General features: G+C 43.0%; 1 protein-coding gene, 1 long non-coding RNA gene and 1 pseudogene across 4 annotated transcripts; 2 read left to right on the forward strand and 1 right to left on the reverse strand.

The window, feature by feature from the left end:
- The first annotated feature begins 1770 nt into the window (after positions 1-1770).
- On the forward strand, positions 1771-12778 carry LOC115160974 (uncharacterized). Of its 3 annotated transcripts, XR_003869158.1 has the most exons (7): positions 1771-1794; positions 3307-3387; positions 8326-8461; positions 10921-11118; positions 11224-11334; positions 11565-11657; positions 12502-12778. It is a non-coding gene; the product is annotated as an uncharacterized LOC115160974 (long non-coding RNA). The 3 variants fall into 3 exon arrangements; XR_003869156.1 differs by lacking the exon at positions 10921-11118; XR_003869159.1 differs by lacking the exons at positions 1771-1794; positions 3307-3387; positions 10921-11118 and adding an exon at positions 4074-4554.
- Positions 12779-28183: 15405 nt separating this feature from the next.
- On the forward strand, positions 28184-30170 carry LOC115160515 (BRCA1-associated RING domain protein 1-like; annotated as a pseudogene).
- A 2252-nt stretch (positions 30171-32422) lies between these two features.
- Positions 32423-60044, reverse strand: LOC115160975 (von Willebrand factor C domain-containing protein 2-like). Its single transcript, XM_029711594.1, has 4 exons — positions 59102-60044; positions 57580-57986; positions 44352-44481; positions 32423-36511 (listed from the first exon to the last, which is right to left on the reverse strand). Exons 2-4 carry the CDS (start codon positions 57967-57969, stop codon positions 36360-36362), a joined length of 672 nt encoding a protein of 223 aa, XP_029567454.1. The 5' UTR covers positions 57970-57986; positions 59102-60044; the 3' UTR covers positions 32423-36359.
- Between the last annotated feature and the right edge of the window lie 12045 nt (positions 60045-72089).

Consider the following 72089-nt stretch of genomic DNA (forward strand, 5'->3'; position numbering starts at 1 on the left):
AATGATAGTATTCTTTAACATAGGTAGGCCTATATCCCTAAGCCCTGAATGGCAGTATTACCATGTATTCCCTCTGTGATTTTTCCTTATCTCCCATCAGCCTCCCTGTTAATGACAGTAATAATACATTGCTATTATGTATGGTGGTGTTTAGCTTGTAGACCTCTGCTCTGACAAACAGGGGTGATGTTCATGTTGTCGCAGTGGTAGAGGACTACACTGACTGGCAGCTACATGCCCCCCTGGGTCACCAAATTAGATGCTAGCTTGCTTGCTAGGCAGAACAGGCTGGGTGTGTGACAAGCAAGGCAGACTCTGTGAATGAATGCAGAGCAGACAACCGAACACAACCACAGGTGATTCTAGTTGAATATAAATTGTGCAGTGACAAGGAAAGAGAAAATTATAGTGCTACCTTACTGCTTGCTTTCACCAATGCCATTATAGCCCATGTATTGGATTCGTTTTTGGAAATGTAATGTCATTCCCAGACGTTTCCACCCAAATACGCAAAGAGTCTGGTGGACCAATGAGTCAAACTTGGAGAAACTCCTGGTGCATATGCAGTCTTAATGGTCTTAATTTACCAATAATCTCCCACAACACCTTCCCCCTCACCCTCCCCTGTATATGTCTTGTGCAGCTCGCAGTCGTATAATTTACCAAAATTAAATAATTACTTTACTCAGTTGTTCAATCTAATAGTAATCTATGTTCACTCCCATTAAGGCAAACTTTGAATTGTTGAAATCCCAGGCTTATATGTGCTGTGCGCAATAGGCTGGGGATGAGGTTATTGGTAATGCAATAGTCTAATGTACTTTGACTTGCTTAGGTGAGAGTAGTTTGTGTGTTTTTCAGCCCTTTTGTTTTCTTCACTCATTTCAGATGCCCTTCCCATTGAACTACAAGCACAGTCAGAGAACTGTGTTAAAGCACAAGAACTTGAAAATCTAGTTCAGTCCACGCAGCCGTAAGGTGCATTGTCGGGTAGAGAAGCCTGTGGAGGTACCACAACCATCAGACCGTGAGACGGGAGTGGGAAAGCTGCCCCAAGACCTCCCGACACGATACCGGAGTCCAAGTTCAAAGACCTGTCTGTTTTTAACTTCAACTCCTCCCAAGACTCGGGCTCCTCCTTTCCTCAGAGAGCGACTAACGATGAGAAGAAGAAGGTGGCAACTAAGCCAAGAAATGGTGGTGTCAGGAAGCCTGCAGCCTGGCAGAAACCAACGACACGTACAAAAACCAAGCAGAAGATCAAGATGCAGAGGTTGGAGGCTATCAACCGGCAGTGGGGCTTTGGTGGAGAAGGAAATGTCAGAGAGGAAGGAGAGCAGGTCATACACCAGCCCCTCTCAGCTAGATAAGCTCTCTGCTAAACACCTCAAACAAAATGAGAAATCTACTACAAAGCCAGTTCTATTCTCTCATCCAAGCACACTCCCAAACGATCCTGTGCAGAAGAGAAAAACCTTTCACAGAGTACCCCCCAAAAAACAAGGCGTCTCCCGGCCAGGGTAGATGTCAGACGGGAGAGGGTCCCACTCCCAGCTCTGCCTACCATGTTGACAGCCCCAGACAGAAGGACCACCACCAGCACCAGGAGATCCAGAGGAGGAGAGCACCAGAGGGGCAGCAGCCCTTGTTCCCCGGCCCCCCTGGGGAAGACATCTCCAGGGAGAGTCTCACAGAGCAGCCCAGCTGTTGTGAAAAGAAACCACAAGGGATAGACACCCCTGCACCTGGCTGCTATAAAGGTGAGATTAACAGGACATTTTTCACAGGGTCTGGGTCAGTTCTTAAGAGAGATGGCAAAATACCCTCCAAACGCAGCAGTTGATCTCAGGCTGATCCCAGACCTGCTGCTTTTATCAATCATTCCCAGGTTCAGTTATTAGAGACAGGTGAACATGCCCTCCAAACACAGCAGCTGATCCCAGACCTGCTGCTATTATCAATCAGGGTTACAGGCCAAGAGTCAGTTACTAGAGACATGTCAACATGTGCTCTACACAGCAGCAGCTGATCCCCGACCTGGTGCTATTCTCAACCATTCACAGCGTTGGAACATTGATTACCTTGTGGAGGATCCAGGCAGGGATTACAGCCGTGTTTACAGGGCTTATGTTAAGCTCCCCACTATTCTCCCAGGGCTGAGAAAGGAAGGGAATGCTTGTCTGATCAGCTAAGAGTAGTACTATGGGCAATGAGAGAACCACAGTACAACCAGGAGAGATTTAGAAAGTCAGATTTAAGCCAGATTCAAAAGGCACTCAGAAAACCTTAGACTACAAAAAAATACAAGAGTAGTATTGTCACACCCTGATCTGTTTCATCTGTCTTGTGCTTGTCTCCACCCCCCCCCTCCCACCCCCCACCAGGTGTCTCCCATTTGTCTTCATTATCTCCTGTGTGTTTATACCTACGTTTTCTGTTTGTCTGTTTCCAGTTCATCTTGTCCCGTCAAGTCCTACCAGCGTGTTCCCTGTGCTCTAGTTCTGACCCTGCCTGCCGTCCCGTACCTGCCTGACTCTGATTTGGATTACGACTCTGTCTACATTGAGTTACCTTTTGCCTGCCCCTTGTACTATAATAAACTCTGAGACTCGTACTATCCACCTCCTGTGTCAGCATCTGGGTCTTAGCCTGAGCTGTTATAGTTTGAATTAGAGCGTACGAGTCTCAGAGTTTATTACAGTACAAAGGGCAGGCAAAGAGTCGTAATCCAAATCAGTCAGGCAGGTACAGGACGGCAGACAAAGAGTCGTAATCCAAATCAGAGTCAGGCAGGTACAGGATGGCAGGCAGGGGCAGGACAGGCAGAAAGGTCAGAACTGGGAAGACTAGGAAAAACAAAAACTAGAGCACAGGAAACACACAGGTAGGACAACATGAACAGACAAACAGAAAACGCAGGTATAAATACACATGAGATAATGAGGACAAATGGGAGACACCTGGTGGGGGGTGGAGACAAACACAAGACCGGTGAAACAGATCAGGGTGTGACAAACATAAAACCTGGGGGAATATGTCTCTCATCTCATTTCTGACTATGTCCCAAATTGCACCCTATTCCCTATATAGGGCACACGAAGATGCTGGTTGTGTGAAGGGCATGTTCTCATGTCTCTAATAACTGACTCTGTACCTGAGAACCTGATTTGATAACAGCTGCAGGGCCCATGATGCCTGTGTAGAATAAGTTTGGATCAGCCAATGTGTTTGGATGGCATGTTCACATGTCTCTTAAAAACTGACCCTAAACCTGTGGCTTGTCTCATCCATCTGTCCACCCCACAGGGAGATGTGGAGACAGTGAAGGAGCTCCTAGACCAGGGGGCTGACCCCAACCTGAAAGACAACGCTGGATGGACCCTACTGGTGAGTGAAGCCTCATCTCCCTCAGTCTTCCTGTCTAGACAGCAAAATACAACGATGTTGTTATAGCATGCCAGTCTTTAACTTTGTCCTGCTGCATACAAGAGCTGTTATACTTAAGCATATTTCTAATCTATGATTGTCTTTTTAACGAACTCACTGAATATCTACCATAAATATTCAAGTGAAATGTATTTATTTGTAATGTTATCAGTGCTAGTGATGTAGTTATTACATAGTAATATGATGCAGCAGGGATCATCCACTAGATTTAGCTGCGTGCCCATTTTGTTCTTGAGCAGATGGTTGGGGGGCTGGAACATAATTACAAATCATTTGTAGACTGGAAATTGACAGCAAGAAGCCCAAACCAATATAATATACAGTTTGTAATAGAAATTATGCAATTACTGAAGTATGTAGTTGCCCTATACTGACGTTTATAAACCTGGTAGTTTGGATACTGGCTGCTGATTGGCTAAAACAGGATTTAGCCGTATGTATGTGAGAGTGTATGCCATGACTATGATGTTTAGCCTTTTTACCTTGATAGCATTGCGGCTTTTCACCTCGATAAAATGGCTACATCAACAATAGTTCTACATGCCGATGTAGAAAATAAGCGTTTAGATGAACTTGAGAGAAATCGAAACTAAAATAACACAGTGAAACAAACAAAGTTGCACTTTCCTGCTTCATTGATTGGTGTGCAGAAGTAGGGATTCATTGAGTTGGGGAATACAACAAAAACAGCTGAACGTCATTCTACAGGACTGTTATGGTTCAGTGAGAAACATGACTGGCGAAGGAGTCACTCAGAGCTGGTTTGAACCGACATGTCAACGACCCGCCCCCTCTCAGTTTGGCATGGAATATACAGAAGGACACCGAATTCACAACGAGCAACAATGTGTTTGAAGATGTAATTAAAAAGTTGAGGAAAGAGGGGCGCGACAACTGCCCACCACGCAGCCATAACTGAATTTTGAACACGACATGCAGCTCATCAAACAATCCAAGGCTCTGGACACTGAAACACCTGAGGGTTTGGTGAACAAAGTGTGGTTTGATGTTCAACTTAATTTTGGGCGAAGGGGAAGGAGGGAGAACGTTTTCTTAAAACGGACTGATTTAAAATATGTAGAGACACGGTTTTTACATCAATGTAATGTAAGTTTGCTAGCTAACCTGTGGTTATGTTTCACAGCAACCAGTCTAGCAACACAACTTTTGTCCGGACTACTTTTTCTGGCGGAATGTATTTATGAATTTATTAAAGCAAAATGTTAAATTTAGATGTGTTGTTCCTTGCCTTGCTGTGTTGGCAACCGGTTTATAAAAGCAATAAGACACCTCGGGGGGGTTAGTGGAACAGTATATAGCCTATATACCACGGCCAAGGGCTGTATCCAGGCACTCCACGTTGTGTCGTGCAAAATAAAACAGCCCTTAGCCGCGGTATATAGGCCATATTACAACACCCCCTCAGGCCTTATTGCTTAAATGTCCAGTACCAGTCAAAAGTTTGGACACGCCTACTCATTCAAGGGTTTTTCTTAGTTTTACTATTTTCTACATTGTCAAATAATAGTGAAGACATCACATCTATGAAATAACACATGGAATCATGTAATATAAAAAAAAAGTGTTAACAAATCAAGATATATTTTAGATTCTTCAAAGTAGCCACCCTTTGCCTCGATGACAGCTTTGCACACTCTTGGCATTCTCTCAACCAGCTTCACCTGGAATGATTTTCCAACAGTCTTGAAGGAGTTCCCACATATGCTGAGCACTTGTTGCCTGCTTTTCCTTCACTCTGCGGTCCAACTCATCCCAAACCATCTCAATTGGGTTGAGGTCGGGTGATTGTGGAGTCCAGGTCATGTGATGCAGCACTCCATCACTCTCCTTGGTTGAATAGCCCTTACACACCATGGAGGTGTGTTGGGTCATTGTCCTGTTGAAAAACAAATGATAGTCCCACTAAGCGCAACCCAAATGGGATGGCATGCTGTGGTAGCCATGCTGGATAAGTGTGCCTTGAATTCTAAATAAATCACAGACCGTGTCACCAGCATAGCACCCCCTCACATCACCTCCTCCATGCTTCACGGTAGGAACCACACATGCGGAGATCATCCGTTTACCTACACTGCGTCTCACAAAGGCATGTGATTGCCACCAGTCTAATATCCATTGCTCGTGTTTCTTGTCCCAAGTTGATATTGAGATGTGTCTGTTACTTGAACTCTGTGAAGCATTTATTTGTGCTGCAATTTCTGAGACTGCTAACTCTAATGAACTTATCCACTGCAGCAGAGGTAACTCTGGGTCTTCCTTTCCTGTGGCGGTGTCACGTCCCGACCCTAGTAAGATGTCATTTTCTATAGTAGAGGTCAGGGCGTGACAGGGGGTGTTTTGTGTTTTTCTATGTTTTCTATGTTTGTGTTCTAGGTTTTCTATTTCTATGTTGTTTTTTGGGGTTTATCTCCAATTGGAGGCAGCTGGTCCTCATTGCCTCTGATTGGAGATCATATTTAAGTAGGGGTTTTTCTTCCTGGGTTTTTGTGGGTAGTTTTCCGTTTTGTCTATGTACCTGACGGAACTTTTGGCTGTCGTTTTTGTTATTTTGTTTAAGTGTTAACATTAAAAGGAAATATGAGCACTTTACACGCTGCGTCTTGGACCCCTTTATACGACCCATGTTACAGAACTACCCACCATGATTGGATCAAGCAGCGTGCCCGGGCTGAAATGGACAACTGGTTACATAGTGAGTGGACGGAGAGGAGAAATTGGACCTGGGGCCAGGTAATCGAGAGATACCGGAGCCTACCTGGGAAGAACGAGAGGCAGCCCTCAAACATTTTTGGGTGGGGGGCACACGGGTAGTTTGGCTGGGCCAGGGGTGAGGCCTGAGTCAACTCCCCGTGCTTTTTGTGGTGAGCATGTGCCTGCCTCTCGCACTCTCTCTCCAGTGCGCCTCCATAGCACAGTACGTCCTGTGCCTGCTCCTCGTGCTCTCCCTCCAATGCGCCTCCAGAATCCAGTACGTCCTGTGCCTGTTCTTCGCACTCTCCCTCCAGTGTGCATCCATAACCCAGTATGGCCGGTGCCTGCTTTGAGCACTCGGTCCTCAGTGCGTCTCCCCAGTCCGGTGAGACCGGTTCCTGCTCCACGTACAAAGCCTCCAGTGATAATCGATGGTCCGACGCCTGTAGAGATGATCTATGGCACTAAGCCTCTAGTGATGATCTATGGCCCGGAGCCTGTAGGGATATTCCATGGCACGAAGCCTGAAGAGGTAATCCATGGCCTGGAACCGGAAGAAATAATCCTTGGCAAAAAGCCTGGAGGGATTATAAATGGTCCGGAGCCTGTAGGGATAAACCATGGCACGAAGCCTGTAGGAATAATCCATGGCCCGGCACCTGTAGAGATAATCCATGGTAAGAAGCCTCCAGTGATGATCCTTGGCGCGGAACCTGTAGAGATGATCCATGGCATGGAGCCAGCAGCAACGGTCATTAGTCCGGAACCTATGATGACGCCTCCCAGTCCGGAGCCTCCGGCGATGCTCTTCCGTCCGGAGCCTCCGGCGACGCTCTTCTGTCCGGAGCCTCCGGCGACGCGACGTTCTTCAGTCCGGAGCCTCCAGCGACGCTCCCCAGTCAGTCCTGAGCCTCCAGCGATGCTCCCCAGTCAGCCCGGAGTCTTCAGCGGCAGTCCGCAGCCCGGAACCTCCAGCAATGATCTACAGTCCGGTTCCTTCGACGACGATCCACGGTCAGGTGGTAATAAAGCAGAAGGATCAGCGGGTGGAGCGGGGAGTACGCCCCGAACCGGAGCCGCCTCCTATGCTGGAGGTTATGTGGACTGCATTTGAGCCGCCGTAGACAATTATCACCCTCCCTACCCTCCCTTTTGTTTTGTTTTTTTTGGTTGGTTTGTTGCATTCGGAGTCTGCACCTTTGGGGGGGTACTGTCACGTCCTGACCCTAGTAAGATGTCATTTTCTATAGTAGGGTGTGACGGGGTGTTTTGTGTTTTTCTATTTCTATGTTTGTGTTCTAGGTTTTCTATTTCTATGTTGTTTTTTGGGTTGATCTCCAATTGGAGGCAGCTGGTCCTCGTTGCCTCTGATTGGAGATCATATTTAAGTAGGGGTTTTTCTTACTGAGTTTGTGGGTAGTTGTTTTCCGTTTTGTCTATGTACCTGACGGAACTGTTGGCTGTCGTTTTTGTCATTTTGTTTAAGTGTTATCATTAAAAGGAAATATGAGCACTTTACACGCTGCGCCTTGGTCCCCATTATACGACCCATGTTACAGGCGGTCCTCATGAGAGCCAGTTTCATCATAGCACTTGATGGTTTTTCTGACTGCACTTGTAGAAACTTTAAAAGTTCTTGAAATTTTCCAGATTGACTAACCTTCATGTCTTAAAGTAATGATGAACTATTTCTCTTTACTTATTTGAGCTGTTCTTGCCATAATATGGACTTGATCTTTTACCAAATAGGGCTATCTTCTGTATACCACCTATACCTTGTCACAAAACAACTGATTGGCTCAAACTCATTAAGATGAAAGAAATTCCTTACAAATTAACTTTTAACAAGGTGCACCTGTTAATTGAAATGCATTCCAGGTGACTACCTCATGAAGCTGGTTGAGAGAATGCCAAGAGTGTGCAAAGCTGTCATCAAGGCAAAAGCTGGCTACTTGAAGAATCTCAAATATAAAATATATTTTGATTTGTTTAACACTTTTTTGGTTACTACATGATTCCATGTGTTGTTTCATGGTTTTGATGTCTTGACTATTATTCAACAATGTAGAAAATAGTACAAATAAAGGAAAACCCTTGAATGAGTAGGTGTCGCCAAACTTTTGACTGGTACTGTATATGGTATGTAATAACGCTCCTGTGTTTCAGCATGAAGCGTATAACCTGGGCCACCAGTGTGTAGTGGAGGCGTTGGTTAGGAGAGGGGTGCTGTTGAACACACCAGGCAATGAGAACGACTCTCCTCTACTTGACGCTGTCAACACGGGGCTTCACAGAGCGTTTTGTGAGTATGGATAGAATAGAGAAGATGTTTATTTGTCCATTCTTTTGCACAGAAATTCTTTGTTTACCCTCACAGGCGTAGAGGTCCTATGTAATTTTTCATTCAAGTCATTTAACAGACGCTCTTATCCAGAGCCCCTTAAAGGAGCAATTAGGGTAATGTGCCTTGCTCAAGGGCACATCAACATATGTTTTACCTAGTCAGCTCGGGGATTCGAACCAGCAACCTTTCGGTTACTGGCCCAACGCTCTAACTGCTAGGCTACCTGCAATACCAAGAAAAAATACCTGTCTCTTTTCATGCTGACTTAATCTAAAATCATTCACCTGAAGTCAGCATGAAAAGAGACTGAGGTAGTGATAATTTTTCTTGTAGCATGATGTGCACTAGATGGATAACTACAATCACACAGTAGGTGACACTCATTGGTTGTTGGATGGTGAAGTGTTATGACCTCATAATGTACAGACCAATGGAGCGCAGCTGATGCATTTTGGTGTGTGTGTTGAGACAGGACAGTCATTAATGGAGAGCTGGAGGAGCAATTGCTTTCTTTTTCTCTTTTTCTGCCTCCTCCCGTCCTGCTTCTCTTTTTCCTTCCTTCCTTCCTTCCTTCCTTCCTTCCTTCCTTCCTTCCTTCCTTCCTTCCTTCCTTCCTTCCTTCCTTCCTTCCTTCCTTCCTTCCTTTTACCATTCCCCCCTCTCTTCTCTCTCCTCCTTCTATCCCTTCTACAATATATTTTCCCCCTCCATCTCCCCCCATATTTCCTTTCTCTCTCCTTCCTTCTCTTTTCCCCACTCATCACATTGATGTGCTGTAGTGGTTGGCGCCCGGGGCCTTGGCGACGGAGGTTAGCGACAGCAGATTTACTCAGGTTTATCCTACCTGCCTGCTAGTTGTCTGCAAGGCAAAAGAGACCGGTTCCCAGACAATCTGTCATGATGCCACAAGACAAATGCAACCCTTGCCCGTCACACACTATCAATTAATCTAGCCTCCACACAAACGCAGGGATGCACACATGCTGCTGCGCGATAACACACACACACATACCCCCTGGCTCTCTAAGTCAGAAATTATTTCCCTGAAGGCTGGGTTGGAGACAGAGAACCAGTGCCATTCCTACTGGATTGATTGCCACACAGAGCTGCACAGTGAGGGGAAGAAGATTTCTCTGTGGCCATGTCCACTTTGAGATCGTCCATCTTGATAGTGCCTGCCTCAACCCAGCTCTGCATCTGCAACATTGGACAGACTGTCTTCGTTGTTTGTGGATTTAGATTACTTGGAAAGTGTGTGTTTGTCACGGATGGAGGCACATGTCTTCTCTGTCAATACAGATGACATAGTCTCTCTAGACTCAGAAATAGTTTGGATATGCAACAAAAATATTACATCAAATTCACAGATTTATACACACTTCTACATGTGTGAAATAGGACAAATTAAAGCACCCACCAAATTATGATTATAGACAGACGATATCTGAGGCTACAGATGACATGCTCCTCTCCCGGCACTCCCAGACAAGGTGTTTTGGAGTGTTCACAGCTGTTCGCCTTGCTTCCCCAGCTGCACATAGAGCTGGACACATTCATGCATCTGGTGTTTCTGGTGCCTCTTCTGTCTGTCAATGGCTTGGCTTGGATCCTCACACATTATGTATGCATCAGGATCAATAAAATAGAATTTCAATGGGGTATCTACTTACGTATAAAACATTTGGCCTGTTCATTTATAGCAGGATTTGTCATATGTAAATGGGGGAAGTTTGAGCAAATTTTAGGACAGAACTATTTGCACTGTGTACAGTATGTGTGCAACTCTGAATTGATCAATTAATACATTTTCCCTCATCAATATGGAAGGCTTGGTTTCAGTGGTTACCCACACCCCTAATGCCTCGATCAGACCAACAGCGTTATTGTATTGTGGTACACCAGAAGTACATTCATTTCCAATGGAACGCTGCGTTTGCAATGTGTTCTGTGTGGTGCGTAGGTTGGATTTAATTCACTTGTATGAGTAACCTTGACAGAAATAGTAGCAAAAGGTGAATGTCGGTCTGATCGAGGCATTGGAGACACACAACAGCTGCCCAAAACACTTTCCATGCCTTTAACTTTTATTTAGCTACTTCGTTGGTGTGCTGTTCCATAAACCAAAACGATGCACTTCCTTTCAGTGTGTGTATGTGTGTTTGTTTGTGTGTGCGGGCGTTGTGTGTTTGTAGGTGTGTGCCTATCTGTGTATATATATGTGTGTGAGAGTTTGTGTGTATCTATCAGTGTGTATGGGGGGTTTTGAATCCAAATGAAATATTTTATGGACCAGTGGACCTATTAATTGTCCCCCAGGTGTTATCTTTGCTGACGCCTAATCTTTAGGCACCAACCTGTTCTGCTTCTCCCCTCTCTTCTCCTCCTTTTCCTCATCCCTCCTTCTTCCCCTCCTTCAGGAACGTGCTGTTTCACATTGTCTTCAGTGTCTCTACGCTGCGTTGCTGCACACTGGATTCGCATAGCCCGTGTGTTCTTGTATCATATTGTCACCAATGAGCGAGTTCATGTTACCATGATCCATGCCTGTGTAACCCTAATCTCCACATCAGAAGAAAATCTGTATTTCATGCAGGCCAGCTACTAGATGGCAAAGGGTATGTCACGAGATATAAGTATAACCATTGATTAGTGTCAGGATACAGTATTTTGTATGGTTTGTCTGGTTTAAGTCTGACAAACTGTCTATCTCTGTCTAACAGGAATATGTTTGGTCTTCGTCCTGTGGACTATGCTGTGAACTCAGGCAATCCTTCAGTCAGCCTCTGAAGGACCCCAACTCCCCTCTCAGTCCTCCACCCAACCTCAGTAAGGTATGGCCATCAGCCCAACACTGTTCTCAGATAAAATCAATGTTACATTAACAATTTACTAAATGTACTTTTCCCCAATGTACAATACAACTATGAACAAAGGAGTCTAAATGAGTTGTGGTATTGTGGATAGTGTTTTAACTGGTCTCTGAAAAATATCAATGGGCCTGTATAAATTAAGGTTCCCCCCCCAAAAAATCGATGTAATATTTGAGTTGGTCTGTCTACAGTCTATTGTGTTTCAGGCTAGTGATGGGGTGACCAGCTGGCCAAACTGGGAATCCCCCTGGGAGGAAAGAGGGCTGATGTCTTCTCTTGCTCAGGTAACTTACCTGTCCACTTCAACCTGCTAGAGCACATTTGTTACCTAAACTGTATCTGGGATGATCTCATCACAACCAAAGATAGTCTAACCATAGTGCTTAGATACTACCGGAAATCAAAGACAGTTTTAGTAGTGTGAAAGGAATAGTTGCAAAATCGTTTCTCATACAGGTACATGATGATACAGATGTCCCTTATATGTTTCTTGGAGATTTGCAAATCCTAGTAGTAGAGAGCAACAGAGAAGGCAGTTTGTCAGCTCTCTGGTAATGGCAGTTAGAACAGGGAACATGGCTGAATGCCTGTAAAGTAATTGAAGTCATTTCTCATAAGCTGTTTGTGACTTCTGTTGTGATGAACATTAGACTACAGTATTCAAATGAACGGAAAATGGAAGTGTCTCTCTGTGTCTCAAAGTCTGTCTTTAGGGCTTTGGGTAGTAAAGACTTTAGTGTCTGAGTGTCTCCTATTATTTAAAGTGAAGGCAGAGCAAAGCTCCACAGCATGTAAACCATAGAGTTTAGCCCAGAGATACAATTAAGGTCATTTTGCAGATTGTCAGCCACAGAGCCTTGTTGACTGAAGAGGCAATAAGAATGTCTTACATTTTTTATTAGAAGAAAGTCACATTATCTAAGCCTGTTGTGAATGGGGCTGATTATACCCACGTCTGTGTTGCAATCACTCACAACAAAGGCATTGCACGACACTACCAAGCTTTTTATTTAAATAATGTTCTGGAGTATTCTATTAAACTTTTATTCAACTGTCAATTTCTATTCATTGGAACATATTGTGAATGGTAGCTCTTCAATGAAATCCAGTTTTCTCCCATTCCTCCAGTCACCCATGTGGTGGTACCAGACGGGCCGATGCCCACCACCCTGTTCTCTCTCCTGGGTCTCCTGAACGGCTGCTGGGTCCTCAACTTCAGCTGTAAATAACCTAAGACCCAATAAAATCCGCTTTGCAGAGAATGAGGATGGAATCACGGAATCCAGACATTAAAACGGAATTCAACAATATTCCAAAATGTATTGAACTGAACAAAATACATGTAAAGTGTTGGTCCCATTTTTCATGAGCTGAAATAAAAGATCCCAGAAATGTTCCATATGCACAAAGCTTATTTCTCTTGAATTTTGAGCACAAATTTGTTTACATCCCTGCTAGTAAGCATTTCTCCTTTGCCAAGGTAATCCATCCACCTGACAGGTGTGGCATATCAAGAAGCTGATTAAACAGCATGATCATCACACAGGTGCAGCTTGTGCTGGGGACAATAAAAAGCTACTCTAAAATGTGCAATTTTGTCACACAACACAATGCCACAGATGTTTCAAGTTTTGAGGGAGTGTTTAATTGGCATGCTGATTGCATTAATGTCCACCAAAGCTGTTGCCAGAGAATTTAATGTTAATTTCTCTACCATAAGCCGCCACCAACGCCATTTTAGAGAATTTGGCAGTACATCCAACCGGCCTTACAACCTCAGGCCGTGTGTAACCACGCCAGCCCAGGATATTCACATCCGGCTTCTTCACCTGTAGGATCGTTTGAGGGGGGTGGGGGGTGCTGAAAATAATTTGTCTGTAATAAAGCCTTTTTGTGGGGAAAATATCATTCTGATTGGCTGGGCATGTCTTCTCAGTGGGTGGACCTGCCTCCCAAGTGGGTGGGTCTATGCCCACCAATGGTTGTGCCCCTGCCTAGTCATGTGAAATCAATAGATTAGGGCCTAATTTATTTATTTCATTTGACTGATTTCTGTCTATGAACGATAACTCCCCAAGTCAAGAACAGACTATGGGAGGCGCACAGTACTACATAGAGCCATGACTACATGGAACTCTATTCCACATGAAGTTACTGATGCAAGCAGTAAAAATGTATTTAAAAAATACACCTTATGGTATAACGGGGACTGTGAAGCAACACAAACGTAGGCACAGACACATGGATATAAAAACGATAACATATACACACGTCGACATGGATTTTGTACTGTAGATAAGTGGTGGAGTAGGGGAATGAGGGCACACGGTGTGTTGTGAAATCTGTGAATGTATTGTAATGTTTTTAAAATGGTATAAGCTGCATTAATTTTGCTGGACCCCAGGAAGGGTAGCTGCTGCCGTGGCAAACTCAGTTAAATCTTTTAAAATGTTGGAAGTTGAATTCATATTTTTGTTCAGTGTGTGTATATATGTGTGTGTGTATACACACAGTTGAAGTCAGAAATTTACATACACCTTAGCCAAATACATTTAAATTAAGTTTTTTACAATTCCTGACATTTAATCCTAGTAAAAATTCCCTGTCTTAGCTCAGTTAGGATCACCACTTTATTTTAAGAATGTGAAATGTCAGAATAATAGAGAGAATGATTTATTTCAGCTTTTATTTCTTTCATCACATTCCCAGTGGGTCAAAAGTTCACATACACTCAATTAGTATTTGGTAGCATTGCCTTTAAATTGTTTAACTTGGATCAAACATTTCGGGTAGCCTTCCACAAGCTTCCCACAATAAGTTGGGTGAATTTTGGCCCATTCCTCCTGACAGAGCTGGTCAAGTCAGGTTTGTAGGCCTCCTTGCTTGCACATGCTTTTTCAGTTCTGTCCACATATTTTCTATAGGATTGAGGTCAGGGCTTTGTGATGGCCACTCCAATACCTTGACTTTGTTGTCCTTAAGCCATTTTGCCACAAATTTGGAAGTATGCTTGGGGTCATTGTCCATTTGGAAGACCCATTTGCGACCACGCTTTAACTTCCTGACTGATGTCTTGAGATGTTGCTTCAATATATCCACATAATTTTCCTACCTCATGATGCCATCTATTTTGTGAAGTGCACCAGTCCCTCCTGCAGCAAAGCACCCCCACAACATGATGCTGCCACCCCCGTGCTTCACAGTTGGGATGGTGTTCTTCGGCTAGCAAGCATCCCCCTTTTTCCTCCAAACATAATGATGGTCATTATGGCCAAATAGTTATATTTTTGTTTCATCAGACCAGAGGACATTTCTCTGAAAAGTATGATCTTTGTCCCCATGTGCAGTTGCAAATCGTAGTCTGTTTTTTTTTATGGAGCAGTGGCTTCTTCCTTGCTGAGCGGCCTTTCAGGTTGTCGATATTGGACTCGTTTTACTGTGGATATAGATACTTTTGTTTCCTCCAGCATCTTCACAAGGTCCTTTGCTGTTGTTCTGGGATTGATTCGCACTTTTCGCACCAAAGTACGTTCATCTCTAGGAGACAGAACGCGTCTCCTTCCTGAGCAGTATGACGGCTGCATGGTCCCATGGTGTTTATACTTGCGTACTGTTTGTACAGATGAATGTGGTACCTTCAGGCATTTGGAAATTGCTCCCAAAGGATGAACCAGACTTGTGGAGGTCTACAATTATTTTTCTGAGGTGTTGGCTGATTTCTTTAGATTTTCCCATGATGTCAAGCAAAGAGGCACTGAGTTTGAAGGTAAGCCTTGAAATACATCCACAGATACACCTCCAATTGACTCAAATTATGTCAAGTAGAATATCAGATTCTTCTACAGCCATGACATCATTTTCTGGAATTTGCCAAGCTGTTTAAAGTAAACTTAGTGTGTGTAAACTTCTGACCCACTGGAATTGTGATACAGAGAACTAATCTGTCTGTAAACAATTGTTGGAAAAATTACTTGTCATGCATAAAGCAGATGTCCTAACCGACTTGCCAAAACTATAGTTTGTTAACAAGAAATTTGTGGAGTGGTTGAAAAATTAGTTTTAATGACTCCAACCTAAGTGTATGTAAACTTCCGACTTCAACTGTAAATGTATTGAACTTATTAGAAAATTCATTAATTTGCCCAAGTTAATTATAAGACATGAACAAAATTCATCAGTGATTTGTGTTTTCCAACAGCTTTCTGAAATTGCACAGGAATGCCCCTCTCTGTGTGTGTGTGGTGCGCGTGCGTATATCTATGCTTTGTGTAGCTGTTAGCAATGATTCTGATGATAACATTCTGGTAGAGATGGATTGGCTTTCCCCAAAACCTTCTCAATTAAATCTTAACTAAAAAGTAGCCCGGTACTGGTAGAAGGATATCATGATTGTTTGCATTAATTCAGTGGTTATTTGTTTAGAAAACTCTGCAATCACATGAGCGTTACATGAACATCTCTAACCAAAGAACAGTCTCTTACTGGTGCACATTTTCATTAAAAGGTGACTACACCAAAACATTTTTACGTGCCATTTTTTCCCAGACCTCAAATGTGGTCTCCTGGTATGGTTTAAGCATTGTTGTGTACATCCAATTTTGTTATTTGTTTTTTCAAGAAAATAAATTGGAAAGCGAGAAACCTGAAAAAAATGGAAACCTGGAAAGAAACAAAAAAAAAACAATGGTATATGGCATTATTATAAATTGAAATTTCTTCATAAATAGGGGCCTAGTAACTTGCACCTCCACGTCATACAGTTGTCTACACTACACCTCTGCTTCTAACCATGACTTCGGCCTACGCCCTATATGAACTTAATTATTTAATGTTATTAAGCATCTTATTGATCTTATACAGGCCTGCGTCCCAAATGGCACCCTTTTCCCTGCCTCCTACTGTGGCTTATCCTTCCAGAACTTCAGCTGTAAGTAGCCAACAGTAATCGACACCTCTGACTTCTCCCATGGCTAATATATTAGCTGTGACCTTTAACATTTGTTCTGCGGCACTTTTTCAAATGTGTGTTTATGTATTCTAATGGAAAATATTGTGATACAATTGTTATACTGTAAAACCATCTGATTTGATTATACTGTGTTACATACATGGATACATTTGGCATGCATAGTATATAATTTCAAACTCTTAACCCCCTAAGGTCGATGTCTACGCCCCGTGGAAATTGAATTGGCATAATAAAAACATCCCCATAAAAATCCATCAGTTTAAGATAGAGAACAGTTTTTTTGCATTGGATGTACCAGTGCATCCGCCTATGTAACACACAGAGCAGTGTTTGTCAGACCAAGAGACATCCAAAAATTCTCACAAAATCATCTGTAGCACCCGAACGGATTGTCCTACTCTACAGGATGGGGTTCTCCGTTTTGCTCTACGACCCCCACAAATGTATTGGGACTTGTCTGAAGTCGGTACAGCCGATCTGCCAACTTCTGTCTGTGGTGTTTGAACAGTGTAAAGGTGAGACTCTCACGAACACGTACATGTCAGTTGTTTTGCTTTAGGATGCCCACAGGCCTCACAAGACTCATCTTGTGGGGTGGCAGGTAGCCTAGTGATTAGAGCGTTGGGCCAGTAACCGAAAGGTTGCTAGATCGAATCCCCAAGCTTACAAGGTAAAAATCTGTCGTTCTGCCCCTGAACAAGGCAGTTAACCCACTGTTCCTAGGCCGTCATTGTAAATAAGAATTTGTTCTTAACTGACTTGCCTAGTTAAATAAAAATAAATAAAATCTGACGGTCCCTGGTACCAGTCGAAAAAATGTATTGAAGTATACTGTATATGGATAACAGATTCAATACATGGAACAGATAGTCCCCCCCAAAAAATCTAAAGGAAGTTTGTTCCAAAGAGGTATAAGAAAGACCAAGAATTTTATTTTTACATGCATTTAACCCTTTATTTGTGGCACTAAACAGACTGTTATCCTCTACCCTCCGTTTCACCTGAGCTTTAAAGCAGTAATGATTCATACTCCATAACGATCTAGATGGAGAAATATGCCTACCTTTCTTCATCTATCCTTGCATTATCTCTGTGTTACTCTGGAGAGCTTTGTTTCCTTGGTTTTGGAAGAAATGTTTTTGCGTTTGTACTTTATTTTCTTTATTCTATGAAATGTCCTGAGGCATAAAAGGGTTTGTGCAATAGGATGTTGTGAATATTAAATAACATTTTTAGCAATTTTTGAGCTTCATATTCATCCACACCACCCCAACATCAACATATGTGACTCATTTCATGAAACTAGGCATATGTTGCATGTCACTCCGTCACAGGAGAGGCATTTGAAAAAAAAACTGGAACATGAACATTCTTGTGCCTTAATAACAAACTTGTATGCCATCTGTAAATGTGAATACAATTGTTAAATTACGAGCCTAGTTGTTTTAGCCACGGAAAAAGACAGGAACCTTTCCTCTAGCCATGATTGGCTGAGATGATGGATGGGCTGGACATGCCGAGAGATGAGTTCGGATTGGTCTGCGAGAGATGAGTTCGGATTGGTCTGCCATGTAGCACGCTTCTGTCTATAATGAGTTGCTCCGTATGTGTAGGTAATCCTTTCTAATGCAGATTTTTTTTAAAGCTGGCTCAACACTTTCTGTGGGACCGAGTTTTGAAATCAGTGGAATGCAGACTATGATAGCTATGGAGATGAAGAAAAGAGTATCGCTAGCTACATTTTCAGATATTATAATTTCTATTTTTGTCAGTCGTTCTCATTGCAAGTTAAAGCGTACTGCTAGCTAGCTAACATGTATGATCTGTCTAGTAATATTATTCATATCTCAGATCATTTACATTACTAGTTATAGCTTAATGTTAACTATCTAATATTGAACATAGTTGGTTAGTGTTTAGCTGCCTCCTGTAGATTCATGCAGGGTAGTAACGTTATGAGTTGGGATTATTTAGGGTTCATTGTTTAGCAAGCTAGTTAGCTACATGACAAACTCTGATTTTATTTGATATAGTGTGTGGTTACCAAAGATTGTAATGTGAAAAACAAGATGACCTGCACCAAAGTCAAATTAGGATAAAACATTAGGCCAACGAGACAGTGTCCAAGTTCTAAAATTCTCAGGTAGACTGCCCTGCTTTTACACTCACAACCATAAGACATTTTCTGTAATTAGCTCGCCAATAACTTGTAAATAATGATTGTTTGGGTTTATTTTCCAGTAATAATGACTAACAACTGTATGCCGATTGACGTAGTGTAAACCAGCCTTTAGTCTTAATCTTTGGTTGTTTAGTACACAGCCGTACTTGCTGTTTAGCACATTGCCTCACCTGAATCCTTAAAGAGATGGCTGGGGCTAAGGCTTAATGTAACAGATGTAAATCGTACTCTCCTTGCGTTGTGTTTTGTCCAGATAAATCACATCAGCCAGTGGTCCCAGTTGAGCATCATTTATTTCTGTTGCTGTTGTTAAATAGGAAACAGCACGTTAGTTGTGCAGGGCTTAATGGTATTGATGGCTGTCGATGGCAAAATCTGTAGCATGAAGACAACCTTTGCATCACATTTTCTTACTGGGGCGAACAAAATTTCAAAAATACAATGCAAAATATAACATGTGTAAATACCTGTTGTTGAATAGGAAATAGCACGTTAGTTGTGCAGGGCTTAACGGTATCGATGGTTGTCGATGGCAAAATCTGTAGCATGAAGACAACTGTGTTAGCAGTGGGCTTACGTTAATGGGTTGTTGTCTGTCCATACAGTAAAAGGCTTGCCCCTTAACCAATGACTAAACTTCTCAAAGACGGCCCAGCGTAAAGCAAAAAACTCTAACCTACGGTATGGGTAGGATACTTTGGCTGTGCATAAGTAAGTGATTTGCTAGCGAATGCTACGGGTCTGGCTGCAGACCCATCCTCTGGCACCTGGGAGAGGACAGCACCTAATCCATTACTAGATGCGTCTACAGACAGCAAGAAAGGTCTACTAAAATCAGGGTGGGCTAGCATGACCTGATCGAGGAGAGCTTGTTTCAACTGACTAAAGGCCTGTTTGCAATCACCAGTCCAGTCTGCTGCTGTGAGTTTCCTATGTATTCCTCTATTCCTCTTGCCTTTCCCGTGGCGTGGTGCCTTCGTCCCAGTTGTCAGCCCATGCAGCGGCTTAGCGATGGTGGAGCACCCCTCAATGAACTGCTGGTAATAGACTATCATTTCGAGAAAGGACCGAATCTTCCCCTGGGAGGGCACGTCCGTGTTATCCTCCATGAGATCCTTCTCTGTCATCCCTGCAATAGCCTTCACTTTTTCTGGGTCTGTGGCCACACCTCCTTCACTGATGACATGCCCCAAGAACCGCACTGACCTCTTCATGAAATGGCATTTCTTTGGAGACAATTTCAGATTATGGGCTTTGAGATGCTCAAAAACTGACTCCAAGCGTTGCAATCCAAGTTCTTCAGTCGGGGCAAAAACCAGCACATCGTCCAGGTAGCATAGAAGGCTAGAAAAATGTTGATCCCCAAAAATGCTCAACATCATCCTCATGAATGTAGCTGGGCTGTTGCATAGTCCTTGTGGAAGACGGTTATATTCATATAACCCAAAAGGCAAAGTGAAGGCTGTAAACTTCTTGTCGTCTTCATGCACCTCCACATTGTAGTAGCCTGAGGTCAAATCCATTGTAGAGAAGAAGGCATTGCCACCCAGGGCCGCCAGAGCATCAGTTTGGTGAGGTAGAGGGTGAGCATCCTTTACGGTGTGAGCATTGAGCCATCGGAAGTCTGTACACAGTCTCAGATCACCAGACTTCTTCCAGACCAGCACGAGCGGGGAGGCATACTCACTGCTGGATTTCCTGATTATCTCTCACTCTTCCATCTCATCCAAGGCCTGCCTGAGCTTGTCATAATGGTTAGGGTAGAGCCTATGGTAAGGTAGCCTAAAAGGCTTAGTGTCACTGAGTCTGATGCGATGGACATATCCAGTAGCCTTCCCGCAATCTAGTTTGTGCCGGGAGAAGATATAGCCCGCTACGAGTCTAAGCTGAACTAGCCTGGCCTTACACTGTTGCGACAACTGAGTGGACTCAATGTCAATGTCACCTAGCCCTAACTCGTGCAACACCTCACTTGTCACTCTGTGCGGTTTGATGGCACTGTCAACGGTCAAGCTATCTCCACTACCATTGTCAAAGTCTGGATTGTCATCCATTTTGTGTACCTGCTGCACCAGGGGGACCGGTTCAACAGTGTGCCCATCTATATAGTCAGTGTCAAAGTCCTCTAATGCCATGCAAGGAAAAACATCCGCTATCTTGGTATTGCGTCTCACTGTTACTGGCTTTGGTGAGGGATTGATAACTTTGACAGGGACCCAGCCATTGCTCCACAATGTCACTACTGTTCTCCCCACTAGAATGTTTTTTGGTTTGAGTGTGCCCTCGTATGCTCAATAACGACAGCACTGCCCGCGCATACATTTTGACGCGTACACAGCCGGCTCCAGACTAAAAGTTCCTGCATAGGCTCCGATGTGACCGCCCGCTTCAGCCTTACTGTGCCCACTCTTTCTGGCACTTCGGTCCCTTTCCATCTCTCTACATTAGCCAGCAGACGGAACAGTTTGTCATCTCCACTGTGTTCAGTTGATGACATATTCTCCCAGAAGACACCAGTCGTCTTCAGCTCCCTGATGAGGTGTTTTATCACGTTGCTGCCTAGGATAGCTCATCACGTTGGCCATCCACTGCTAGAACAGGGACAGAGATACTGCTGCCATACACAGACAGATTTAATTCACACATACCTACAGGCTTGGTCTTCAACCCCCCGCAGCCAACCAACACCACTTCAGTCGGACTGAGGGAGCCAGTCTTGAGCACACCTGCTTTCTCAAGGCGTGGCACCACTGTTGAGCTTAATGTGCATGCCATTGAACCGCTGTCAATCATAGCTCTCACCTCTATAACATCCCCCAGTAACACACTAGTATAGAAGAGTTCATCGTTGTGGAGCACTCTCTGTGTATTTTGCATAATGACTTTTTCGTTCGACTTGACTTCATCACAAACACTTGAATATATTGACTCTAAATCTACACCACTATCTGATTGGGGCACCTCACAAGGCCCAGCACTTCCCCCCACCCTGTGCGGGCCAGCTAGTTGTCCTGCCTGCTGTGTCGTGTTGCTGTTTGATGGAGCGACGGGAGTTACCCATGAAGTGCGAGGACATTCTTGACGTGTGTGCCCAGCTGCATAACAGAGGAAGCATAGGTGGTTAGAATAACAATGATCCATTGTGCTGTGATTCGCATCCCCACATACTTTGCATTGCAAAGACGGGTTCTCCCTTCTCCGGGCCCTTCTTTGGAAACGGTTATCATAGCCGCCTACAGGTTGCTGTGGCCTCTGCTCCAAGACCCGTTCAAGCATGCCCATCACACGATCCAATGCCTCGGATGAGCCATTTGCCGGCTGCTGCAAGGGGTCCGGGCAGTTTGCAACAGCCGACACTGGCCTACTTACTTCCTGCGTCAGTGTGGTGACCAGTGGGGCCAGCCGCAAGGGACGTGGAGCCTTGCACTTCTTCTGGTACTCCTCCAGCCTGCCATGGACCTCCGCAGCCGTCCACTCATGCAATTGTTTGCGCATGAATATCAATGACAGCTCTGGGTTCGGACATTGCTTGATGAACATGACAGTCAGAACACGTGATGGATTGTCTAGCTCCTTGTTCTACCTCTTCAAACAGTCCTCTGCCACCTCTATGGCCCTGTTCAGTCTTATCCAGTAATCAAATGGAGTCTCCCCTTCCATTGGCAACGTAGAATAAACATCAGCTAGGGGCATGTCAGAGTTGATTATGTCACTAAAGTGATGCTTCAGAATGTCAAAAACTGGTCTAGGGCCCTGGCTTAAGTCAACTGGGTTACTGCGTAGGCTTACTCTTACCAAGTCACGTGCCCGCCCTGATAGCTTACCCAAAACTTCATCTGACCTCTCCTGCCCACCATAGCCCTTCTTCTGCATGTACACTAACATGGTCTCCTCCCACTCATGCACTGTGCATTCCTCTGAACCATCCCCCCTGAAACACACTGGTTCCCTGACATCATTTTTCACCACTACATTTAGACTAGAGCTGGCCCCAGCCTTGGTACCACCAACATAATCAACCTTCTGTCCCACCCCATCTCCCATTGCCTTTGATTCCAAACAAGAGGCAATACTTTCACCTATGGAGTAACCTATCTGCTTAACAATGCCCGCCAGGAAATCCATAGACACATCCTCCTTCCTGAAACTGGCTCGAATGCACTGAGTTAAGGTAGCTCTAAATCATGTGGAAAGCACACACTTGCCTGTGCAGTTGACCTGGCCAAAGGTGTGGAAGTAACTGGAGAAATAGCTGCCCCCCTACCCACTGGCGGTGAAGGGTTAAACATAAAAACTCCCCTACCTCTCCTAAAACTTTCCATCTATATATATATATATATTATTTTTTTATGTAAATATTCAGTGTAACTTTTTTTTTATCACAATCAATATGAACACTTTTATAAAATCAGCTTGAACATAATGCACTAAAAATAAAAGTTCAGTAGTAGTTGTCTAACAAGACCAAGAATCAACACAGAAAAGTAACAAGAAACGCCATCATAAATAGTTGTCGCCACCGTGTGGTAGAAAATGGCGTTGCCCTCACGTTAATTGGCTTCGAAAGGTTACTAGCATAACAGCACAATTACATCACTAAATAATCATACCATCACCACATACAAGTAATAAACAGTATATTATATTTCCCCCACTCACTCATGCTACCTGAGAATTCCACTTGTGCAGAATGCGAAACCTAGGCCTCTGGCGGGCATCAGCAACCACAGTACTTCTTGAAGCCGGGTCTCGGATCCCTCCACGTGACGTCCGGCGAAGACAAGAATCCGGGTCACGGCACCAGTGTAACAGATGTAAATCGTACTCTCCTTGCGTTGTGTTTTGTCCAAATAAATCACATCAGCCAGTGGTCCCAGTTGAGCATCATTTATTTCTGTTGCTGTTGTTAAATAGGAAACAGCACGTTGGTTGTGCAGGGCTTAACGGTATTGATGGCTGTCGATGGCAAAATCTGTAGCATGAAGCCAACTGTGTTAGCAGTGGGCTTATGTGACCATTACGTCAGTGTATGCTAGCTAACACACTTATTTACAGCAATCATATGCCAAAGCACATCCCAGAAAGCCCCTCAATCCCTAACAGGTACCATATACCCACACATGTATAAATCAGTAATGTACAGCAAACGTGTACACATTGTAAAATAGAAAACAGTATTCAGAACGTGACCTACCCCTTGCATCACATTTTCATACTGGGAAGACCTGACGTTCGCGATCTCCCCCTATCTGCAAGCGGGGCCAATCACAACACGTTTTGTCAGAGTTGAACCAACCAATAAGAATGCTTGAACATTAAATACACCTTTCTTTAGAGGCAAGTGGAAACATAACCAACCCTGTTACATTAAGAAGGTGTGAACGATGCTGAATTGATGTAGACAAAGAATAGCTCTCCAATAGGTGTACCAAAACATTCAACGGCTATTTTCTTAAGTTTCAAAGCAGAATTACTTTCCAATTGTTCTTCAACTGTGGTGTATGATATGCAATTTTCTAGCTCATAGTCTCTACTTTTATTCAATTTATAAAAACAATTTCAAATTTTGCTACATAAAACCGAGCCGGTCGGTCATGTTTTGTTGTAAACCAGACAGAGGACGATAAGCAGGCACTGCATTTGCAGGCACTGCATAGTCATAATTGGTTAAAATCACATGATGCACACCAATAATGTCTTTGGAAACGCTTATCTTGCTCAATATTTTTTTACACAAAACATAGAAATGCTCAATTTTCACATATGTTGATGTTGGAGTGGTGCTGGAGATGATGAATATGAAAAAAATATGAAAAATGTAGATATGTAAGTGTACAGGCAAACCTCCACAAGAAAAAATTGTGGATTGAAAAAGGGAGAGTTGTAAATTGTCAGAGGACCCGACGTCAAAATGGGTAGAAATCAAAGACTAAAACTCTCCTCTTGTGCTTGATTTCTGCTTGATTACAATTTCCATGCAGTTGTTTTAGCAGTCTATTCCTAACAGCAACAATAAAATACACCAGATATTCACAGGCAGCCTAGTCTACCTCAAAGGGGAATAAAGTGAACGACTGTCATCAAGGTGTCTGGCACCTTGGTGTTATTTGACTGTGTGTCTGTCTGTGCGTGTGCCTGTGCTAAGTGTGGACATACCTGCGTATGCGTGTCTTGTCAAGATTGAGCACATTTTGTTTTTCCCAACACCTTTGCCGCACCCCACCCCTCTCTGTCCCCTTTTCCATGTAACCCAGTCACCCCTCTCCCCATTCCACAACTTTGTCTGACCTTCTGCTCTCTGTGCCCTGTCTATAGTGTACACCTTCAGTGCCCAGGATCCTGCCAGTCAAGCCAGGCAGCCTAAAGTCCTCTGTCTGAGCCTGGGCTTTAGAGCCCCCCCTGCCCTCCCTCTCCTCCTCCATCTCCGTGAATCTAATTAGCTGATATGCTAATGGCCCCTCTGCTAGTGGTGGTGGCAAGGCTAACTAGCTGGCCCAATAGTCTGTAGTGGAGCAGAGCCGGGATTAACCCCGGTATCTCTTCCCCCCGCTGAGGCCTCGCAGGGTCCCTCCAAATGAAAGCTGTAATTAAGGGGCACGAGTAAATGTAATTATGCCTGATGACTGCTATAGAGCGAGTGTGTGTGTGTGTGTGTGTGTGTGTGTGTGTGTGTGTGTGTGTGTGTGTGTGTGTGTGTGTGTCAGACACTGTGTGTATCCGTGAGTGTGTGTAGTGTGTGTGACTATCTGTGTGTGTTCATATGGGAACTGTCCTCATGAGGAAAGACATTGTAGCTGCCTCCGCTGCGGTTGGGCAGTGATCAAGATAACACTGTTGTGTGTTGATGGGGAGTTTGCACGCATTGTAATATGTTAATGTCTCCATATCATCATGCCAGGCACAACAGCATCATGAGTTGTTAAAATTGATGTTGCTATGAATCTAAGAGATGGTGGAGGTGTTCAGAAGTGCATGGTTACCTGGCTCGTCATTAAGCTTTAGGGCTTGTTATTTGCATGAGTAATTAAAGCAACCCTCCATCCCCCTAATGCTTCTTATTTTAGTGGAGGAAGAGTTGTGTCTGAAATGGTGCTCTATTTCCTATATAGTGCACTTCTTTTGACCAGGGCCCATGGGGCTCTGGTAGTGTACTATATAGGGGATGGAGTGCCATTTCGGATGCTGCCAATGTCCATAAATTACTCCAACCAACAGAAAAGTTTAAAGCAGCCCTCTCTCCCCTTAAAGTTATTTTTATTTTAGCCCTGACTGTGCTTTCTCAGTGCTGAGCAACACAACAAAACTATGTCCGCTTCCCAAGTAGCAGTCTTTTTACCAAAACCCTATGGGCATTGGTCAGTAATAGTGGACTATGTAGGGAATGGGGTGCAATTTGCGATGCATTCTATAGCTTTTTCAATATCTCCCTGTATGCAACTTCTGCTCAGTCTCGTTTTGGAAAAACATAATCCCCCCTCCAGACTTGTTATGTTTAATTGTGACATTACAGTAAGAATTGAAAGAGATTAGTGAAGTAAAGCGGAATAAGGCAGATGTGGGATCAAACCCCTGCCACTAGGGGCCATATGTAGCCTAGTCACTGGTTTGAAAGCACTACCACCAGACCAGGTCCTAGTACTAAATTAGTTTATGTGGGAAAAACACTGCTTTTATACAATATTAATTTCATACACTTGGGACCTGTAGAGTGGAAAGCTGGAAACGATGCTCCAGGTTTTAAAAAGTGCCTCCTTGCTCTTATGTGGAAAACCCACTACTGTCAGTTCGTCTCTTTCAGTTGGGACTTGAAGAGTGGAGAGAGATACTACACTAACGCTTGCTTTATTTTAATCTGTGTTGCGTCATTAGCCAACGGCCATAAGTGTGTTGCGCGCATTCTACTTTTAGTCATCACACAGTTCTTTAATTTCTCAAATGGTTTCTTCAGACACAGTTGAAGTCGGAAGTTTACATACACTTAGGTTGGAGTTATTCAACCACTCCATAATTTTCTTTTTAACAAACTATAGTTTTGGCAAGTCGGTTAGGACATCTCCTTTGTGCATGACACGTAATTTTTCCAACAATTGTTTACAGACAGATTATTTCACTTATAATTCACTGTATCACAATTCCAGTGGGTCAGAAGTTTACATACACTAAGTTGGCTGTGCCTTTAAACAGCTTGAAAAATTCCAGAAAATTATGCACTAGCTTTAGAAGCTTCTGATAGGCTAATTGACATCATTTGAGTCAATTGGAGGTGTACCTGTGGATGTATTTCAAGGCCTACCTTCAAACTCAGTGCCTCTTTGCTTGACATCATGGGAAAATCAAAAGAAATCAGCGAAAACCTCAGAAAAAAATTGTAGACCTCCACAAGTCTGGTTCATCCTTGGGAGCAATTTCCAAACACCTGAAGGTACCATGTTCATCTGTACAAACAATAGTACGCAAGTATAAACCCCATGGGACCACGCAGACGTAATATCGCTCAGGAAGGAGACGTGTTCTGTCTCCTAGAGATGAACGTAATTTGGTGCGAAAATTTCAAATCAATCCCAGAACAACAGCAAAGGACCTTGTGAAGATGCTGGAGGAAACAGGTACAAAAGTATCTATATCCACAGTAAAACAAGTCCAATATCAACATAACCTGAAAGGCTGCTCAGCAATGAAGAATCCACTGCTCCAAAACCGGCATTAAAAAAAGCCAGACTACGGTTTGCAACTGAACGTGGGGACAAATATCGTACTTTTTGGAGAAATGTCCTCTGGTCTGATGAAACAAAAATAGAACTGTTTGGCCATACTGACCATTGTTATGTTTGGAGGAAGAAAATGGAGGAAAAAGGGGGAGGCTTGCAAGCCGAAGAACACCATCCCAACCGTGAAGCATGGGGGTGGCAGCATCATGTTGTGGGGTTGCTTTGCTGCAGGAGGGACTGGTGCACTTCACAAAATAGATCGGCATCATGAAGACGGAAAATTATGTGGATATATTGAAGCAACATCTCAAGACATCAGTCAGGAAGTTAAAGCTTGGTCGCAAATGGGTCTTCCAAATGGACAATGACCCCAAGCATACTTCCAAAGTTGTGGCAAAATGGCTTAAGGACAACATTCAAGGTATTGGAAGTGTCCATCACAAAGCCCTGACCTCAATCCTATAGAAAATGTGTGGGCAGAACTGAAAAAGCGTTTGCGAGCAAGGAGGCCTACAAACCTGACTCAGTTACACCAGCTCTGTTAGGAGGAATTGGCCAAAATGCACCCAACTTATTGTGGGAAGCTTGTAGAAGGCTACCTGGTACGTTTGACCCAAGTTAAACAATTTAAAGGCAATGCTACCAAATACTAATTGAGTGTATGTAAACTTCTGACCAACTGGGGATGTGATGAAAGAAATAAAAGCTGAAATAAATAATTCTCTACTATTATTCTGACATTCCACTTTCTTAAAATAAAGTGGTGATCCTAACTGACGTAAGACAGGGAATCTTTACTAGGATTAAATGTCAGGAATTGTGAAAAACTGAATTTAAATGTATTTGGCTAAGGTGAGTTTAAGTTCTCTGCACTCCTCTAAGCTATTGCTGTCCCCTGTCTCTCTCTCTCCTCTCAAAGGGGTAGAGGTGTGCCTTTAGACAGATGGCTGGATGGCCGAGAGTAACCATGAAGCAGAAGGACCTCAACGCAGCTGCATTAACAGACACAGACTGGTAGGTAACACACACAAATGTGCACATACCCACACCCTTGCAAGCAAGGAACAAAACAAAATGGAGGCAATGAACCTGCTAAATCTAAAACTCTGGAGAGTACCCATTTCCAGCAGAAAACAATTGAGTGGATTGGTGCACTCCGTAGAGGCACCTGAATACACAGCCACTAAACTGACGAGATGGTAAAAAAGCTGCAGTGATGGCTTTGGCTTGAAAAGCATTGTCATTACAATTCTGCCCCAATATAGTAGAATTTAATGTAATAGAGTAGAATTGAATTGAATATTGTAGAATTTAATATAATAGAGTAGAATTGAATATAGTAGAATTGAATATAATAGAGTAGAATTAAATTGAATATAGTAGAATTTAAGTGAAGGATAAATGCCGACATTCTGTACATTACCTTGGAAATAATGGATGACGCAGAGGAGTCCTTTTTTCCAAGATAATGTACAGAACGTCGGCGTTTATGCCGCTTATACCACAGTTGCCAAAGAAACAATATGAAGCACACATTTACCGCTAGATAGTTTGTTAGCAAACCTGCCAATATGACAACAGGGTTCAAAAATATCAGTCGCTGAAAACAGCTGGACTAACTAAAAACATGTGGGAGGATTTGACAGCTCTAGCGGCGGAGGGGACCAGAGAAATTCATGTTCATCACTCACCATGACAGATGCTCCAAGAATTTTTTTTTCCGTTAAAACAAATTAATGCTAGCTAGCTAAGTGTTTTTCCCTCGTTGTACCTGCGTTTACAATGTATCCAATTTCAGTTTGTGTGGTTGTTGGTTTAGCTTTAGTACGGTTTGCATGTGTAGGCGCATATTGCATCATGATTGCATGGTTATATCTTTTCCAACTGTCCCGATATCTGGTTTTAATGTCCACTCTAGAATGCTGTTCTAGCCAATCAGAAGTGAGTATTCAACAATTCTGTGGTATATTAGAGTAGAATGGAATAGAATAAAAGCTGCCCCATTGTTGTGGTTATGTAAGAATTGAAAGGTTCTGGCTGTGATTTTTGCAGTGATTCAGCCTCATTTAAACTCATTACAGAACAAGAAGAAATTCTCTCTGTTGTCCAGACACTTTGTTCAGACACTAGGCTATTCTTAGTGGGACTGATTTAATCCCGAGGCACTAGAATGGTTAGTATCATTTAGGATCCAGGAAGGAGATACAGATCTCTGTTCTCTTTATTCTCCCTCTGTATGCGCAGGGCTTTGATGAATTTCTAAGGGCTTGCCTACCGTAATTTACAAGATTGATGAAACAAATGAAACCGCCTCACTTCTCCTTGTAAGAAGAATATTTTGTTTCATTTTCCTTCGTCCACAGAAATGCGTTTTTGTTTTAATAACCCATGTTTTATTTGACTTTTGACGTTAAAGCCTTCTCTCGTTTCTCCCCCATCTTCCTATTCTACTCTACTGAATTTGATTTTACTACACTATTCTATTTGACTGTTCTCTACTCTGCTCTTTTTGACTATTTCATTCTATTCTACTATACTCCACTCTCCTCTTCTCTACCCCAGCTGCCCCCACTGTTCGATGGTTGTTTCTTCTACCTCATGGGCTCCTTCAGGAAAGCCCCCCCCGGGACGAGCTCCTCCAGGTGGTGAGAGAGGCAGGGGGCCAGATCCTGGCCCGACAGCCTAAACCAGACAGTGATGTGACCCAGACCCTGTCTACTGCAGCCTACCACGCCCTGATGGGCTTGGACTAGGCCCTGTGTACCCAGTACATCATCTATGATCCCCAGAGCAGGAAAGGTGTGGTCAGCTCCGTCTACATGGGTTGTAAAATGTATATCGGCCTTCCAGCTATTGTCAGTGCCTGAGCCATAGACACACCAGGTAAGCACCAAACTGAGAAAAATGTACTGAAATGGGGAGGAACTTAAATTGTCCAATAAGAAATGAGAATTTGCTAACGTTTTTGTTTTACATTTTTAAACTTGTTCTATTTTGTGGCCTAATGAACATTACACTGGACTGGTTCTGTTTGCTTGCAACCTGACATCAGGGTCTAGTCAGAATAAACAGACAGCTGTGATTCTATGTCAACTGTAACCTAGAAGTAAGGGGATTCACTGACTGGTTGGGAAATCTCTGGTGCCGTCATGCCACCATGCTTGTGGCCTCAAATATAGCCACCCACCACCACAAGCCATGACTTGTTGTTTGGAAAGTTTTGGTCTGTAGCTCAAAGATAAGTTAATTAAGTTTTTCTTTGTGTTGATGTTTTTATACCTCCCTGCTTGATGATGATCAAAGATTATAAACATTTCAGCACTTTTCAGTGTTTTGAATGAAGGAGTAGAAAATCTGTCAATTTTCTTCTCCTGGAGATCTTTTCATAACGTCAGTACTTTTGAGAAGACCTTTTTCTTTGAATGTATTTTAGATTGAATTGTGTTTGTGACTGTCCGTATTCTGTTTTCTATGACTTGCAATTTTCTTTAAAAATAAATAATCAAACTGTCTTTGAAGCAGACATTTTCAATACTAAAGTCACCTCTTCCCCCTGGGCTGTTCAGAATGAATGGTATGCTTCAAAATAAACACCATTGTTGCAGTAACAAAATTACATAGTTGCAAGGGAATGCATTATTTGTTCCGACTGTAATTCATCTTAATTATATATATCCAATACAAACTCTCCTATCCCTGGTAGGAATGGGCTCATTCACGTCTAATTGGGAGTGTCAGCCCTTTAAAACTAAGAGGTGGGTGGGTGGGGGATGGGGGGGTGTGTCTCAAAAAATCGATTCTAAAGCAAGACGAAGAGTAGAGCAGAAAACAGGAGAGCAATTAATCGTCTAGTCACCAAGTTGGCACTTCCTGTGGAAACTGAAAACAAACAAGTTTTATTTTCCTTTTGTCTCTGGCAGCAAGAAGACGAGAGAAAAAAACACCAACCAGCATTACACACCAGACAGAGCACAGTCAACTGCTTTACAGACCTGGGTTTAAATAGTATTTGAAAGCATTTACTTAATCTGTGTTTGATGGAGCTTGCCTGGCATAATGGAAGCAATAAAACAGTGACGAAACGGCAAACCCAGCTTATCTGGCACTCCAGGCAGGCTAAAGCTTTAGATGCAAAAGTTGTTGAAAGATTTCAAATAGTATTTGTACCCAGGTGTGCTGCTGCAGCTTTCTGTCTCTGAGCCCCGAGGTCCTGGGTGTGTGCCAAATGGCACCCTATTCTCTACATAGTGCACTACTTTTGACCAGGGCCCATTCACATAGGGATCTGGTCTAAAAGTAGTGGACTATATAGGGAATATGGTTCCATTTGGGACATAGCCATCCTCTCTTGGCTATCTCCCAGGATGCCCCTCTCCTTCTCAATAGGATTAGTCAGGGATAGGCCTAATTGCTATTGATTGCTGTGTGCCGCATTAAATTGCTTCCCCCTTCCTGTGCATGCGGGAGGTGGAAGGGGGAAATTAGTGGTGCGGACAGACAGAACTTCAGCTCAGCCTGGTACTGAATAGGAAAGTGACATAGAACCAGAGAGTTTAAGCAGATATAAAGTGTGTATCCAAAATGGCAACCCTATTTCCTACATAGTGCACTACTTTTGACTAGAACCCTATTGTCCCTGGTCAAAAGTAGGGGAAAGGGCACTATACTGTTTAGGGAAGAGGGTGCCATTTGGGACAGAGACAGAGGAAAACCCTTACTCACTTCCTTTGGTAGACCTCAGAAATGTGATTTCTCTGAAATTATGTCCTCTATCCATACATCAATAAAATTGACCTACACCCAAACCAGTATCCTCCTTTTCCTGGTTTAGGCTATGAGCCAGGCACTATCCTCCTAAGAGTTATTTTCTGACCTCTGCATGGTTTGTTTGACTGGTGTTAGTAGGTTGTGGAGAGCTAGCGAGCTACATCCTGTTCTCTTGCTCCCAAATACATGGGGATGTGAAAGAGCATGATGCTTCAGTTGTAAGTCATATGAAATATTGTCCATGTCAGAGGTGAAGAAGTGGAAGTAAAATGTTAACCCCTCCCCCCACGATGTTTCTCTCATTTGTGGTGCAGGGAATTACAGACCCTACGTTTCATTCAGAGGTCATATTTTCAACAAGAATTTACCTTTCCTACAATGAAGTGGTGAAGAATTGCACTTGTTCAGTATGTGCAGTCTGTGCACTCTCAACTTGAGCCTGAGTAGGAGTGTGTTTCCGCCTGGGCCATAGAAGTGCGAAGGAAGAATAAAAGAAGGAAAGAAATCGACACACACACCTTTGCTGTATAATAACACTTATTTTTCAGTCTTTAACAAAATAGTTTTTGTCTTCATAAATAATACACATTTTCTTTTCTCCACCTTTGATTTCCAGAACACACATTATACATTTTGAAGGTATTTACAAGTTATTATACACCATGAAGGGCACCAAGGGTTGTTTCATTTCATTTTGAATAAACATCTGAAGTGTTTGGTTAGATGTACCCACTATGTCTTCTAAGCTATGGTGTAGAGGTGGGTGTGTGTTTGTGTGTCTTGGTACTTCCAACCAATCCCTGTCTTTATTTTATTATTATAATTTCTGGCTCTAATTCAATATAACATTAAATTATAACAGTAGGAGTTAATATTTGTATAATCTTTAGGACTAACCCACAGTGCCCATGTAATAATACAGTTTGATTGTTTAATAAGTATTTTTCTCTCCATATTAGATAGTACTCTGTTGGTTTTCAGGCACACTTTATGTAAGAGTTTGTGTAAAAAAAAATAAAAAAGCAATAGAACAATCTTTCATAGCGTTCAGCTACAATAAGTCGGTGTCTCATGAAAAGAGCGATGGTATGGTACACCTTTACAGCATGGCTACAGGTGGTGAATGAGCAGTGTTTGGAGTGGGTTGCCAGGCTAGTGAGTGCATGAGCAGTAGGCTAGACTTTCAAGGCCAGACACACAAAAGACCAGACTCTTTTGTGAACAGAAAATGAACAGGGATATTGACTGCTCCCTCAGACGATCTTTTGATACATTTGTTTAACTATTACTCAATAAGGCTAATTCTTTACTCCAGCTGGGGTCTCAGAGATGGATTCAAAATCTACTGCACACTTCAGAATATTTTCCTACCAAACTGGAAGGTCACTGTACAGTTGGACCACTTTGAAAGCTCCCTGTATTAATCTGTTTAAGAATTTGTGTGGTAACTGGTGTTAAAAATAATTACGAGACAACTGCCTTATTAACCTTCATTCTTGAATGTGTCCCTCTGCATTACTCTAATAAGACATTCCTTCCATCATTGCATAAATGTTCACGAGACAAACAAAAATGTCAACGTCAATAGAGAGAAAGTATCATAATGAGTGGTTATCAATGTGAGAGGGGTAATTTCAACATGATCTAAGACAGGAGGGTCTGCTCTGCATGAGCTTGAGGGAGGTACTAAGGGATCACAGGTTAGCTGACGCTACAACCCACACTACCCCTCGAGGATCCCTTCCCTATCCCCAGAGCCATATACTGTATGTGCATTGTTATAATGATGATAATAATAAATTGCATTTGTAGAGTGCTTGTCGTTTACAAAAGTAAATCATGAAGCTCTTTACAATGAGAGCAACCATTAAAAGATAAAAGGGCTAAAAAACAGGCGAGAAATTAAAAGATAGCTAGCAGCCTAGTTCTATACAAGATGCACAAAATAATAAAGGAGGACAAAACAATCTATATCCAGTCATAAAAATGAATGACCCACTGAAGTAAAAATCCCAGATATCAGGCCTATGATAGACCTAATTAAAAGAGATGACTGATAAAGGTGTCATGGAGTCTCATACAATGTATGGACCTGTAGAGTGATGTGTATTGTCTGTGTAGGTATTCTGTCTTGAGAAATGGAGTCGCTCTTCTCATTATGAATGACTCATTCATCACAAGACAAGGTCGTGATAAAAATGACTTGAGCAACTCTAACCATAATGATGCAATCTAAATTTAAGTCCCCTTCCCTCATTCGTTCATCTTTTGAATTCCCCATCATTCAATAATAAGACTGCAGGCAGCTGAGTAGAACAGAATGTAGTCTACAATACAGTGGCTGCAGTGCAGACAGAGATATGTTTGGGAGGGTCGGCTCGTTAGGTAATGTATATGTTGGTTGTGTCCCAAATGGGACCCTATTCCCTCTATAGTGCACTCGTTTTGACCAGGGCCCAAAGGAAATGGGATGCCATTTGGGATGTACACTATGTGATATTCTATTCCGCCACCTCTAGTCAGGGGTCTCCTGTGTTCATTTCTGTCTCATTACCAGGAGCTGGAAGGCGTTATTAAGTAGTTCATCCATCAAACAGGAGGAATAGCTTCTAAAAGGTTAACAGGAATGGATTCTCACTGAAACACACACAAAAAGTATCAGTGATGAATTGCATGTGCTTAGTGGGAAATTCGCCTTCGAATTAATGACTAGTATTCATCATTTTAAAAAGAAAGAGTGTGTGTTGTGCACGCTACACAGGTTGGAGTGTGATGCTGAAACCAATAGGAATCTATAGGCAATGCATTAGCTCCAACATAATCTATTGTGTAATCTAAAAATGGGAGGATAGGAGCTTTTTTTTTATCTCAGCGAGAGCCTTATTGGCTTAAGTGCTTCTTCTTGGAGTACAATGTATCAATATGTTTTAAGGTGAAAAGGAATTACCAGTACTGTGCAAGCTGTGTGTATGGGCCTATGGAGGACGAAAGGGTGTGCGTACAAGTATGTGTGTGTGTGTGTGTGTGTGCATATGTGTGAGTGTCTGAGTGGTCCTTTGCTTTGAAGCATCAAGAAGACATATGCAGATTTCCCCTTTGTCTCTCTGAGTTCTTGCCGAGTGTGCTGGGTGCTTGGCTTCTGCCTACAGACGAAAGGCGGGCGGCATACTGCTGAGAGCAGAGAGGCCCGGCCTGAATACTCCTTGATTAAGGGAAATTAAAGCAGGCCGCTGCTTGGCTCGCTAATTGCTTAGATAACAAGTTCAAGCTGTTCGCTCTGAGGAATATTTTTTGTTGGTTTGGGCCGTCAGGGAAAACAATAAAGGCAATTAAGCCAAGAGGAATGGCCCCGGTAGTGTATTGATGCTTGAGCAGTTTTTACCCCCTCTGTTATGGGTTGCATGGCTTCTAACTAAAGACCTTATTTCAACTCCTGTAGTAAGTAAAGTTGGTTCCCTTTTCTACTTTTTCCAGTGATTTATCACTTACTAATGTATTGGTTGGATAAATTGGATAAAACTGGCCTCCATTCTCCCCATGCAGAGAAGAGCACCTCAAAGACAGTGTCATCAGTAATATTCTGTGTTGTAAATACTGTAACTGAGGGGATCTGTTTGTGGTTATGCTTTTGCCAGTCCAGATGACACATCGGGAGGCTGACATTGTACGTCATTCATTTCAGTGACCCCATCCCAAAGAGTGAACTTTTCTTATTGACTCATACAGAGATCATACAAGAAGTGAGAAGCCAAGAGCTGTGAGTGATATCCTTGGGTGACCATTGTAAATCATACTGGAGCGGCGTGATGAAGACATCTCACTTATTCGATTTAAACCCCAGACCCATTTTTTCTAAAAGCGCCATGAATTGTGTGCTTACTGGTTGTCCGGTCATTGTGTCCTGTTAAACCCTCCTAGATCTCATTTTCAAAACACCTGTAAGTGAGTGAGAGCTACAACAAGCTTACAGACTTACAGAAAACAACTGAGCATTTTAACAGTGCCAACGGTTAGGAGGAAATTAGTTCATGAAATATATTGTGTTTATAAGCAGCACAAGCAAGAAGTAATTATCAGAAAATATATATAGTCAGACAGTCAAAACAGGAAAAAAACAGTCTCAATAAAAGTTCCTGCTCTCCTCTGTGTTTAAAGTTGTGGTTGTGGTGGTGTGTAGGTACTGTGTACAAGAGCTTTTCATTTCAGCTAGTTATGCAGTCTCCTAGCCAAAGTTGCCAAGGAATTGGGCTCCTGTCCTGTCCATCATATCATATCAATAACACAAGATGTTGGTTTGCCACAGCAGTAGGCAGGACCACTCCCTGACCGCACATCACCGACACCGTCCCGGCCAGGGTTTCTATGACAACGTCTGGCCATTGAGGCACTCCCGGCGCAGGCACTGTGCTGGCTTCCACCAGTCCCCATTGTGACAGCGGCAGATGGTGCAGTCGTCCACCTTCACTTCAATACCGGCGGGGATGATCGTCGTTCCGGCAAAGCAATTTGGACCTGCCTCATGGGAGGAAAGGACGAGAGCGAGAAGAGAGGGAGGGAGAGAGAAGAAAAAAGACAAAGAGGGAGGGAGGGTAGAGAAAAGGAGAAATGAGTGTGGTGGTGGTTCTCTCGGGGGGGTTCTGTTAGAAGAGGATGGCAGAGTGATGTGGAGAACCCTGCCTGGGGAGTTTTGAAGTCAGAACCGACGCACAGATCCTTTCACGGGCATGCACCAATGGGCTTGTTTTTGCAACACTAAAGCGCTTTTGTTAGCCTGGCTCTCCCTTGACATAGAACACGTTGCATCCTAATGCACCGCGAGCAGAGGAGGAGAGGAGGCTGGCAGATAGGGCAGGCAGCGGCTTGGCAGCACAGAGAGGGCTGGAGTATACACACACGTGCACATACAAACACATACACACACACACACACAGAGAATGCTGCTTTGAGAGGCAGGAGGGAGATTAATCACTCCTAGTCTGCATGGAAAGGCCGCCTCAGCCTCTGTGGAAAGTCCCTCTTGAACACAGAGCTACAGTCTGCATTTTATGGCCTCCGCTCTCCTTCCTCAAATACAAAGCTAACACCAAGCTATAGTTTGCATAGAAAGGCCTCCTCAGTCTTTCTACAAAGTCTTCTTCAAACACAATGCTCCCCCACATCATATTCTTACTGGTCTCTTTTAACTAGAGTTGCAAAGGGAGGGTATATTACTGGAAACTTAAGAAGTTTACCAGTCACCTACCAGAATTTTGGTATCTTTCAAGGATTTTATGTAATCTATCACAAGACATCTAGTGGTGTCACAGGTGTCTGTAATTATCTCTGGCCCTCTGTGGGGCCTTATCACATGTAAAATCTTTGAAAATTAAATAAGATGATGACATTTTTTTTATGACACAGTTGTAAAACATGATCCTAAATATAAACCATCAACTTAGTGAATACCATTGGTGTCGGCATGAAATATCCTTTCTTTTTTTTTACACACCTTTATTTATTTTATTATGTCAACATATATTTGTTGCCAATGTTTTGGTGTCAAACTGGTGGCAGTTGTGAGGAAAAGTCAATAGTTGGAAGAGTTAACTGAAAAAAATAACTGAAAAAAATGACATTGTTGATTAGATGCTTTTTACATTAAATAGGCTAGTTTTGTTGAACCATATGGTCTATCTACTAGAAGCTAATCGACAATATAGACACAGATATAACAACATTCTTAATACATATGAATACAATTTTATTTTCATAAGTTACCAAATTTACAATAGATTGCCATAGATTTTCTGTTAATTACCAACATTACTGTATATTCTGGTAACTTACAGTTGAAGTCGGATGTTTACTTACAGTTGAAGTCGGATGTTTACATACAGTTGAAGTCGGAGGTTTACATACAGTTGAAGTCGGAAGTTTACATACACCTTAGCCAAATACATTTAAACTCAGTTTTTCACAATTCCTGACATTTAATCCTAGTAAAAATTCCCTGTCTTAGGTCAGTTAGGATCACCACTTTATTTTAAGAAAGTGAAATGTCAGAATAGTAGTAGAGAGAATTATTTATTTCAGCTTTTATTTCTTTCATCACATTCCCAGTGGGGCAGAAGTTCACATACACTCAATTAGTATTTGGTAGCATTGCCTTTAAATTGTTTAACTTGGGTCCAACGTTTCGGGTAGCCTTCCACAAGCTTCCCACAATAGGTTGGGTGCATTTTGGCCCATTCCTCCTAACAGAGCTGGTGTAACTGAGTCAGGTTTGTAGGCCTCCTTACTCGCACATGCCTTTTCAGTTCTGCCCACACATTTTCTATAGGATTGAGGTCAGGGCTTTGTGATGGCCACTCCAATACCTTGACTTTGTTGTCCTTAAGCCATTTTGCAACAACTTTGGAAGTATGCTTGGGGTCATTGTCCATTTGGAAGACCCATTTGCGACCACGCTTTAACTTCCTGACTGATGTCTTGAGATGTTGCTTCAATATATCCACATAATTTTCCGTCTTCATGAAGCCATTTATTTTGTGAAGTGCACCAGTCCCTCCTGCAGCAAAGCACCCCCATGCTTCACGGTTGGGATGGTGTTCTTTGGCTTGCAAGCCTCCCCCTTTTTCCTCCAAACATTATGGCCAAACAGTTTTATTTTTGTTTCATCAGACCAGAGGACATTTCTCCAAAAAGTACTATCTTTGTCCCCATGTGCTTTGCTGTTGTTCTGGGATTGATTTGCACTTTTCGCACCAAAGTACGTTCATCTCTATGAGACAGACCGCGTCTCCTTTCTGAGCGGTATGACGGCTGCGTGGTCCCATGCTGTTTATACTTGCGTACTACTGTTTGTACAGATGAACGTGGTACCTCCAGGCGTTTGGAAATTGCTCCCAAAGATGAACAAGACTTGTGGAGGTCTGCAATTTTTTTGAGGTCTTGGCTGGTTTCTTTAGATATTCCCATGATGTCAAGCAAAGAGGCACTGAGTTTGAAGGTAGGCCTTAAAATACATCCACAGGTACACCTCCAATTGACTCAAATTATGTCAATTAGCCTATCAGAAGCTTCTAAAGCCATGACATAATTTTCTGGAATTTTCCAAGCTGTTTAAAGGCACAGTCAATTTAGTGTATGTAAACTTCTGACCAACTGGAATTGTGATAGTAATAATCTGTCTGTAAACAATTGTTGGAAAAATGTATTGTGTCATGCACAAAGTAGATGTCCTAACTGACTTGTCAAAACTATAGTTTGTTAACAAGACATTTTTGGAGTGGTTGAAAAACGAGTTTTAATGACTCCAACCTAAATCCTACTTGTGACAGACTTAACAATTAATGTTTCCCAGTGTGCACATGAGATTTGGTTCTGGGTACTGAGATTAGGAAAGCCTTACAGCCTCTCTAGAAAGTGTTCCTCGAACAGAACTTCCCAGCACACTATAGCCTACCACACACCACACCAGCATCTTATTACACCAGCAAATAATCCTGATGAATGATTAAGGCGGAATCAGTTTTTTCTTGATATTACATTAGTTTTGCGGTTCCCTTTTTCTTCAGATAAGATTTGTGTTCCTTTTATCCCAAGATTTATTTAATATCTATGGAAAAGCTCATTATCTCCAGATTGTGTTTTTGATAATCAGATGGCTTGTGAATGACTTACCCTGCTGCCTTCTATGGGTGCCTTCCAATAAGATCTCCTTTTTTTCTGAAGTGTGCACTCGTTCACTACTTTCCAAAAATCTAAAGGCATTGGATGGGTGGAGGCATGGGTTAGTGGGAGTTTCCACCATATTTCGTATACGAGTCATTTCCCTTCAAATCAGTGCAGGGAAGTGAACAGGTGCACACTTTGGGAGGAAGGAGAACAAGTGCACACTTTGGGAGGAAGGAGAACAAGTGCACACTTTGGGAGCATGGAGATATATAAACCGGGACGTAGCCAAGGAATCATAGTTTCCACTCCTTTTGCAATCTCATAAATAGCTATTCTACACAACAACCACAGTGATAGATTTTAGTATTCAGGTTTTGTGCTCACAATCTTCAGGAAACAGCACCTTTTTATTCTCATGCTACAGGAGAGCATGCAGGTGGTGGCAGGAATTTTCTGTCTCCAGTTTTAATCATTGAAACGAAGCAATCAGTGGCTCAATTGGTGTGACGGTGACTTTGGAGCCGCTCTTTAAAACAGTCCAACAGAGATCTATAAAACCTTCTAGATTCTGTAAAGGGCGGGCCTTTCAGTCTAAACCTATTCCGAGGATCGTTTCTTGCAGCAGAACACTTCCACCTACTCTCAGGGAAATGGCTTTATTGATTTGATTTGTGTGACCAGCAAGTTCACAATGACCTTGTCTTTGTCCAAAATGATCAGGTCAAAAGTAGTGCACTATTTAAGGAATGGGTCCCAGACTCTGTCTGTTCAAAACACATAGGATAATATTAGGAGTGATCATATGTAAAAACAATAATAATAATAGACTTCTACACATTATAATAGCATACAAGCCCCACATGAGGGACATGGACCAGCAGAATTCTAAATATGCAATGACAACTTCAGTATTTCTCAAAGGTCTAATATTTATTGCATTCAAATATCTTGTCTCCAGGCCTGGGTTGGGCTCAATTTGAAGGCAGTCAATTCAATAATCTAAAAAATGACATTTATTTTCAATGACTCTTCAATAAACTGAAAAGTACTTTTTAAAACTTTTGTGGCTACTATATCTGCTGGACTAAACAAACCTAATGGCATGATCCAATATATAACACACCAAAAACCCTCTAGTCTACTACCTGCTTCCAACACCTTACCCACTCACCATCATCTATGTCCAGAACGAGTCTCCTCTCCTGTAATGATGTCTGCATAAAAAACATTACGCACATTACAACAATTCAACAATCATATTCTACCACCACCTGCTTACAACTCCTTACCCACCTCACCCTCATCTATGCCCAGGAACACTCTCCTGGTCTACTCAGAGATGATAAAAGCCCATCGATTGACCTGTACCTCAATGGACACATCGTGAGTGAACTATTGCCAAGCCCTAACTCCCATTGATCCACCATCCGCCCTTAGTATAGCTGGCATGGTTTACAGACAAACGGGGCAGAGGTTGATGAGAGAAGTGGGCATCGAGCAGCCCTGCCAAGTGTGGTTGTTTACGACTGGAGAGTCACAGCAGGAGGAAAGCACAGGATACTTCCCAAATACACCCTATTCCATTTATAGTGCACTACTTTTGACCAAAGCCCTGTTCAGAAGTAGTGCACTATAAAGAGAATATGGTGGCATTTGGGATACATCCACAAGCAAGGACACAGTCTCCACTGCCTATCACTGCAGAAGATTGACAAGACAAGGCTCTGGGACTTTGGGACTTTGCTCCATTCAAAGCCAATGCTTGTCTGTCAGGGCTGTCAATGGGGATGCATGTTACCTGTCCACAGCTGTCTCTGTGTGTTGTCACATGACTGTCCACCTGGAAGTTACAGTGACAGACAGTTCAGATGAACAGTAAAAGACAAAAGCTTATAAGACTAGCTAATTTCCATGTGTATTTCCCCTGTAAAAGTGAAAAACAACATTATGTAGGCTACATTTACATTATTCAGCATGTAAATTCATATTCTATCCCTTTATGATATAGCTAGGTTGTTCAAAGCAAAACGTAACAGACAGTTGCATAATGCCGAGGGTTTCTTCAGCTCCTCAGTTCCCTAAGAAGAAACCTTGAAGAAAGCCTGATGAAGCCCTCTACATGTTAGGGTACTTTAGTCAGCATGTTTCTGCTGATGCATGGAACACTTCATTCTCCATGGTTATGTCTGCATCCCAAACAGCACGCTACCCTCTATATAGTGCACTACTTTGTGTCAGGCGCAGTCCTCTGAGGGTAAGGTGACCAGATTTTGGAAAACATTTTTTGGGGGGGACGGTAGCAGCGCGATAAAAACAATGGCATGGAACTACATTTAACAATACGTTTTCGCTATAGTCCTTTCAATGAATTGTGTTAATTATAACACAGAAATGGATCACCCCTCCACAATTTTCTTAATCTAGTCATTGTTTAATCACCCAAATGTGGGTTAGCCTATGTTGTTGGATTCACTTTCTGGCCATGGGCATGGTTGTTCATGCGATAGTTATAATGTATCACTTGGTAAAACGGTCATTAACAGGTCATGCAAATGTGATTGTATACACCATTTGATTATTGAAATATCAGCGACATTTTAACATCAGAGTTGCTTTTTACTTTCTGAGGGCTAATCGGGAACATTTTCAGGGACAGATCGAGCCAGGTACAAGCCACCAAAATAGGGTACTGCCCCTGGAAATCAGGGACGCCTGGTCGCCATATCTGAGGGGTCATATTGGAATGTTTTGTTTGGTTTTCCAGACTTTGACATAGCTCTGTGAGCATGCAAAACAGTGGGATCAGAAAGTGTGTGTGCGTGTGTGTTCACGTCTGCGTGGACTTCAGAGACTTCCGTATCCTAACTGTAAGTTGCTCTGGATAAGGACGTGTGCTAAACAGCTAAAATGTGAAGGCAAATATAGGAAATAGGGTGCCATTGAATATGCATACTATCTGTCCAATCTGAGGGAGGCTTTGTAGGCTTGAAGCGAGCCATCATCTCAAGAGCAGGCGAAGTGAAAAGGCTCTCTGTCTCCTGCAAGCTCCTAAAGATGTCCAACTGGAATAGGCTACAATAATGGATCTATCCTCTATCCTCCCACAGTAAACCAGGAATGAGCATTACACTAAATACACACACACACACACACACACACACACACACACACACACACACACTCCAGGCTCAAGAGAATAATCTTGCCAGAGCTGGCCATGGTTTCTTAGGGGGGTGGAGATGGCAGGCAGGCAGGCTCCCTTAAATGCCACCGCCACAAGGGCGTCACCGTATCCTGTCTGTGTGGATTAGTGCTTCCTCCAGCTGCAGGCTCAGTGTGTATGTGTAGCGCGCACGCTCGTGTGTGTGTGTACAGGCATCTTCCTTGTACACCTTCGTTACCCTCTGTCAGAGAGTTTAGCCTAGATAGGTCAAACTACGCGACAAAGGAAAATACGCAGTCATTTTAAGGAAGATAATATTTTGATTTCCTCTGAAGTCTAAATTGGGAAATGTATTTATTCATCTATCTATATATTTTTCTATGAGCAATATCCTGAGTGGATACTCTTGTGTGGAATTCCTTGATCAACCATCAGTTCAGTCCCTTGATTGGCTTTTCCTATACTAGGGAAAAATCAGCATCATGAATTCTGACCAGCAAGATTATACCTTCATAGTGGGTATTTGGCTCAGGTATCAAAATATACATATCAGATGATAATTAAATTATTATGCCATTCCAGCATATAACGCTCATGATCCTTGATTGTCCCAGTTGTCTATTGATCAATCCAGCCCTTGAGGCTAATGAAACCAAATGAGCCACAACCAGACCAGCCAGCTAGGCTCTCTCTCTCTCTCTCTCTCTCTCTCTCTCTCTCTCTCTCTCTCTCTCTCCTCTCTCTCTCCTCTCTCACACTCTCTCTCAGTCTCTTGGATTGGGCTGGCTCAGCCATATCTCCTGCCCTGACTCCTATAACTAGCCAATGAGCCATCGGAATTCTATAATTATAATTTGGGGATTGGTTACGACTGACAAGGGCATCAGGGCAACATGGAGATAAAGGGCCCTCCAGGGGCCCATTATGAGCATCACACACACACACGCACACACACACACACACACACACACACACACACACACACACACACACACACACACACACACACACACACACACACACACACACACACACACACACACACACACACACACTTATGCTCTCTCTGGATGCCCTGTAATCAATGGGCCAATCTGAGCCTGTGTTTTTTCTGCTTAGTGTGTTGTATTTAATTAAAGCAGTTAGTATTGTCCTCATTAGCAGTCAGGCAGCCCCCCAAGGTAACGATTTATATAAAACATAAAACACTGAAAGAGACTGAAGACTGATCATCTTTTCGTTGGTTTCGATGTCATAAAAGTTGAGTTGAGGTTGAGTTTGAAACAGTTACAGGTTTCACGTTTATTTGCGTAATGAATGTGTAATGAATACAATGGAAATGTTACTCTCATAAAAAACCCTATAAGATCAGCAAGAAATATACAATTACACTAGCCTCGTTCATTATTCTGCGTCAGTCGGGTTTACCAGGCTACATATACACAACAACCAGCAATGCAATCGTAAGGTGTGTGTGTGTGTGTGTGTGTGTGTGTGTGTGTGCCGGAAAGACACAACTGGAAGAGCCCTTACCGTTTTTACAGATGGGACAGCACTGTTCTGGCTCGTAGACTGGGTTGACACACTCTGGGACGGCACAGTCAGAGACCACACAGTGCACCTCGTTATTTGGTTCACAGCGACACCACTCACAAGGCGAAGGCTGGAGGGAGAGAGGGGGAGGGAGAAAATGGAGAGAAAAGAGAGAAAGATATATTTGAATTGCATTTGAAAACCAATCATCTTACCATTGTAACAACATGCTGGCAAGATTACTATTAATATCAAGTTGGTTTCCCTGACAATAAAAAGCCTTGAAAAAATACAAGGTTTATTCGACTGAACATTGAAAAGGTCAACCCAGGGAACACAGTGAGATGTCTGTAGGGTTACTCATTAAAACTATTTTGTAAATCCATTTGAACTCCACTTGAAAAATATTATATGACCAATCACCGTGCCTAAACCACAGTGCTTAGTCTAGTCAACCTTGGGGGGCATTCTAAAAACAGATATTGAATTGGAACATATCAAGCAAGCCACATCAACCGTATCTCCATTGGACTAAGAGAAAACTTAACCCACTTGAAACAGTTGTTGTCAAGCCATGTCTGCATGAGCTGAAAACAGTTAGTTTACCCACTGACCACATTTCAATCATAGTTTGTACTACAGGCCTTTTGTTGTGTAGAGTGTATGCTGTAATGTTGTAAGCTACAGTGAAAGCAATTCACTGGCTCTAGAGAATGACAAAACTATCTTTCATTTGCACATTCACCCACAGCAAATGGTTTCCTTTTAGCAATATTTAAAGTCCCTGCGGCCCCAATGGCCTTTTCTCTGGCCCAATGCCCAAAGTGTGCCAATTAAACACACTTCCATATGTATGAGTCAACATCTCTCTGCCTGCGTCTCAAATGGCTCCCTACTCCCTATATAGTGTACTACTTTTGACCAGATGTCTATGGGCCCCGGTCAAAAGTGGTGCACTATAAAGGGAGTAGGGAGCCATTTGAGATGCAGACAGAGAGATGTGCCTGGTTAGCTGGCTGGCTGGTGCATGTGTGAGTCAGGGTCAATAGGGTAGAGTGATGAGAGAGAGGCGAGCCCTGAGCCCTCTCAGTAGCCAGGGTGTTTAAACTTTGTACATAGTGTAATTGCCAAACTGAGACTGTTCCACACACTAATGATCCCCTGTCTATTCCTTCAAATTGAATTAATAACACTGTTTGGTTTCAGAGCCAAGGGCTTGTGAACTTATCCATGGAAATGCTCCCTAATTGTGCTGAGCTCAATGTTAAACAAGAACAAACAAACAAGTTTGTGTCTGAGGGTGAAATGGCAGTCTTTAATTGTCAACTGAAACGGATTGACTTCTACTGAGAAAAACCTCACTGTTTGTAATACCACACTATATCCATGTAATTACCACTTTATCCTGTGCTGTAGTGTAAGGTGCTAACCATATTCCTATTGAACCAAATCTTTGGTGAGATTAAATATTGGTTTTGAGTGTGCTGGCCTATTGGGTCACCTGACAGGCAAACCAGTTTACTTTAATACAAATCAAAGACACAATTCATAAAGAATCTGTTCAAAGTTGAACAAACAACTAGAATCACAGTAGCATCCCTGGGATTGAACTGACTTCTTTATTGGCTGGGTGCTGGTTAGCATACATAATGCATTCTCAATCACGATTTCATTTGAGAATGCACTTTTTTTTTATCAACGTAGATATTGAACCAAATGTAATCTGGTGAGATTTTTTTCAGTGCACTAGTCTGTGGTCCCCTGATTTAACCAAACAAACCAAGTAAAAATTCATACAGAATTCGCTCAAAGTTGAACAAACAACAACAATCTCAGATACATCCCGGGGATTGAACAGATGTCTGCTTGCAGTACTTTATTGGCTAAATGCTGGTCAGCACACATAAACCATTCTCAATTACGATTCCATCTTAAAATGCAATCTTTATTCGCAGACCAGTCTGACTGCAACATTTCCAACACATGAGAGACATTTAAAGGGCTATGAAATTGTTATACAACTGTATCATTGAAATATTGATCTTACAGAACCTTTAGATGACGTGAGCTGTCAGACAACTCTAGCATCCTCTGCTTGTAACTAGAAAAATGTCATTTCATCATACAGACTTTAATGAAACCTGCCATATTCACAGGTTTCGTCCATTTTTCAAACACTACCAGCTTCTTCAACTTGTGATACCTATGATTGACATTTGAATAAGAAACATTTTCATGCAGTTGATCTTTTCACATACCTATAACTTTGTCCCTTTGAAAAATACTGTGAAAACATGTTTCTGAGCACTAGATGTACAGTAAAATGCCTTAAGTGTTCTGTATGTAAATGTATGGATTTATATAGCTGACTGTCCTTTGGGTAAATTTGCTTGATCTGGTGCCAAATCTATGGGGGAGGTTATGAATCTGAAACATGCTAAAAGTTAAAACATTGACAACAAGCCTTCACTGAACTCTATTTAGCATCATATACTCAACATTTAAAAATCATCTTTATGGCACAGATAGAAGATGGAAAATTGCACACTACTCCTGGAGGGACACATTAGATATGGATGGTTGAATTCAACTGTATCTATTATTTATTTTATTTTTCTAAATTGTGTTTCTTCCCTACTGTATTTGTTCATGTGCTGTCAGGGGGTCTCTTACGAAGACTGCAAGATGAATTTATTCAACGGAATCAACCAGAATAATTTCATATTTCTCTGTAATCATGACAAGACAAACGCAATAAATAACATTTCGTGACTGGTTGCATTGCCATACATTAGATACATCTGAAATGACAGTATATTTAGCCTTAACGGGAATGACCCTTTCCATACTTATTTTATCTCAATAATACATTGCAGGCAAGTGCACGCGTCCATCAATTCATTTACTGTAAAAGGGCTAGAGTGCTTTCAATGAAACCTTGTGTTAGATGTATTGTACTGTGAAGTGAATTCATGCCCTGGTCTGTAAGTACTACAGTAACTCACAAAATAAAGTAGAACACCAAGACCATATTTAGCTGTGCTGAGGGGTGTGTTAGTATGTTTCTGAATCAAACTATATGGCGATTTGTGAGCCCATCCATATTCATATTAAAGTGAACTGACCATCAACATAGCAATCAAGACTGTGGTAGTTGACCTCTGAGACTGCTGGGAGGAGGGAAATGAGGAAGATACAGACAAACTCCCTGGGGCGTAGATAAGGATGCAGTTTGGGGTGGGGGAGAGGGATGGGGAAAGTCATGCAGTTGCAGGGTGCTGGCAAAAGTGATGAGGGCTATGGAATGCCAAAATACATGCTAGTGAAGCCCACGTCAAAACATCTTATCTTAGCAGGGTGATGGAGAGCAGAGAGGAGAGGTGGAGTGGAGATGGGAGATAAAGGGATACGAGAGGAGAGGTGGAGATGGGAGATGAAGGGAGGAGAGAGGAGAGGTGGAGTGGAGATGGGAGAGGAAGGGAGGAGAGAGGAGAGGTGGAGATGAAGGGATGAGAGAGGAGAGGTGGAGTGGAGATGGGAGAGGAAGGGATGAGAGAGGTGGAGTGGAGATGGGAGATGAAGGGATGAGAGAGGAGAAGTAGAGATGGGAGATGGAGAGAGGAGTGGTGGAGTGGAGATGGGAGAGGAAGGGAGGAGAGAGGAGAGGTTAATATGGGAGATGAAGGGATTGAGAGAGGAGAGGTGAAGTGGAGATGGGAGATGAAGGGAGGAGAGGTGGAGATGGGAGATGAAGGGATGAGAGAGGAGAGGTGGAGTGGAGATGGGAGATGAGGTGGTGGAGATGGGAGATGAAGGGATGAGAGAGGAGAGGTGGACTGGAGATGAAGGGATGAGAGAGGTAGAGTGGAGATGAAGGGAGATGAAGGGATGAGAGATGGAGTGGAGATGAAGGGATGAGAGAGGAGAGGTGTAGTGGAGGTGGGAGATGAAGGGATGAGAGAGGAGAGGTGGAGTGAAGATGGGAAATGAAGGGATGAATGAGGAGAGGAGGAGTGGAGATGAGGGATGAAGGGATGAGAGAGGAGAAATGGAGTGGAGATGGGAGATGAAGGGATGAGTGAGGAGAGGAGGAGTGGAGATGAGGGATGAAGGGATGAGAGAGAAGTGGAGTGGAGATGGGAGATGAAGGGATGAGAGAGGATAGGTGGAGTGGAGATGGGAGATGAAGGGATGAGAGAGAAGAGGTGGAGTGGAGGTGGGAGATGAGGTGGTGGAGATGGGAGATGAAGGGATGAGAGAGGAGAGATAGTGGAGATGAAGGGATGAGAGAGGAGAGGTGGACTGGAGATGAAGGGATGAGAGAGGTGGAGTGGAGATGGGAGATGAAGGGATGAGAGAGGAGAGGTGTAGTGGAGGTGGGAGATGAAGGGATGAGAGAGGAGAGGTGGAGTGGAGATTAAGGGATGAGAGAGGAGAGGTATACCGCCCTACCTGATTGGCTCAAACACATTAAGAAAGAAAGAAATTCCACAAATTAATTCCAGGTGACTACCTCATGAAGCTGGTTGAGAGAATGCCAAGAGTGTGCAAAGCTGTCATCAAGGCAAAGGGTGGCTACTTTGAAGAATCTCAAATATGAAATATATTTTGATTTGTTTAACACTTTTTTGGTTACTACATGATTCCATATGTGTTATTTCATAGTTTTGATGTCTTCACTATTATTCTACAATGTAGGAAATAGTAAAAATAACAAAAAACCCTGGAATGAGTAGGTGTGTCCAAACTTTTGACTGGTACTGTAGGTCTTGGATGGCAGGAAGCTTGGCCTCAGTGAATTACTGGGCTGTACGCACTACCCTCTGTAGCGCCTTACGGTCGATGCCGAGCAGTTGCCATACCAGGCGGTGATGCAACCGGTCAGGATGCTCTCAATGGTGCAGCTGTAGAACTTTTTGAGGATCTGAGGACCCATGCCAAATCCTTTCAGTCTCCTGAGGGGGAAAAGGTATTGTCATGCCCCCTTCACGACTGCCTTGGTGTGTTTGGACCATGATAGTTTGTTGGGGATGTGGACACCAAGGAACTTGAAATTCTCGACCCGCTCCACTACAGCCCCGTCAATATGAATGGGGGCATGTTCGGCACTCCTTTTTCTGTAGTCCACGATCATCTCCTTTGTCTTGCTCACGTTGCGGGAGATGTTGTTGTCCTGGCACCACACTGCCAGGTCTCTGACCTCCTCCCTATAGGCTGTCTCATCGTTGCCGGTGAACAGGCCTACCACTGTTGTGTCGTCAGAAAATGTAATGATGATGTTGGAATCATGCTGGGCCACCTTAGTCAATAACTCATTTATAAAGTTAGTTATGAAGGGAAGTTTCTCAAACTAGTTCAAAGCTCCAGTTCTCTTTGGCCTACGTTTGTGTCTCGTTTGTGGCTTAATCAGCATTTCAAATTAAAACAAGTTTTTTTTTCCTCAGGCAAATTGGAAAGGAAAATCTATTTGAGCAACTCATTTTAGATCCGTTTTAAAGCAAGTTTCCTCTCATAGGTGTCAGTGCTGAGGAGCACAGTCGCTAATTACTGTAGGATGTACACTGTGTGGGCGATGGAGGGGGTTTGTGTGTGTGTGCGCCTGCACGCACATGTGTGGGTGGATGTTCTTTCATATATTAGTTCATTACTTTGTAAAACAAGCCATTTTCAGATGCTGATATATGTTCTGGTTTTCCTGTAATATTTGTGATCGTGAAAGGTAATGTATTTTGTTGTGGAACTTCTACTGCAGTCAGTCACCTCTGAGTCTGATCAGTGTTTAAAAAAAGCTGTTGCAATGCCCTTATACACATGTGAGCAGTTGAAAGAGAGTTCAAAGATCTTCAACCGTCAGAATAGAACCTAAAACGTGCCATTTTGTCAAAATGTATCTTTAGTAAATCACAGCATTTTTTTGTAGAATCGCTGCAGTCACTTCTGTTGTGAGTCTGATGAGTGCTTTGTTATTCAATAGATTTAGGTGCCTCTAATCTGTCTCGTCTGGGTTCCCATGTCAGTAGACAGTCTCTAATCTGTCTCGTCTGGGTTCCCATGTCAGTAGACTGTCTCTAATCTGTCTCGTCTGGGTTCCCATGTCAGTAGACTGTCTCTAATCTGTCTCTCCTGGGTTCCCATGTCATTAGACTGTCTCTAATCTGTCTCTCTTGGGTTCCCATGTCATTAGACATTGTCTAATCTGTCTCTATTCGGTTCCCATGTCATTAGACGGTGTCTAATCTGTCTCTCTTGGGTTCTCATGTCATTAGACTGTCTCTAATCTGTCTCTCTTGGGTTCTCATGTCATTAGACTGTGTCTAATCTGTCTCTCTTGGGTTCCCATGTCAGTAGACTGTGTCTAATCCTTCTTTCTTGGGTTCCCATATTTTAGACTGTGTCTAATCTGTGTCTCTGGGGTTCTCATGTCATTAGACATTGTCTAATCTGTCTCTCTTGGGTTCCTATGTCATTAGACTGTCTCTAATCTGTCTCTCTTGGGTTCCGTTGTCATTAGACTGTGTCTAATCTGTCTCTCTTGGGTTCCCATGCCAGTAGACTGTCTCTAATCTGTCTCTCTTGGGTTCCGTTGTCATTAGGCTGTGTCTAATCTGTCTCTCTTGGGTTCCCATGTCAGTAGACTGTGTCTAATCCATCTCTCTCATAACAATATGTGTAGTAATGCCTAAGAGCAGAGAGCTACAGAATCTCTACACAGTATTTGCAATAGAAGTAAGAAACTATATTCAAGAGCCTCAACGTTATGCACCAACAAATCAAATCAGTGTGGCTTGTAGGACTTAGGTTGCTTTTTGTGTCTATTTTTGAATCAATGGGGACTCAACAACAAATGTCCTTGAGGTCCTTCACACCCCCTCTGTAACCCTCTCCCCTAAGGATGTCAGTCAGGAGCACGGATGGGATGGGGATTGATCTGAGTTCACATCCCAGCCCTATAGCCTGTTCTGTTCTGTCACGTCCTGCCAGCCTGGGACATAGATATAGAACAATTGTTTTATCTCTATGGCCTGGGATCTGAACTCACCCTATATCTCCTGGTTCTTGATTGGAGCTGCGCTGCAGAGGCTGGGGCTGAGGCTGGGGGAAGGGCCGGGGGTTGTACAGGCGCGAAGGCGGGAGCCACGACGGGCGGACTGGTCCCTTCCTCGTCGGACGGGGAACCCTGTAGGTGAAACACCTACCGAGGGTGAGTGGCACAACTCTCTCATATACTCTAATGTACTCTCTTTTTGATATACTTATACTCTCTCTCTATCGTATATTTGATATACTACAAAACATACATCTAAAATGAAAGTATATTTAGCATCAACGGTGAGTGGCACAACTCTACTGAGAGTGGGCTATAGTATACAACACCGCAGCTCCCCGTCGCCAAACTGTCCACCAGACTTAATAAAGTAGCTTCCCTCCAACTACATTACATCTACATAAATAATGGACTACTGCCCAACAGAGACTGACTCAGCATTCTGCAGATGGAAAGATTCACTTTCTGACAAAAGAGGTCTTTAAGGCTGGAGCATATTTCTTAACAGATTACAGGGCACCATCCATGATCAATCAATGGTCAATCAAGTCATTCGTTATCAATGGGTTTTATTACTGACATGGCATCTATAGAATGTAACTCGGAGACACTTGCTATGGGTAATGCACAAATTATTGACATTCCCTCTTCCATCAGTGAATTCATATCTAAGAGAAACATAAGATGTTGGACAAGGTGGTGATATAGTCTCGTCTATGATATTAAATCCTGCCTTTTGGGTGTTAGACATACTGGTCATAAAACCAGTGTTTCTATCATACTCCCTATGGCTGCATGCCTGCTTGTTTAGAAGAGATATCAGAGAGATTTCCAACCTTATAAAGATCTAACCTGCCTTGTGGGTCTTAAAGATGCTGATATCTGTTGGACTCCTTCCCCGCCTGCTGTGTTCAGTAAACATGGAGCTCTGCATAAAGCGCCAGGACGAGGGCAAAGGAAATGCAAACCAGTCCTGTTGGTATCCTCTTAATTGGGTCTTTCTTTAGAAACGACTGGCACCCTTTGATTTCTGTTAACTCCGCTGGACACCATGCAGTCCTTGTTTTATACAGTAATTCAAAGAGATATAATACTTTCATATGTCTTTCATGCTTTCATAAACAGGCACTTTCATGCTGGACACAACCATGGTTTTATGACTTTAGCTTCCTCAAGTCATCAGATTCCTGTCACGAATCAACAATCCCACAACAGTGATCTGATCGAAGCTTCGAAGGTGTGGTCAATGACCATCCTTGCCTATATCAATTATTTATCTAAACTAACTGAAGAGTGGCCATTTTTATTGTTCCAGTCACAGTTTCCCCGCTCTGTTCTGCCTCCATGTGTAATTTCTCTGTTGAGAAAATCGATAGGAACAAATTAATGTTTTTTCAAGAGGCGGGAAATGTCCTTCCCTCTCGCTGGGCCCCGCCACTCAAGGTTAGTGGGGATTGGAGGTTGAGATGCACTATTGATGGACTTGATCTCACATCAAACCAGCAGGCTTTAGACACGCTCTCAGGCCTCTCTCTCTCTCCCTGAGGGGAGCATGGCTGTGCATCCCAATACAGGGCTAAGAGGCTTCATTGACGTGCCACTCGTCCGCTCAACACCGATCCACCCAGGCTAAGTCCCAAATGACACCCTATTTAATTTACAGTGCCCTACTTTTGACCAGAGTCCCATGGGCCCTGATCAAAACTAGTGCACTAGAAAGGGAATAGGGTGCCATTTGGGACGCAGTCCCAGTCACCGATCACAATGGATTAAGTACACAGGTGTAAATGCCTGATCTCTCACAACCTTATTAGCAACACACTGCTGCACTGAAGTCCCCCATACTAATTAGCTAATGCCAGGCCTCTTGCTGGAGATGTAAGAGCATTGTAAGTGATATGGAGCTGTCTAGTATTAGTGGCAGGTGTATCACCTGGGATGAGCAGTCACAGTTTGATTGAATTTAATTGAGTTGGAGAATATGATCAAGGACATTAGGCTAATCAAATAAACTACCTGGCCTTTTTGAGGGATTAGATTTCTTGGAAACAAAATGACAAATAATAACGTAGCAGAAACAGACAACTATGGTCTATGCCCCTCAAACTCAACTCTGGACCTTGAAGCCAGTTCCACTGCTTTTTTTCATCGTTACCCTCTAATCATGGACTGATTTAGTCCTGGGACACCAGGTGGGTGCAATTAATTGTCAGGTAAAACAGAACATCAGCAGGCTCTGTAACTTGTAGGGTAAGAGTTGAATACCCTTGGTCTCTGTGGTGCATTTACCACCAACCTAGACACACTTGTATACCAAACTTCACAACAATACTTTAGGGAACATGATTTTCTGTGGAATGGAAATGGAACATTAGCATAATTTGATGTAATGCTAACCATCACACAAGTGGATGATTGGGAACACAGTATGATTTCACAAAAGCGTAAATGTAATCAATGTCATTGGTCACCTCATGCACTAAAATGCTAAATCATCATGGAAACTACTCAAACTATACAATAAAATACAACCAATCGTAGAGCTCAATCATGTGCAATTGTGTTACAGGGTTTTTAGCAGAAGTACTTTAGGTTGGTCTTTATATTACAAACACATTTTCTGTTAATGTAAGTCAAACAAAAGATTTCGAATGAGATCATCTTTGCTCTCTTCTATAAAATGTCCTTAAATTGTTTAGTTTCATTACATTTCTTTACAATATGCAGTAACATAATTATGAGTCCTGTAATTAGTGTTGTATATGTTTTAGTGACGTGGACTGAAACAACTGACATTCAGTCGAGTCATTTCATCATGTTTATTTGGTATGAAGAGGATTCGGGAGGTATCATGCGATTACCCTGATCTTGTAGCTAGTTACTCGAAAATCTCATATTTCACATCACTAAACATTTCACATTGTACAACAACTAACAACTACCCATTACTATTCAGGGCATATCTCTGGTTTTGTTTATGTTTGTCATGTCAGTGCTGCTGTTACAGTATTCAGCTCATCTGTATTCGCCAGGTGGTTCCTCCTATCACTGTGATGGGTCTAAGAAATGCATCTTCTGAGGGAAAAGTTGGCACAATTCCTTCTCATGCTTAGAATGAATGCTGCATTATCCAGCATAGTTGCACTGCTGGGTATAGGCAACAGTTTATGACAGAAAGATTTGTCTGAAAATGTACTTATTCCTGGCCCTTACTTTTTGTCTGTAGGGTCAACTGACTCACTCACAGCAGAATAAAAAGAGCAGCACTATAGTATAGGCCCTGTTTATAAGCCAGTAATAAGCTATGCTAATAGGGTTCATCATTGGTCAGTATAGACTAGGACTGTCCACACCAACACAATGCTAACCGTGTTCATCATTGGTCAGTATAGACTAGGACTGTCCACACCAACACAATGCTAATGGTGTTCATCATTGGTCAGTATAGACTAGGACTGTCCACACCAACACAATGCTAACGGTGTTCATCATTGGTCAGTATAGACTAGGACTGTCCACACCAACACAATGCTAACGGTGTTCATCATTGGTCAGTATAGACTAGGACTGTCCACACCAACACAATGCTAACCGTGTTCATCATTGGTCAGTATAGACTAGGACTGTCCACACCAACACAATGCTAACGGTGTTCATCATTGGTCAGTATAGACTAGGACTGTCCACACCAACACAATGCTAACGGTGTTCATCATTGGTCAGTATAGACTAGGACTGTCCACACCAACACAATGCTAACGGTGTTCATCATTGGTCAGTATAGACTAGGACTGTCCACACCAACACAATGCTAACCGTGTTCATCATTGGTCAGTATAGACTAGGACTGTCCACACCAACACAATGCTAATGGTGTTCATCATTGGTCAGTATAGACTAGGACTGTCCACACCAACACAATGCTAACGGTGTTCATCATTGGTCAGTATAGACTAGGACTGTCCACACCAACACAATGCTAACGGTGTTCATCATTGGTCAGTATAGACTAGGACTGTCCACACCAACACAATGCTAACGGTGTTCATCATTGGTCAGTATAGACTAGGACTGTCCACACCAACACAATGCTAACGGTGTTCATCATTGGTCAGTATAGACTAGGACTGTCCACACCAACACAATGCTAACGGTGTTCATCATTGATCAGTATAGACTAGGACTGTCCACACCAACACAATGCTAACCGTGTTCATCATTGGTCAGTATAGACTAGGACTGTCCACACCAACACAATGCTAACCGTGTTCATCATTGGTCAGTATAGACTAGGACTGTCCACACCAACACAATGCTAACGGTGTTCATCATTGGTCAGTATAGACTAGGACTGTCCACACCAACACAATGCTAACCGTGTTCATCATTGGTCAGTATAGACTAGGACTGTCCACACCAACACAATGCTAACCGTGTTCATCATTGGTCAGTATAGACTAGGACTGTCCACACCAACACAATGCTAATGGTGTTCATCATTGGTCAGTATAGACTAGGACTGTCCACACCAACACAATGCTAACGGTGTTCATCATTGGTCAGTATAGACTAGGACTGTCCACACCAACACAATGCTAACGGTGTTCATCATTGGTCAGTATAGACTAGGACTGTCCACACCAACACAATGCTAACCGTGTTCATCATTGGTCAGTATAGACTAGGACTGTCCACACCAACACAATGCTAATGGTGTTCATCATTGGTCAGTATAGACTCGGACTGTCCACACCAACACAATGCTAATGGTGTTCATCATTGGTCAGTATAGACTAGGACTGTCCACACCAACACAATGCTAACGGTGTTCATCATTGGTCAGTATAGACTAGGACTGTCCACACCAACACAATGCTAACGGTGTTCATCATTGGTCAGTATAGACTAGGACTGTCCACACCAACACAATGCTAACGGTGTTCATCATTGGTCAGTATAGACTGGGACTGTCCACACCAACACAATGCTAACCGTGTTCATCATTGGTCAGTATAGACTAGGACTGTCCACACCAACACAGTGCTAATGGTGTTCATCATTGGTCAGTATAGACTAGGACTGTCCACGCCAACACAATGCTAACGGTGTTCATCATTGGTCAGTATAGACTAGGACTGTCCACACCAACACAATGCTAACGGTGTTCATCATTGGTCAGTATAGACTAGGACTGTCCACACCAACACAATGCTAACGGTGTTCATCATTGGTCAGTATAGACTAGGACTGTCCACACCAACACAATGCTAACGGTGTTCATCATTGGTCAGTATAGACTAGGACTGTCCACACCAACACAATGCTAACGGTGTTCATCATTGGTCAGTATAGACTAGGACTGTCCACACCAACACAATGCTAACGGTGTTCATCATTGGTCAGTATAGACTAGGACTGTCCACACCAACACTAAATGACTCTGACCTCTTCTCCTGCTGTCACCCGACTGACACATACCCCTCCTACGCTGTGCTACAGCCTCTTCCACCATGTAACGTCCGACTCCAACCTGGGTATGGGTTTCATTCAGTATGGTAGACAAGCCTACTTCAAGCATGATACAATAATACTCAAACCATGGCTCAAAGCGTTTGCCATTGATGAATTTGTTTGCTTGGGGAATCTCCAAGCCCATTGATACAGTATGAGGCGCCTGTAGTTATTGTGCAGCACATAGTGCCATTGCTAATCAGCCATATCCGTTAAATAGGACAGATGTCAGATAATGCAGTGAGTTAATGAGTTCATGTTGCACTGTGACTCTACAAACAGTATATATTAAATGGATTCTCCTACCAGCAGAGACCATTGAGGGGAAACAAAATACCAGTTATTGTTGACCCTCTCCATCTGACATGGCCATGCAAATCTTTAAACTTACTATATTATGAGAGGGCAAACATTACAATCATGTTTTGAGTGGAATGGTTGTTGGGGTTGCAACAATTATGCAGTCAACACTGCTGCATTGTTTTGATCACATTCAATTGTTCTCTCTCAGCTCATTACCTAATTAAGGAAAACGAATTATATGCCTGATTATGATGTGTATTGTGGTACAAATGTAATTGCATCCAAATGTTTAAATTAACATTTTTAATTATTACAAACGATTGATCAATAGACCATGCAAATTAGACAATAAACACAAAACATCCCTACCTTAAATTCCTCCAGGATCTTGTAAGTTTTTCCCCGGTATTCACAAAAGTTTTTAACCTCCTTGCATTCCGGACAACATCCATTGTGCTCCACTTTTGTGCACTTCGGGTGTATCTTGGGGCACTCTGGCTGGTCGCACACCGGCCCGTCCTCGGTGCAAACGCACGGGCAGTTGGAGTGTCCCGGGAAGAAACGTTCCCCCAGTTTGTAAACGAAGCCACTGTCGTCCACGCAAACTTTCCCCCGGTAGTCGTCGAAAATGAGGGTGTCGCTGTTGGCAGTTAACTCCGCCTCGTCCGCGGCGTAATCCTCGGGACTGAAGGAGGCTGGTGACACACTGGCGTGGAGGGCGAGGAGGACAACGCAGGTCATTGGAAAGAGAGGGCCCATCCTTCGCCGCGGTATTCCTATTGCATTCAAGGAGAGGGTCTAAGTTACATTTACTTTACCCTTAACTTTCCATTCACTGTCTGTTCTTGCATGAAGCAAGACAAGGCTGTTTGGGACAGGTGCCAAATAAACATCCTGACGATATCATACAAATGGTGTGGGATATTTTCAATTAGACTTATTCACAACAAGGGACACAATCACAGAGAAGGTTTACAATCTAAGTCGTCTTTGTGTGTGTGCGTGACAGAGAGACAGACATACAGACAGAGACAGAGAGAGCGCGAGAGAGAAATAAAGAAATTAAGAGGGACAATATGTGTATTAGAATAAATAAGACCAATAAACAGAAATGGGTAGAAAAAAATGTCTTAGGCTATTGTTGGATTCCCAAAAATGAGGTCGCCCATTGCATCGGTAACGGAAACCTACCAGGTAAAGTATTAGTACAGTTGATAGGCTCGTAGGCTACATTGCAAACGCCGGTGTTTTCTTATAGACTAAAGGCTATGGCATCTTGAACCCAGTGCAGTTCAGAGTGAAAATATAACCTAACCTTATAGGTCTCATGTGCTTTGCTTTCATAAAAATAAAAACAGATTTGGATCTTCAATGTGAATTACATGACCAACAGGTTTCTCCGTGCTAATCATTTGAACACCCTTGTCAGTGGGGATTTGATCACCCCCCCATGCTTACTGTTGCTTTTATTTGTTTTTATTTTACTTCAACAGCCTTTACCAAAATAACGACATATTTCCCCAGGCAGTGCTTAATGCGCAATAGGCTTTAGTCCAAACGCTTCGCCCCTCGCCATGGTAGCTAGAAGAACGGAATTCTATATTTGCCTCGAGACTAAACTGAGCTCTCTTCATTATATTCCTTCCTGCCAAGGGAGAGACTCACTGAATCTTAATTGACAGAAACATTTATTGACAATATTGTTGTCCTCAAATACCAATCTAAAGTAGGCCTATTTCCTATCATTACATTTATGATATAAAGTGCAGAATGTCAGTATTTTAAGTAAGAGAAAGCTCCAAGAGAAATACGACGTGGAAAAGGAGATGAGGTCCTGCAATGGATTTTACAATAAATGGGAAGGTGGATAAACTGGGCATTACAGACTCACCGCGTTGAAATGCCTGGTTCCACTGGTAGGAGTCGGGATCAACAGAGATCCAAACCGGTAGAACGGATTAAACACAGGACGCAACAACTTCCAGATGAACAATTCGATAAAACCACCAGGCTCCAGATAAAAAGATAATCCCCCTTCAGTTGCTATTGTTGTGCGTAAAAGCAGTTAGATACTAGACCATTGTCGGTACCGATGCCTTTGGAGCAGCGCGAGCGATGTGATATGCACACACAAATCGGTCTGATACATGATTATCCCTTATTTCCCAGAGATTAAGATAACAACACCACACTAGGCAGTTCACGTGTAAAAAATAAGACTCGAAAAATGATAATTCCCTCTATTGTTGTCAATAGGCTGATCCTAGACGTCCACGGCAGTGAGATTCATTTCAATCAACTTCCAATTGCTGCAGATCAAAAACACCATTTGGTCTTGTTGCATACATCCAGCAGCGCATGCATGGCAATGGGAAAGATAATAGACCAGAGATCCGGAAGATTCAACTTTAAGAGGAGAACAAATATCTAAAAGAAACGACATTTACACCTAACATCTCTTTTTCGCGAGGGAAAGTTAAATATTAGCCTAAATATACGTTTTATCTTCCAGACTTTTCCGTGCGCACTCACCGGGAAGAAGTTGAGAACATAGTAACAATCATAGATTGATGCTCGTTAGTTGAATAAGTTGAGGAGAAAAAGCGCCGAATCAAGTCCTCCGCCTATACGGCCAATGTTGTGAAGAGGAGCATGCAGGAACAGAGGCGCTTCTCATGACCCTTGTGAGCAAGACGACGCACTCTACTTCAGGACCACGGACAGCGGCAGAGCGGAACAGCGGCAGACAGCGGTGTCTTCAGCACTGTCGCTGTTCATTCGAGGGTCCCACTGAGCACGTAGAGATTCGAGAGGTTTCCCATCTTGCGTTGCTCCCCAGACCAGGAAGGAAAAGGCAAATAAGGAACTCATCAGAGAACTTGAAGTGGCATTTTATTCTACCGATATGCTGCCAAAATGCACTGAATCAAACGAAATAGCTGGATGGGGTTTGCACTCTCAAATATCACATGGAGCGGATTTAATTAAAACCAGAGAGCACAGTTTCTCCATGTGCAGATGTTATTTCTGCTACTGTAGCCTGTGATCTCTATGTTAGATGGGTGATCACACACACATTGCCATTCTTACAGCAAATAACCGAAAAATAGAGTTGTAGAGAACGGATCTTGCATAATGTGACATTCTGTTTCTTTCAGAATGGACTACACAGTAATTTCACAGTATTTAAGATCTGCACAATTCCACATAATATCTGCTCTCCGTATGATTGCCCGTAGGGGCCACTGCCTGTCTGCATTCAAATTCAAAATAAAGATGATTGAGGCAGAACCAACGATAATACATTATAGATATTCTGGAATTGAATTAAACAGATGCGATCCATCCAAAGAACCCCACTGACCTGCATTTGACTAACGGAGCAGAGTATGCTGTAGCCTACCGGGGCTTGGCTATTATTAGACATGCGATGCATGCATCTCGTGCATATGTCGCGGTGTAACGCCAATTCACCTTGTGCTGTCTGAGTCTGACATCAAAAGCGCTGAAATCATTTAACGTTTTAGACCCTATTGAGTTGTAGAGTATTCAACACATTTTAAAAGGAAACCATGAAGTTAAGATGTATTCTCGAACACCTTAGGTTATATCATCAATATAACCTAGCTGATGTCATGATCAATTTGACCAATGTAGCTAGGTTACCTGATCCCACTTCATCCAGGTCCCTGAGGAAACCCATTTAAGCCAATAACCACAATGCTTCTCTTAAGACTTGTGTGCCAGAAATAACTTTGAGTCTATTTAATAGCCCAATTTTCTGCATGAGTAGAAAGTCCATAGCTTTTGAAATATCAATAAGCTAGTTAAAATAACCAAAGAGTCATTAATTGACAGATCAATAGTACAGTAGAACCAACCACATGTAACCCAATTAAATGGACAATACATTAGAACCAGAATACATGTTTTTAAATATCAATACAGTATGATGTGCATCCCAAATCGCACCCTATTATCCATATAGTGCACTACTTTTGACCAGGGCCCATACGGAACAGGGTGCCATACTGGACACGAGCATGAAAAAACTTGTCGGTCTAACAATAATAGACATGTCTGCGCCATACAAGATTCTGATATTAATATTAGATATCAGGGATTCAAGGTTTTGAACACCTAAAGAGGTGCTGCATGTTTTCAAGTGGAGGGGAGAGAAAAAAGAGAGAATAGAAAATACAGAGCTCAGCTCTCTAGGAGTTTTCTTGTACAGTACAGCGGTATGGCCCTTGTCATTAAGGAATATACTGTACAGTAACTAGAGTTCTCTTCTCAGGCTGTCCCTGGGGCTCTCATGCTAACATGTTGTAAAATGTCAAGGGCGGATTAGTCTGAGTGAAAAAAAACTAATAATACCTCACTGGACAAAGCAGCCATGCGGAGGCATATAGTATGTGCTGTATTGTAGGATGCTGTTTGTGTGTGTGTGTGTGTGTGTGTGTGTGTGTGTGTGTGTGTGTGTGTGTGTGTGTGTGTGTGTGTGTGTGCGTGTGAGTGCTTGCCTGCATGTGTGTATACTGTCTCTGTGTGTGTCTAGCCTTGTCTCTGTCCTCTCTGTCAGTGTCAGTTCTATGCTCCTTTAAATGGAGTATAAACGACAACACAGGCTCTCCCAACCCCTATCAGGGCTCCTCTGGATCAGTCGTGACAGAGCCCTGGGTTGATGTCATATCCCTGCTCTTCGGTAATTCAGGCATCTTTTCTCACTTTTTTAATAGCAACGTGTTAGCTCCCTCCCTGTTAGCTCCCCAAAGCAATGTACACTCTAATTGGCTCCTGACCTACCCCCTCACCCATCACACACACAAACATGCACACACACATGCACACACACATACTGTATGCAGGCACACAGGCACAAATGCACACATGCACACACAGGCATGCATGCAAACGCACACTTTGAAGGATTTCACTATAGGGCTGGATAGAAATATGGGTCACCCTTCTCATTTCAGGAACAGCATCGGCACAGCATGTTCTTTAAGCCAATCAGCCTCAGACACACACACGCACACACACACACACACACACACACACACACACACACACACACACACACACACACACACACACACACACACACACACACACACACACACACACACACACACACACACACACACACACTCCAAGTTGAGGCACTGTCGCTGCTGCTAAAATGCTAGATGGGTAATTTCTCTGGGTGACAGATAAGTGAGATGCGGCTGCAGACACGGCTTGCAATCACAACATGGTAAGTAGTAGACGCTTAGTTAAGTGTGCTTTCAACGTCTTTGTGCATGATGTGACACATCTATATAGCACAAATTACAGTGTCAGCTGAAATGTTAACAAGTAAGGACAAGGTTGCACTTGCACTGATGAAAATAAAAAGGTTTTCTTCTGAATGTACAGTATAAATTGTGCATTTGTTCACCTTTTCTGTAGATGTACAGTACATTGATGCCTTGGCAAGATGGTGCCTTGTCATGGTGAACCAGTGCTGACCATGTCTCTCACAGAAGCCCTGTTTAAACCTGGTTCTAACATGCCTCCTTTGTCCTGATTTTGCCCACATTTTTAGACAGGTGTAGGCGACTAAAAGACACATTGTGATCTTATTCTAAACAGACAAGATCAGGACGAAGGACGCATTTTAGCAGGAGGTAAAAACAGGGTTTAAAAGACATTGATATCAGCCATTGATACCTGGCAATATATTTTCCCATTCTATGTTATGTATATTGACATTATCCCTCATCTTTTAATCTTATTCTACACCCTCAAAGCCTATGGTCCTGGACGCAGTTTACTAAGGCTAGTCCTGGGCTTAAAAGCATGCTCAATGGACAATCTCTACTGAAATTGCTTTTGAGACAGCAAACTGGGAATGTTCCCAGAACATTAGCTAAGATTCCCATTACGTTCAAGTTAGGGTTTTATCTAACAATAGGATAATAACATCCCCAAATCATCTGTAACAACCACCACAGAACATTCCCCAAAAGTTCTCATTAGTTTTCCAGGTATTATATGCCAGTTAGCAGATGCTTTTATCGAAAGTGACTTACTGTCATGCGTGCATACATTTTTTCGTAGGAGTGGTCCTGGGAATCAAACCCACACTCCTGCCTTTGCAAGCACCACGCTCTACCAACTGAGCCAGAAATATTTTTCCAGCAAACCAAAATTGTTTCTGTGAAAGGTCCCAGAACGTTCGTTAGGTTGCGGCAAATGTTCTCATAACACAAAAACTATCCTGTGTGCTGATTATTATACATTGTTTGTAGAAAACATTTGCCTGATGTTACAAAAATGTTCACAGAAAACATTTTGTCTGTTTTTTAAAGGTTCCCAGAATGTTTATTTAAGTTGTGGGAACAGTCTAGTGTGAACATTGTGTGGAGATCACAAAAGATGTGTTCCCAAAACAACAACAAAACATCTATTTGAGGATAGATATTTATACAACGGTTATTTTAGGGTAAAAAAATGCACCTGATGTGACAAGAATGTTCCAAGAAAAACATTTAGTCTGTTCTTTAAAGGTTCCCAGAATGTTTCATTAGGTTGTGGGAACATTGTGGGGACATCACAAAATATATGTTGCCAAAACACAATAAACTGTCCCTTTGTGCAGATGATTGTAGAATGTTTCTTTTAGGGTGAAGAAAAACATTGAGGTGATGTTACAATAATGTTCCCAGAACACATTTTGTCTGTTCCTTAAATGTTCCCAGAATGCTTCTTTAGGTGGTGGGAACATTGTGGGGATATGTCTAGAGATACACTAAAGTCCTCAATTGAGAATTGCCATTAAATCTGGAGAGAACCATAGTGAGGATTTATTCCAATCTGCTTTCTTATGCTTGAAGGAGCTGCAAATGTGCCTGCTGAGAATGTTGTGGTAATATTAGGTAAAACTGAAATATAAAATTTTCTAAATGTTCTTTAAATGTTCTGAAGACTTAGGCAAGGTCGAATGTATACTGCGTTAACATCAATGGAATATCATGTTAAAACTAAAACAAATACGCTATGAATGTCCTAAAACTAACTTATTTGGACATTTTGGAGCATTGTGCAAAATTGTGGGCATATCCTGTGCAACCATTATCTGAATGTCAGTGCAACTGGACAGTTTTAGTGTTTTGGGAACTATTATTTGTCATATTCCCACAATGTTCCCACAACCTAAATAAACCTTCTGGGAACCTTTAAAGAACAGATTAAATGTGTTCTGGGAACGTTATTGTAACACCAGCTGAATTTTTTTTGCACAACTGGACTTAATTAAAAAAATATTATTAGGATCCCCATTAGCCAACACCAATGGCAACAGCTAGTCATACTGGGGTCCGACATTTGAAACAAAATACTTCACAATTTACATACAGTACCAGACTAAAGTTTGGACACGCCTACTGATTCAAGGGGTTTTCTTTATGTTTAATATTTTCTACATTGTGAAACATTTATTTAACTAGGTAAGTCAGTTAAGAACAAATTGTTATTTACAATGACGGCCTACACCAGCCAAACCCGGACAATTCTGGGCCAATTGTGCACCGCCCCATGGGACTCCCAATACCGGCCAGTTGTGATACAGCCTGGATTCGAACCAGGGTGTCTGTAGTGATGTCTCTAGCACTGAGATGCAGTGCCTTAGACCGCTGCGCCACATAGAATCTTGTAGTAACCAAAAAAGTGTTAAACAAATCAAAATATAGATTCTTCGAAGTAGCCACCCTTTGCCTTGATTACAGCTTCACACACTCTTGGCATTCTCTCAAACAACTTCAAGAGGTGGAATGCTTTTCCAACAGTCTTGAAGGAGTTCCCACATATGCTGAGCACTCGTTGGCTCCTTTTCCTTCACTCTGACGTCCAATTCATCCTAAACCATCTCAATTGGGTTGAGGTCGGGTGATTGTGGAGTCCAGGTCATCTGATGCAGCACTCCATCACTCTCCTTCTTGGTCAAATAGCCCTTACACAGCCTGGAGGTGTGTTTTTGGTCATTGTCCTGTTGAAAAACAAATTACAGTCCCACTAAGCACAAACCAGATGGGATGGCGTATTGCTGCAGAATGCTGTGGTAGCCATGCTGGCTAAGTGTGCCTTGAATTCTAAATAAATCACAGACAGTTTCACCAGCAAAGTAAACCCCACACCATCATATCATCATACATGCTTCACGATGGGAACCACACATGCAGAGATCATCCGTTCACCTACTCCACATCTCACAAAGACACAGCGGTTGGAACCAAACATCTCAAATTTGAACAGATTTCCACCGGTCTAATGTCCATAGCTCGTGTTTCTTGGCAATTCGACCATGAAAGCTTGATTCACATAGTCTCCTCTGAACAGTTGATGTTGAGATGTGTCTGTTACTTGAACTCTGTGAAGCATTTATTTGGGCTGCAATCAGATGTGCAGTTAACTCTAATGAACTTATCCGCTGTAGCAGAGGTAACGCTGGGTCTTCCTTTCCTGTGGCGGTCCTCATGGGAGCCAGTTTCATCATAGCGCTTGATGGTTTTTGCAACTGCACTTATAGAAACTTTAAAAGTTCTTGAAATGCTCCATATTGACTGACCTTCATGTCTTAAAGTAATGATGAAATGTTGTTTCTCTTTGCTTATTTGAGCTTTTCTTGCCATAATGTAGGCTTAGTCTTTTACTAAATAGGGCTATCTTCTGTATACTACCCCTACCTTATCACAACACAACTTATTGGCTCAAACGCATTAAGAAGGAAAGAAATTCCACATATTACATTTTAACAAGGCACACCTGTTAATTGAAATGCATTCCAGGTGACTACGTCATGAAGCTGGCTGAGAGAATGCCAAGAGTGCGCACAGCTCTCATCAAGGATGGCTACTTTGAAGAATCTCAAATATGAAAAACACTTTTTTGGTTATATGACTATATGATTCCATTTCATAGTTTAGAGGGCTTCACTATTATTCTATAATGTAGAAAATAGTAAAAATAAAGAAAAATCCTTGAATGAGTAGGTGTGTCAAAACTTTTGACTGGTACTGTACATCACAGAAGACTAACAAAACTGTGTGACATAGAAACACTAGATATCCGGCATAAAAATAAAAGTTGATTAATTATGAAATTCTGAAAAATATTGAAAACATTCCACCCATGAGGCCGCTAGGTAATTTGATTGCAGGAAAGTGCTACCCTGGTCCTTCTTTGCATCACTTGACCATAATTATGACTGGACAATAATCAAGATAAGATAAAACTAGAGCTGGCAGGACTTTCTATGTGGAATGTGGTGTCAAAGAAGCAAAGCATGTTACGTGGAGAGAAACGGGGGAATCCAAGAGCTAACTCAGAAGAGGTAGCCGGGATGAATGAACCAAAATGTTTATTGTACACAGAGAAATATGGAGGGCAGAACCGGGGTAGCTCAGATGAGTTGCAGAAAAACCAGAAGTGTAGATTGAGGTTGGAGTTGGCTGAGTTGAACAGGGAAACAGTTCCTGAGGGGAATCCAAGGTCGTGGTGGTGAATGATATCCAGGGCAAGGTGGTTGGATGGTGAGATGTGGAACAGGAGACAGGAGCCAGAGACAGAGCGATGACTGCAAGAGAGGACAAAACGGTGTAAGGCAGGGAAACAAGCACAGCAGAGCAACAGGATCTAGAGAACTAGCATAAGGCTAGGATAATGACTGCGTGAGCAGAGATTACGATCTGGCAGAGTGGCAGGAAGAAGTATTTGTAGAGATCTTGATTTAAGGGACGAGTTGCAGCTAGTAGGGATCTGCTCTGACTCCAGCACACCTGTCTCCAACCACACAATCCCAAAGAGAGGGAGAGGGAGAGTACAGGGAGAGAACTGCAGCTCAAGAAGACACCGGATGACCTCCAGAGGGCGTAGCAGGAGCAGATGTGACAGTACCCCCCTCTCTACGGACGCCACCTGGCGCACAACCCAGTTTGTCTGGGTGTGAGGTATAAAAATCCTGTACGAGGGAGGGATCCATAATGTGATGACGGGGCACCCAGCAGCGCTCCTCAGGCCCGTATCCCTCCCAGTCCACCAGATACTGCCATCCACGGCCCCGACAGCGCACATCCAAAAGCCGCCGGACAGTATAGGCAAGATGGTCCTCGATGAGCCAAGAGCAGCTGCAGGAGGGGACAGGGGACTGGAGCAGACTGGTTTAATTAAAGATACATGGAAGGTGGGGTGAATTTTGAGAGAGTCTGGGAGTTTTAGATGAACAACAGAGGGGTTTATGATATGATCAATCTCAAAGGGGCCAATGAATCGGGGAGCTAGTTTTTTTTATCCACTTTCAGAGGCAAGTCCTTAGATGAAAGCCATACCCTTTGGCCTGGATTGTAGACTGGTGCTGCAGCACGGCGACGGTTAGCTTTGGATTGGGTTCTGGCGGAGGCACGAAGAAGGGCAGCCCGGGCCCTCCTCCAGGTATGACGACAACGGCGCATGTGGTCCTGGACTGAGGGCACAGCTACTTCAACCTCTTGGGCAGGGAACAAGGGAGGTTGGTAACCCAGAGCACACTCAAAGGGAGACATACCTGATGAGGCGTTGATGAGGGTGTTGTGGGCATATTCCACCCAGGGTAGCTGGGCACTCCAGGAGGAAGGGTTAGCCGAAGTCACACAGCGTATTGCAGTTTCCAACTCCTGGTTGGCCCGCTCGGTCTGGCCGTTGGTCTGGGGGTGATATCCAGACGAAAGGCTGACATTAATACCCAGAGCTGTGCAGAAGGCACTCCATACCTGGGTTGAAAACTGGAGTCCTCTGTCAGAAACAATGTCACTAGGGATGCCATGCAGCCGCAAAACATGGGATACCAGCAGGTCCGCAGTCTCCCTGGAGGAAGGAAGCTTGGAGAGGGGATTGAAGTGAGCCGCTTTGGAAAATCGGTCAATAATAGTGAGGATGACTGAGTTACCATTTTATGGGGGAAGCCCAGTGACAAAGTCCAAAGCTATGTGTGACCATGGGCGACTATGTAGGACAAAGCAGACCAGATAGGTTTTGTGGAGGTTTAATTCCGGGCACAGACTGAGCAGGCTGAGATGAATTCCCAAGCGCCTCTCTCCATGGTGGGCCACCAAAATCGCAGGAAGGGGACTGTCCGGTTTATGCCAGGGTGACAGGTGAGGTGAGTAGAATGGGCCCATTGAAGAACATCAGAACGAACTGAATCTGTCACAAACAGAGCCTTACAAGGACCGTTTCTAGGATCAGGCTGGTTCAGCTGAGCCTGACGAACATGGGACTCAACCTCCCAGGAGACAGCAGCAATGATGCAGGAGGATGGCATAATGGTCTCAGGCTCAGAACTTGTGTTGTCTACGGTGAACTGACGAGAGAGGGCATCAGGCTTGGTATTCTTAGATCCGGGGCGATAAGTGAGTGTGAAGTTGAATCTTCCAAAAAAACAATGCCCACCTGGCCTGCTGAGAGTTGAGACATTTGGCGGTCTGGATGTAGGCTAGATTTTTGTGATCCGTCCACACAATGAAGGGAAGGACTGAACCCTCTAACCAGTGATGCCACTCCTCAAGAGCCAGCTTAACAGCCAAGAGTTCCCGGTTGCCTATGTCAATTTCTCTCTGCAGGTGAGAGCTTGCGGGACAAGAAGGCACAAGGATGGAGCTTCTGATCCAAGGGAGAACGTTGAGACAGGACTGCACCTACCCCTGTGTCGGAAGCATCCACCTCGAGGATGAACTGGAGTTGTGGGTCTGGCTGGGTAAGGATTGGAGCAGAAGTGAAGCGGTGCTTGAGTTCCCGGAACGCTGCCTCTGCCTCAGGGGACCAGTGCAATGGAGTGGAGGTGGAGGTGAGAGGAGCTGCCAAATGACTGTATCACGGATGAATTGTCTATAGAAATTGGCAAACCCCAGGAAACGCAGTAACTGCTTCAGATTCACGGGCACAGACCACTCTGTGACTGCCCTAACCTTGGCAGGGTCCATTCTTAGCTGTCCTCGAGCAATAATGAGAGGTAGAGAGAGAGAGAGAGTACAGGGAGAGAACTGCAGGTCAAGAGGACACTGGATGACCACCAGAGGGCGTATCAGGAGCAGATGTGACAAAGCATCTCTATCATGGATAGACCTCTTCCCATCTTTACAACCATTGAATCTATGTGTCTTGACCATGACAGTTTACAATCTAAATATAGTCTCCTCAACTATAATCTCCTCAGCCCTACCATTCATTACCAGATTCAGCTGAGGTCTAGAACTTAGGAATGATTTGAACCAAATACATTGCTCTTAGTTTTAGAGATCTTCAGGACCAGTTTATTTCTGAACTATTCCAACACTGACTTTTTGTTAACTCTTAACTCTTTGTTAAGGGTTTCAGTTGACTTCATTAGCTGTGGTTGCTGATGTGTACATGCTTGGAATCATCAGCATACATTGACACATAGGCTGTGTTTAATGCCAGTGGCAGGTCATTGGTAAAAATAGAAAAGAACATAGGACCTAGAGAACTGCCCTGCGGTACACCAGACTTTACATGTTTGACATTAGAGAAGCTTCCATTAAACAAAACCCTCTGAGTTCCATTAGATAGACAGCTCTGAATCCACGGTATGGGAGAGGTTGAAAAGACACTGCACATACACTACCGTTCAAAAGATTGGGGTCACTTAGAAATGTATAAAAAACACTGGGGTGTACCCAAACAAAAGAACGACACAGGAGGAGACCCGTAATACACAAAGCACAAAACACGCAGCACAGGCTGAGACAACGCATAAGTACTCACATGACCAACGTACATGGGAACAATAATCGACAGCCCAATGGGGAAGCAAAGGGCACATTTATACAATTACAATCTGTGAGGAATTGGAACCAGGTGTGCATAATGACACAGTTCAGTGCAGCCTAGAAGGCCAGTGACGTCGACCTTCGTAACTGGTGAACCGAATGAGCAGCAGTACCGGGGGGATCCGTGACAAGGCCCCAGAGTCTGCAACACCACTATGCAAGGGACCCCACCAAGTAAGCGACACCATGAAGACCAAGGAGCTCTCCAAACAGGTCAGGGACAAAGTTGTGGAGAAGTACAGATCAGGGTTGGATTATAAAAAAATATCAGAAACTTTGAACATCCCACGGAGCACCATTAAATCCATTATTAAAAAAATGGAAAGAATATGGCAACACAATAAACCTGCCAAGAGAGGGCCGCCTACCAAAACTCATGGACCAGGCAAGGAGTGCATTATTCAAAGAAGCACGGAAGATACCAAAGATAACCCTGAAGGAGCTGCAAAGCTCCACAGCGGAGATTGGAGTATCTGTCCTATCTGTCCTCATTTTAGCCATACACTCCACAGAGCTGGGCTTTACAGAAGACTGTCCAGAAAAACAACATTTGGTGTTCGCCAAAAGGCATGTGAGAGACTCCCCAAACATATGGAAGGAGGTACTCTGGTCAGATGAGACTAAAATGTAGCTTTTTGACCATCAAGGAAAACGCTATGTCTGGCGCAAACCCAACACCTCTCATCACCTCTCATCACCCCGAGAACACCATCCCCACAGTGAAGCATGGTGGTGGCAGCATCATGCTGTGTTTTTCATCAGTAGGGACTTTGAAACTGGTCAGAATTGAAGGAATGATGGATGGCGCTAAATACAGGGAAATTCTTGAGGGAAACCTGTTTCAGTCTTCCAGAGATTTGAGACTGGGACAGAGGTTCACCTTCCAACAGGTCAATTACCCTAAGCATACTGCTACAGCAACACTTGAGTGGTTTAAGGGGAAACATTTAAATGTCTTGGAATGGCCTAGTCAAAGTCCAGACATCAATCCAATTGATAATCTGTGGAATGACTTACAGATTGCTTTATACCAGCAGAACCCATCCAACTTGAAGGAGATGGAGCAGTTTTGCCTTGAAGAATGGGCAGAAATCCCAGTGGCTAGATGATCCAAGCTTATAGAGACATACCCCAAGAGACTTGCAGCTGTAATTGCGGCAAAAGGTGGCTCTACAAAGTATTCACATTGGGGGGGTGAATAGTTATGCTCAAGTTCTGTTTTTTGTCTTATTTCTTGTTTGTTTCACAGTAAAAAAATATTTTGATTTCAAATGATACAAACCCCCCAAAAAATCTATTTTAATTCCAGGTTGTAAGGCAACAAAATAGGAAAAAATGCCAAGGGGGTGAATACTTTCGCAAACCACTGTATATTATCACCGAATGTTGTGTTAGATTTTTTATCAGCTAAAGTTCTTGTGAACATTCCAAGTTTTGAACTTCTATTTGCTATTTATGGCCTGTAGGCGTCATTGACCTGAGCTCATACAACTCGTTTTTTGAGTCAAAAAAAGCATAATGTATGAATTATTTTGACTATAACAAATACTCAGACTACTGTGTGTCAAAGTTTAACAGGTGAGGTGTGTGTGTGTGTGTGCTCAAACACATGCAAGTGGGGGTCTGGGAGAGGAAGTGTGTCCATCTGATGAATGGGCATGTGCCTGAACTCAATTTGATACACTAATTGTAGTCTCACCCATTCACTTCCAATGACCAGTCATTTTTTGACCGGGAACACCACAGGTGTTAAATAAAACAAAATTTAATGAAAATCATCAAAATGTATTTTGTGTGTTCAGATGCCCTGTATGGACAAAGTCATGGAACCTTATGACAATCAAATTTAATAAAAAAACAAGGACATTTCTAAGTGACCCCAAACTTTTGAATGGTAGTGTGCATTTTCTCAACAGCAGGCTATGCTCAATAATATCAAAGGCTGCACTGAAATCTAACAGTACAGCTCCCATAACCTCATTATCAATTTATTTCAACCGATCAGAAGGAATTTGT

This window comes from Salmo trutta, chromosome 24 (genome assembly GCF_901001165.1).
Source record: "Salmo trutta chromosome 24, fSalTru1.1, whole genome shotgun sequence".
Lineage (NCBI taxonomy): Eukaryota > Metazoa > Chordata > Actinopteri > Salmoniformes > Salmonidae > Salmo > Salmo trutta.

Coding starts and splice junctions, on each gene's coding strand:
- LOC115160975 (XM_029711594.1), bottom strand. CDS start 57,969: ATGGGCCCTCTCTTTCCAATGACCTGCGTTGTCCTCCTCGCCCTCCAC. Junction 44,482..57,579: donor AGATCCTGGAGGAATTTAAG/GTAGGGATGTTT, acceptor CTCTCCCTCCAG/CCTTCGCCTTGTGAGTGGTG. Junction 36,512..44,351: donor CTGTCCCATCTGTAAAAACG/GTAAGGGCTCTT, acceptor CCCATGAGGCAG/GTCCAAATTGCTTTGCCGGA.